Source organism: Hyla sarda, unplaced genomic scaffold (assembly GCF_029499605.1).
Source record: "Hyla sarda isolate aHylSar1 unplaced genomic scaffold, aHylSar1.hap1 scaffold_1385, whole genome shotgun sequence".
Lineage (NCBI taxonomy): Eukaryota > Metazoa > Chordata > Amphibia > Anura > Hylidae > Hyla > Hyla sarda.
In genome coordinates this window covers 36,329-94,708 of record NW_026608014.1, presented here as the reverse complement: position 1 = coordinate 94,708, position 58,380 = coordinate 36,329, and the positions used below count along the sequence as shown (strand labels likewise).

General features: G+C 46.0%; 25 non-coding genes across 25 annotated transcripts; all 25 read right to left on the bottom strand.

Annotated features, from left to right (window-relative positions):
• Window positions 1–2,112: 2,112 nt before the first annotated feature.
• On the bottom strand, window positions 2,113–2,303 carry LOC130306632 (U2 spliceosomal RNA). Its single transcript, XR_008855961.1, has one exon. It is a non-coding gene; the product is annotated as a U2 spliceosomal RNA (small nuclear RNA).
• A 2,085-nt stretch (window positions 2,304–4,388) lies between these two features.
• Window positions 4,389–4,579, bottom strand: LOC130306631 (U2 spliceosomal RNA). Its single transcript, XR_008855960.1, has one exon. It is a non-coding gene; the product is annotated as a U2 spliceosomal RNA (small nuclear RNA).
• Window positions 4,580–6,676: 2,097 nt separating this feature from the next.
• On the bottom strand, window positions 6,677–6,867 carry LOC130306630 (U2 spliceosomal RNA). Its single transcript, XR_008855959.1, has one exon. It is a non-coding gene; the product is annotated as a U2 spliceosomal RNA (small nuclear RNA).
• Window positions 6,868–8,966: 2,099 nt separating this feature from the next.
• Window positions 8,967–9,157, bottom strand: LOC130306628 (U2 spliceosomal RNA). Its single transcript, XR_008855957.1, has one exon. It is a non-coding gene; the product is annotated as a U2 spliceosomal RNA (small nuclear RNA).
• Window positions 9,158–11,244: 2,087 nt separating this feature from the next.
• LOC130306627 (U2 spliceosomal RNA) lies at window positions 11,245–11,435 on the bottom strand. The gene has a single exon (XR_008855956.1). It is a non-coding gene; the product is annotated as a U2 spliceosomal RNA (small nuclear RNA).
• Window positions 11,436–13,522: 2,087 nt separating this feature from the next.
• LOC130306626 (U2 spliceosomal RNA) lies at window positions 13,523–13,713 on the bottom strand. The gene has a single exon (XR_008855955.1). It is a non-coding gene; the product is annotated as a U2 spliceosomal RNA (small nuclear RNA).
• Window positions 13,714–15,792: 2,079 nt separating this feature from the next.
• On the bottom strand, window positions 15,793–15,983 carry LOC130306625 (U2 spliceosomal RNA). Its single transcript, XR_008855954.1, has one exon. It is a non-coding gene; the product is annotated as a U2 spliceosomal RNA (small nuclear RNA).
• Window positions 15,984–18,072: 2,089 nt separating this feature from the next.
• LOC130306624 (U2 spliceosomal RNA) lies at window positions 18,073–18,263 on the bottom strand. Its single transcript, XR_008855953.1, has one exon. It is a non-coding gene; the product is annotated as a U2 spliceosomal RNA (small nuclear RNA).
• Window positions 18,264–20,356: 2,093 nt separating this feature from the next.
• On the bottom strand, window positions 20,357–20,547 carry LOC130306622 (U2 spliceosomal RNA). The gene has a single exon (XR_008855952.1). It is a non-coding gene; the product is annotated as a U2 spliceosomal RNA (small nuclear RNA).
• A 2,089-nt stretch (window positions 20,548–22,636) lies between these two features.
• LOC130306621 (U2 spliceosomal RNA) lies at window positions 22,637–22,827 on the bottom strand. Its single transcript, XR_008855951.1, has one exon. It is a non-coding gene; the product is annotated as a U2 spliceosomal RNA (small nuclear RNA).
• A 2,089-nt stretch (window positions 22,828–24,916) lies between these two features.
• LOC130306620 (U2 spliceosomal RNA) lies at window positions 24,917–25,107 on the bottom strand. The gene has a single exon (XR_008855950.1). It is a non-coding gene; the product is annotated as a U2 spliceosomal RNA (small nuclear RNA).
• Window positions 25,108–27,200: 2,093 nt separating this feature from the next.
• On the bottom strand, window positions 27,201–27,391 carry LOC130306619 (U2 spliceosomal RNA). Its single transcript, XR_008855949.1, has one exon. It is a non-coding gene; the product is annotated as a U2 spliceosomal RNA (small nuclear RNA).
• A 2,093-nt stretch (window positions 27,392–29,484) lies between these two features.
• LOC130306618 (U2 spliceosomal RNA) lies at window positions 29,485–29,675 on the bottom strand. The gene has a single exon (XR_008855948.1). It is a non-coding gene; the product is annotated as a U2 spliceosomal RNA (small nuclear RNA).
• Window positions 29,676–31,764: 2,089 nt separating this feature from the next.
• Window positions 31,765–31,955, bottom strand: LOC130306616 (U2 spliceosomal RNA). Its single transcript, XR_008855946.1, has one exon. It is a non-coding gene; the product is annotated as a U2 spliceosomal RNA (small nuclear RNA).
• A 2,088-nt stretch (window positions 31,956–34,043) lies between these two features.
• On the bottom strand, window positions 34,044–34,234 carry LOC130306615 (U2 spliceosomal RNA). Its single transcript, XR_008855945.1, has one exon. It is a non-coding gene; the product is annotated as a U2 spliceosomal RNA (small nuclear RNA).
• Window positions 34,235–36,321: 2,087 nt separating this feature from the next.
• On the bottom strand, window positions 36,322–36,512 carry LOC130306614 (U2 spliceosomal RNA). The gene has a single exon (XR_008855944.1). It is a non-coding gene; the product is annotated as a U2 spliceosomal RNA (small nuclear RNA).
• A 2,087-nt stretch (window positions 36,513–38,599) lies between these two features.
• Window positions 38,600–38,790, bottom strand: LOC130306613 (U2 spliceosomal RNA). Its single transcript, XR_008855943.1, has one exon. It is a non-coding gene; the product is annotated as a U2 spliceosomal RNA (small nuclear RNA).
• A 2,101-nt stretch (window positions 38,791–40,891) lies between these two features.
• LOC130306612 (U2 spliceosomal RNA) lies at window positions 40,892–41,082 on the bottom strand. Its single transcript, XR_008855942.1, has one exon. It is a non-coding gene; the product is annotated as a U2 spliceosomal RNA (small nuclear RNA).
• Window positions 41,083–43,175: 2,093 nt separating this feature from the next.
• LOC130306611 (U2 spliceosomal RNA) lies at window positions 43,176–43,366 on the bottom strand. The gene has a single exon (XR_008855941.1). It is a non-coding gene; the product is annotated as a U2 spliceosomal RNA (small nuclear RNA).
• Window positions 43,367–45,451: 2,085 nt separating this feature from the next.
• LOC130306610 (U2 spliceosomal RNA) lies at window positions 45,452–45,642 on the bottom strand. The gene has a single exon (XR_008855940.1). It is a non-coding gene; the product is annotated as a U2 spliceosomal RNA (small nuclear RNA).
• Window positions 45,643–47,723: 2,081 nt separating this feature from the next.
• LOC130306609 (U2 spliceosomal RNA) lies at window positions 47,724–47,914 on the bottom strand. The gene has a single exon (XR_008855939.1). It is a non-coding gene; the product is annotated as a U2 spliceosomal RNA (small nuclear RNA).
• Window positions 47,915–50,011: 2,097 nt separating this feature from the next.
• Window positions 50,012–50,202, bottom strand: LOC130306608 (U2 spliceosomal RNA). The gene has a single exon (XR_008855938.1). It is a non-coding gene; the product is annotated as a U2 spliceosomal RNA (small nuclear RNA).
• A 2,089-nt stretch (window positions 50,203–52,291) lies between these two features.
• LOC130306606 (U2 spliceosomal RNA) lies at window positions 52,292–52,482 on the bottom strand. Its single transcript, XR_008855937.1, has one exon. It is a non-coding gene; the product is annotated as a U2 spliceosomal RNA (small nuclear RNA).
• Window positions 52,483–54,571: 2,089 nt separating this feature from the next.
• Window positions 54,572–54,762, bottom strand: LOC130306604 (U2 spliceosomal RNA). Its single transcript, XR_008855935.1, has one exon. It is a non-coding gene; the product is annotated as a U2 spliceosomal RNA (small nuclear RNA).
• Window positions 54,763–56,848: 2,086 nt separating this feature from the next.
• LOC130306603 (U2 spliceosomal RNA) lies at window positions 56,849–57,039 on the bottom strand. Its single transcript, XR_008855934.1, has one exon. It is a non-coding gene; the product is annotated as a U2 spliceosomal RNA (small nuclear RNA).
• Window positions 57,040–58,380: the final 1,341 nt, after the last annotated feature.

The following is a 58,380-nucleotide window of genomic DNA, read 5'->3' as shown; positions in this document are numbered from 1 at the left end:
AAAGGCCGAGAAGCGATAACCGTGAAAGGGGCGGGCCCAACAAGGTCCCCTTCATGGGCACTATCACTGCTTGCTGTCAGGGAGGCTGCCAGACAATTTTCCATGCACACTCTGGGCTGGGGGGCAGTCAACCACCAGTACACACAGCAGAACCTAAACCCATACCATTATTGCTAAGCAGCAAGACAGGGGCCCATTGCACTCCCACGGGGCCTTTTTAAATGCAATCCATAACCCGGATTTGCCAGGAACCCTTCTTACTCCTCCTACTTGCATGTGACACTGGGCTTAGGATCTGCATAGGAAACACACACACAAGCACACACCTACCTTTGTTGCCTGCAGATGCCTCCTTGGCTGTCCCCAAACGGTATCAAACCAACACCCACGGGAAGCTGTAAGCATAGAGGACATGCCTGCACCCCATTGGACTTACCTGTGTGGGTTAAATCCGGGTTATTTGACAACCTATGGCGGTGATGGTTCTGCTCAGGCAGAGCAGTGCTGATGCTCCTCATAAAGCTGTCGCTGCTGTGAAGGTTCTAGGTGACATCACAATCCCTATGGTTACATACACGACAAAGCTGGGTTGTTGTTGTTTACACTCTGCAAGGCCTGTGGAAGTGAGTGACATCATAGCACTGTAGTTCTGAGGGTTCTAGATGGATGCAACAATCTCCTGTTGCTTCTATGAAGGCCATAATAGACGACATCACCAAACAGCTCCATAGTCACATACACAGCAAAGGAGAGATGTTGTTTACACCTAGTGATGTCAGTGGTATTGAGTGACATCACAGCACAGTGCTAAGGCTCCTGGGCCTGGACACAGCAGCGGCTGCAATATCTCAACGGAGAATACGTTTATATATATGTGTGTGTGTGCGCGTATATATATATATATATATATATATATATATATATATATATATATATATATTTCTCCGCCGAAATCACTTTTAAACCCATTTCCACCTTTTTTTCCCTTCTCTTCCTCTTACTTTTTTTTCACGTTTTTTTACGTTTTTCTCCTTTTCGCCTCTTTTCTGGGCGTATTATTCTTCTTTTTCTTCTTTTTTTTCGTCTAATGCATACCCCATCAGTGCAGCAATGCTTATTCAATACCGCCAGCAGATGGAGACACTGGGGGATAATTTTCTAAGGATTTATACTGATTTTTCCTGTCTGAATTTGTCGCACAGAAAGTTGCAGGCCAAATATGTGTGACATTTCTGCGACTTTAGCTTCTAGAGCATTTTTACAACATTATACATAGGTGCTGAATACATAAAAAGCGACTGTTCAGCGACAGACAAGTCGCATCGGCTGAAAGTAGGCCAGAATGTCAGTCCATGTTGGAGCAGGTTTAGATACAGTCTAAAGCATAGATCTCAAAGTCTGTGCACAGAATTTAGCAAGGGCCTCGCACCTTCTGATGCATCAGGTAGGTGCACTATAGCATAGCCTAACCCTCTGTACTTTGGTCTATATTGATGCGGGACATAGACAGCCAGCTGATGACCAATCCATTAGTGCAATGGATGGCTGGAAGCATTTGTCTTTGCCTTTGCAATACCACAGAAGCAATGCATGGTCAATGTACAGCAATGACACACCTGTGTGAACAGCCAGGAGACCCCCCCATGTTATGTTACATAGTTACATAGTTAGTACGGTCGAAAAAAGACATATGTCCATCAAGTTCAACCAGGGAATTAAGGGGTAGGGGTGTGGCGCGATATTGGGGAAGGGATGAGATTTTATATTTCTTCATAAGCATTAATCTTATTTTGTCAATTAGGAACATTCAGCACCCACCCGCTATCAAGGCAGCTGCCTATCATGTCATGCCCTACCTGCACAGGTGTGCTGGCTACTCAAATGATCCAATTAAGGAGGCCATTTAGTCAGCAGCAGCAGAAGTCCTGTGCCTGGACGCTCCAACAGCGGCCAGACACAAGCAGAAGCAGCAGAAGCAGCAGCAGCACCACCTTTTGTTTTTTGGCTGCAGCAGCAGCAGCAGCAGCAGCAAGGCCCACAGGGCTGGCTAGCTGGCTAGCCAGCAAGCAGGTAGCAATGAAAGTAGGAATCTTTCTTTTTAACCCTGTAAGGGGGTGGTGCACTGTACCCGAAGATACTGCCATATCGGGTCAATGCATAGGGCGACGGAAGCAAGCTTCGAAATCGGCCCCCGTTCTCAAAAATCCATTTAATATATGGTCCCCAGATAGGGGACGTATCAGATATTAAACTGATAAGAACAGATACTACACTTGATCTTAGCCAAAAGGCCGAGAAGCGATAACCGTGAAAGGGGCGGGCCCAACAAGGTCCCCTTCATGGGCACTATCACTGCTTGCTGTCAGGGAGGCTGCCAGACAATTTTCCATGCACACTCTGGGCTGGGGGGCAGTCAACCACCAGTACACACAGCAGAACCTAAACCCATACCATTATTGCTAAGCAGCAAGACAGGGGCCCATTGCACTCCCACGGGGCCTTTTTAAATGCAATCCATAACCCGGATTTGCCAGGAACCCTTCTTACTCCTCCTACTTGCATGTGACACTGGGCTTAGGATCTGCATAGGAAACACACACACAAGCACACACCTACCTTTGTTGCCTGCAGATGCCTCCTTGGCTGTCCCCAAACGGTATCAAACCAACACCCACGGGAAGCTGTAAGCATAGAGGACATGCCTGCACCCCATTGGACTTACCTGTGTGGGTTAAATCCGGGTTATTTGACAACCTATGGCGGTGATGGTTCTGCTCAGGCAGAGCAGTGCTGATGCTCCTCATAAAGCTGTCGCTGCTGTGAAGGTTCTAGGTGACATCACAATCCCTATGGTTACATACACGACAAAGCTGGGTTGTTGTTGTTTACACTCTGCAAGGCCTGTGGAAGTGAGTGACATCATAGCACTGTAGTTCTGAGGGTTCTAGATGGATGCAACAATCTCCTGTTGCTTCTATGAAGGCCATAATAGACGACATCACCAAACAGCTCCATAGTCACATACACAGCAAAGGAGAGATGTTGTTTACACCTAGTGATGTCAGTGGTATTGAGTGACATCACAGCACAGTGCTAAGGCTCCTGGGCCTGGACACAGCAGCGGCTGCAATATCTCAACGGAGAATACGTTTATATATATGTGTGTGTGTGCGCGTATATATATATATATATATATATATATATATATATATATATTTCTCCGCCGAAATCACTTTTAAACCCATTTCCACCTTTTTTTCCCTTCTCTTCCTCTTACTTTTTTTTCACGTTTTTTTACGTTTTTCTCCTTTTCGCCTCTTTTCTGGGCGTATTATTCTTCTTTTTCTTCTTTTTTTTCGTCTAATGCATACCCCATCAGTGCAGCAATGCTTATTCAATACCGCCAGCAGATGGAGACACTGGGGGATAATTTTCTAAGGATTTATACTGATTTTTCCTGTCTGAATTTGTCGCACAGAAAGTTGCAGGCCAAATATGTGTGACATTTCTGCGACTTTAGCTTCTAGAGCATTTTTACAACATTATACATAGGTGCTGAATACATAAAAAGCGACTGTTCAGCGACAGACAAGTCGCATCGGCTGAAAGTAGGCCAGAATGTCAGTCCATGTTGGAGCAGGTTTAGATACAGTCTAAAGCATAGATCTCAAAGTCTGTGCACAGAATTTAGCAAGGGCCTCGCACCTTCTGATGCATCAGGTAGGTGCACTATAGCATAGCCTAACCCTCTGTACTTTGGTCTATATTGATGCGGGACATAGACAGCCAGCTGATGACCAATCCATTAGTGCAATGGATGGCTGGAAGCATTTGTCTTTGCCTTTGCAATACCACAGAAGCAATGCATGGTCAATGTACAGCAATGACACACCTGTGTGAACAGCCAGGAGACCCCCCCATGTTATGTTACATAGTTACATAGTTAGTACGGTCGAAAAAAGACATATGTCCATCAAGTTCAACCAGGGAATTAAGGGGTAGGGGTGTGGCGCGATATTGGGGAAGGGATGAGATTTTATATTTCTTCATAAGCATTAATCTTATTTTGTCAATTAGGAACATTCAGCACCCACCCGCTATCAAGGCAGCTGCCTATCATGTCATGCCCTACCTGCACAGGTGTGCTGGCTACTCAAATGATCCAATTAAGGAGGCCATTTAGTCAGCAGCAGCAGAAGTCCTGTGCCTGGACGCTCCAACAGCGGCCAGACACAAGCAGAAGCAGCAGAAGCAGCAGCAGCACCACCTTTTGTTTTTTGGCTGCAGCAGCAGCAGCAGCAGCAGCAAGGCCCACAGGGCTGGCTAGCTGGCTAGCCAGCAAGCAGGTAGCAATGAAAGTAGGAATCTTTCTTTTTAACCCTGTAAGGGGGTGGTGCACTGTACCCGAAGATACTGCCATATCGGGTCAATGCATAGGGCGACGGAAGCAAGCTTCGAAATCGGCCCCCGTTCTCAAAAATCCATTTAATATATGGTCCCCAGATAGGGGACGTATCAGATATTAAACTGATAAGAACAGATACTACACTTGATCTTAGCCAAAAGGCCGAGAAGCGATAACCGTGAAAGGGGCGGGCCCAACAAGGTCCCCTTCATGGGCACTATCACTGCTTGCTGTCAGGGAGGCTGCCAGACAATTTTCCATGCACACTCTGGGCTGGGGGGCAGTCAACCACCAGTACACACAGCAGAACCTAAACCCATACCATTATTGCTAAGCAGCAAGACAGGGGCCCATTGCACTCCCACGGGGCCTTTTTAAATGCAATCCATAACCCGGATTTGCCAGGAACCCTTCTTACTCCTCCTACTTGCATGTGACACTGGGCTTAGGATCTGCATAGGAAACACACACACAAGCACACACCTACCTTTGTTGCCTGCAGATGCCTCCTTGGCTGTCCCCAAACGGTATCAAACCAACACCCACGGGAAGCTGTAAGCATAGAGGACATGCCTGCACCCCATTGGACTTACCTGTGTGGGTTAAATCCGGGTTATTTGACAACCTATGGCGGTGATGGTTCTGCTCAGGCAGAGCAGTGCTGATGCTCCTCATAAAGCTGTCGCTGCTGTGAAGGTTCTAGGTGACATCACAATCCCTATGGTTACATACACGACAAAGCTGGGTTGTTGTTGTTTACACTCTGCAAGGCCTGTGGAAGTGAGTGACATCATAGCACTGTAGTTCTGAGGGTTCTAGATGGATGCAACAATCTCCTGTTGCTTCTATGAAGGCCATAATAGACGACATCACCAAACAGCTCCATAGTCACATACACAGCAAAGGAGAGATGTTGTTTACACCTAGTGATGTCAGTGGTATTGAGTGACATCACAGCACAGTGCTAAGGCTCCTGGGCCTGGACACAGCAGCGGCTGCAATATCTCAACGGAGAATACGTTTATATATATGTGTGTGTGTGCGCGTATATATATATATATATATATATATATATATATATATATATATATATATATATTTCTCCGCCGAAATCACTTTTAAACCCATTTCCACCTTTTTTTCCCTTCTCTTCCTCTTACTTTTTTTTCACGTTTTTTTACGTTTTTCTCCTTTTCGCCTCTTTTCTGGGCGTATTATTCTTCTTTTTCTTCTTTTTTTTCGTCTAATGCATACCCCATCAGTGCAGCAATGCTTATTCAATACCGCCAGCAGATGGAGACACTGGGGGATAATTTTCTAAGGATTTATACTGATTTTTCCTGTCTGAATTTGTCGCACAGAAAGTTGCAGGCCAAATATGTGTGACATTTCTGCGACTTTAGCTTCTAGAGCATTTTTACAACATTATACATAGGTGCTGAATACATAAAAAGCGACTGTTCAGCGACAGACAAGTCGCATCGGCTGAAAGTAGGCCAGAATGTCAGTCCATGTTGGAGCAGGTTTAGATACAGTCTAAAGCATAGATCTCAAAGTCTGTGCACAGAATTTAGCAAGGGCCTCGCACCTTCTGATGCATCAGGTAGGTGCACTATAGCATAGCCTAACCCTCTGTACTTTGGTCTATATTGATGCGGGACATAGACAGCCAGCTGATGACCAATCCATTAGTGCAATGGATGGCTGGAAGCATTTGTCTTTGCCTTTGCAATACCACAGAAGCAATGCATGGTCAATGTACAGCAATGACACACCTGTGTGAACAGCCAGGAGACCCCCCCATGTTATGTTACATAGTTACATAGTTAGTACGGTCGAAAAAAGACATATGTCCATCAAGTTCAACCAAGGAATTAAGGGGTAGGGGTGTGGCGCGATATTGGGGAAGGGATGAGATTTTATATTTCTTCATAAGCATTAATCTTATTTTGTCAATTAGGAACATTCAGCACCCACCCGCTATCAAGGCAGCTGCCTATCATGTCATGCCCTACCTGCACAGGTGTGCTGGCTACTCAAATGATCCAATTAAGGAGGCCATTTAGTCAGCAGCAGCAGAAGTCCTGTGCCTGGACGCTCCAACAGCGGCCAGACACAAGCAGAAGCAGCAGAAGCAGCAGCAGCACCACCTTTTGTTTTTTGGCTGCAGCAGCAGCAGCAGCAGCAGCAAGGCCCACAGGGCTGGCTAGCTGGCTAGCCAGCAAGCAGGTAGCAATGAAAGTAGGAATCTTTCTTTTTAACCCTGTAAGGGGGTGGTGCACTGTACCCGAAGATACTGCCATATCGGGTCAATGCATAGGGCGACGGAAGCAAGCTTCGAAATCGGCCCCCGTTCTCAAAAATCCATTTAATATATGGTCCCCAGATAGGGGACGTATCAGATATTAAACTGATAAGAACAGATACTACACTTGATCTTAGCCAAAAGGCCGAGAAGCGATAACCGTGAAAGGGGCGGGCCCAACAAGGTCCCCTTCATGGGCACTATCACTGCTTGCTGTCAGGGAGGCTGCCAGACAATTTTCCATGCACACTCTGGGCTGGGGGGCAGTCAACCACCAGTACACACAGCAGAACCTAAACCCATACCATTATTGCTAAGCAGCAAGACAGGGGCCCATTGCACTCCCACGGGGCCTTTTTAAATGCAATCCATAACCCGGATTTGCCAGGAACCCTTCTTACTCCTCCTACTTGCATGTGACACTGGGCTTAGGATCTGCATAGGAAACACACACACAAGCACACACCTACCTTTGTTGCCTGCAGATGCCTCCTTGGCTGTCCCCAAACGGTATCAAACCAACACCCACGGGAAGCTGTAAGCATAGAGGACATGCCTGCACCCCATTGGACTTACCTGTGTGGGTTAAATCCGGGTTATTTGACAACCTATGGCGGTGATGGTTCTGCTCAGGCAGAGCAGTGCTGATGCTCCTCATAAAGCTGTCGCTGCTGTGAAGGTTCTAGGTGACATCACAATCCCTATGGTTACATACACGACAAAGCTGGGTTGTTGTTGTTTACACTCTGCAAGGCCTGTGGAAGTGAGTGACATCATAGCACTGTAGTTCTGAGGGTTCTAGATGGATGCAACAATCTCCTGTTGCTTCTATGAAGGCCATAATAGACGACATCACCAAACAGCTCCATAGTCACATACACAGCAAAGGAGAGATGTTGTTTACACCTAGTGATGTCAGTGGTATTGAGTGACATCACAGCACAGTGCTAAGGCTCCTGGGCCTGGACACAGCAGCGGCTGCAATATCTCAACGGAGAATACGTTTATATATATGTGTGTGTGTGCGCGTATATATATATATATATATATATATATATATATATATATATATATATATATATATTTCTCCGCCGAAATCACTTTTAAACCCATTTCCACCTTTTTTTCCCTTCTCTTCCTCTTACTTTTTTTTCACGTTTTTTTACGTTTTTCTCCTTTTCGCCTCTTTTCTGGGCGTATTATTCTTCTTTTTCTTCTTTTTTTTCGTCTAATGCATACCCCATCAGTGCAGCAATGCTTATTCAATACCGCCAGCAGATGGAGACACTGGGGGATAATTTTCTAAGGATTTATACTGATTTTTCCTGTCTGAATTTGTCGCACAGAAAGTTGCAGGCCAAATATGTGTGACATTTCTGCGACTTTAGCTTCTAGAGCATTTTTACAACATTATACATAGGTGCTGAATACATAAAAAGCGACTGTTCAGCGACAGACAAGTCGCATCGGCTGAAAGTAGGCCAGAATGTCAGTCCATGTTGGAGCAGGTTTAGATACAGTCTAAAGCATAGATCTCAAAGTCTGTGCACAGAATTTAGCAAGGGCCTCGCACCTTCTGATGCATCAGGTAGGTGCACTATAGCATAGCCTAACCCTCTGTACTTTGGTCTATATTGATGCGGGACATAGACAGCCAGCTGATGACCAATCCATTAGTGCAATGGATGGCTGGAAGCATTTGTCTTTGCCTTTGCAATACCACAGAAGCAATGCATGGTCAATGTACAGCAATGACACACCTGTGTGAACAGCCAGGAGACCCCCCCATGTTATGTTACATAGTTACATAGTTAGTACGGTCGAAAAAAGACATATGTCCATCAAGTTCAACCAGGGAATTAAGGGGTAGGGGTGTGGCGCGATATTGGGGAAGGGATGAGATTTTATATTTCTTCATAAGCATTAATCTTATTTTGTCAATTAGGAACATTCAGCACCCACCCGCTATCAAGGCAGCTGCCTATCATGTCATGCCCTACCTGCACAGGTGTGCTGGCTACTCAAATGATCCAATTAAGGAGGCCATTTAGTCAGCAGCAGCAGAAGTCCTGTGCCTGGACGCTCCAACAGCGGCCAGACACAAGCAGAAGCAGCAGAAGCAGCAGCAGCACCACCTTTTGTTTTTTGGCTGCAGCAGCAGCAGCAGCAGCAGCAAGGCCCACAGGGCTGGCTAGCTGGCTAGCCAGCAAGCAGGTAGCAATGAAAGTAGGAATCTTTCTTTTTAACCCTGTAAGGGGGTGGTGCACTGTACCCGAAGATACTGCCATATCGGGTCAATGCATAGGGCGACGGAAGCAAGCTTCGAAATCGGCCCCCGTTCTCAAAAATCCATTTAATATATGGTCCCCAGATAGGGGACGTATCAGATATTAAACTGATAAGAACAGATACTACACTTGATCTTAGCCAAAAGGCCGAGAAGCGATAACCGTGAAAGGGGCGGGCCCAACAAGGTCCCCTTCATGGGCACTATCACTGCTTGCTGTCAGGGAGGCTGCCAGACAATTTTCCATGCACACTCTGGGCTGGGGGGCAGTCAACCACCAGTACACACAGCAGAACCTAAACCCATACCATTATTGCTAAGCAGCAAGACAGGGGCCCATTGCACTCCCACGGGGCCTTTTTAAATGCAATCCATAACCCGGATTTGCCAGGAACCCTTCTTACTCCTCCTACTTGCATGTGACACTGGGCTTAGGATCTGCATAGGAAACACACACACAAGCACACACCTACCTTTGTTGCCTGCAGATGCCTCCTTGGCTGTCCCCAAACGGTATCAAACCAACACCCACGGGAAGCTGTAAGCATAGAGGACATGCCTGCACCCCATTGGACTTACCTGTGTGGGTTAAATCCGGGTTATTTGACAACCTATGGCGGTGATGGTTCTGCTCAGGCAGAGCAGTGCTGATGCTCCTCATAAAGCTGTCGCTGCTGTGAAGGTTCTAGGTGACATCACAATCCCTATGGTTACATACACGACAAAGCTGGGTTGTTGTTGTTTACACTCTGCAAGGCCTGTGGAAGTGAGTGACATCATAGCACTGTAGTTCTGAGGGTTCTAGATGGATGCAACAATCTCCTGTTGCTTCTATGAAGGCCATAATAGACGACATCACCAAACAGCTCCATAGTCACATACACAGCAAAGGAGAGATGTTGTTTACACCTAGTGATGTCAGTGGTATTGAGTGACATCACAGCACAGTGCTAAGGCTCCTGGGCCTGGACACAGCAGCGGCTGCAATATCTCAACGGAGAATACGTTTATATATATGTGTGTGTGTGCGCGTATATATATATATATATATATATATATATATATATATATATATTTCTCCGCCGAAATCACTTTTAAACCCATTTCCACCTTTTTTTCCCTTCTCTTCCTCTTACTTTTTTTTCACGTTTTTTTACGTTTTTCTCCTTTTCGCCTCTTTTCTGGGCGTATTATTCTTCTTTTTCTTCTTTTTTTTCGTCTAATGCATACCCCATCAGTGCAGCAATGCTTATTCAATACCGCCAGCAGATGGAGACACTGGGGGATAATTTTCTAAGGATTTATACTGATTTTTCCTGTCTGAATTTGTCGCACAGAAAGTTGCAGGCCAAATATGTGTGACATTTCTGCGACTTTAGCTTCTAGAGCATTTTTACAACATTATACATAGGTGCTGAATACATAAAAAGCGACTGTTCAGCGACAGACAAGTCGCATCGGCTGAAAGTAGGCCAGAATGTCAGTCCATGTTGGAGCAGGTTTAGATACAGTCTAAAGCATAGATCTCAAAGTCTGTGCACAGAATTTAGCAAGGGCCTCGCACCTTCTGATGCATCAGGTAGGTGCACTATAGCATAGCCTAACCCTCTGTACTTTGGTCTATATTGATGCGGGACATAGACAGCCAGCTGATGACCAATCCATTAGTGCAATGGATGGCTGGAAGCATTTGTCTTTGCCTTTGCAATACCACAGAAGCAATGCATGGTCAATGTACAGCAATGACACACCTGTGTGAACAGCCAGGAGACCCCCCCATGTTATGTTACATAGTTACATAGTTAGTACGGTCGAAAAAAGACATATGTCCATCAAGTTCAACCAGGGAATTAAGGGGTAGGGGTGTGGCGCGATATTGGGGAAGGGATGAGATTTTATATTTCTTCATAAGCATTAATCTTATTTTGTCAATTAGGAACATTCAGCACCCACCCGCTATCAAGGCAGCTGCCTATCATGTCATGCCCTACCTGCACAGGTGTGCTGGCTACTCAAATGATCCAATTAAGGAGGCCATTTAGTCAGCAGCAGCAGAAGTCCTGTGCCTGGACGCTCCAACAGCGGCCAGACACAAGCAGAAGCAGCAGAAGCAGCAGCAGCACCACCTTTTGTTTTTTGGCTGCAGCAGCAGCAGCAGCAGCAGCAAGGCCCACAGGGCTGGCTAGCTGGCTAGCCAGCAAGCAGGTAGCAATGAAAGTAGGAATCTTTCTTTTTAACCCTGTAAGGGGGTGGTGCACTGTACCCGAAGATACTGCCATATCGGGTCAATGCATAGGGCGACGGAAGCAAGCTTCGAAATCGGCCCCCGTTCTCAAAAATCCATTTAATATATGGTCCCCAGATAGGGGACGTATCAGATATTAAACTGATAAGAACAGATACTACACTTGATCTTAGCCAAAAGGCCGAGAAGCGATAACCGTGAAAGGGGCGGGCCCAACAAGGTCCCCTTCATGGGCACTATCACTGCTTGCTGTCAGGGAGGCTGCCAGACAATTTTCCATGCACACTCTGGGCTGGGGGGCAGTCAACCACCAGTACACACAGCAGAACCTAAACCCATACCATTATTGCTAAGCAGCAAGACAGGGGCCCATTGCACTCCCACGGGGCCTTTTTAAATGCAATCCATAACCCGGATTTGCCAGGAACCCTTCTTACTCCTCCTACTTGCATGTGACACTGGGCTTAGGATCTGCATAGGAAACACACACACAAGCACACACCTACCTTTGTTGCCTGCAGATGCCTCCTTGGCTGTCCCCAAACGGTATCAAACCAACACCCACGGGAAGCTGTAAGCATAGAGGACATGCCTGCACCCCATTGGACTTACCTGTGTGGGTTAAATCCGGGTTATTTGACAACCTATGGCGGTGATGGTTCTGCTCAGGCAGAGCAGTGCTGATGCTCCTCATAAAGCTGTCGCTGCTGTGAAGGTTCTAGGTGACATCACAATCCCTATGGTTACATACACGACAAAGCTGGGTTGTTGTTGTTTACACTCTGCAAGGCCTGTGGAAGTGAGTGACATCATAGCACTGTAGTTCTGAGGGTTCTAGATGGATGCAACAATCTCCTGTTGCTTCTATGAAGGCCATAATAGACGACATCACCAAACAGCTCCATAGTCACATACACAGCAAAGGAGAGATGTTGTTTACACCTAGTGATGTCAGTGGTATTGAGTGACATCACAGCACAGTGCTAAGGCTCCTGGGCCTGGATACAGCAGCGGCTGCAATATCTCAACGGAGAATACGTTTATATATATGTGTGTGTGTGCGCGTATATATATATATATATATATATATATATATATATATATATATTTCTCCGCCGAAATCACTTTTAAACCCATTTCCACCTTTTTTTCCCTTCTCTTCCTCTTACTTTTTTTTCACGTTTTTTTACGTTTTTCTCCTTTTCGCCTCTTTTCTGGGCGTATTATTCTTCTTTTTCTTCTTTTTTTTCGTCTAATGCATACCCCATCAGTGCAGCAATGCTTATTCAATACCGCCAGCAGATGGAGACACTGGGGGATAATTTTCTAAGGATTTATACTGATTTTTCCTGTCTGAATTTGTCGCACAGAAAGTTGCAGGCCAAATATGTGTGACATTTCTGCGACTTTAGCTTCTAGAGCATTTTTACAACATTATACATAGGTGCTGAATACATAAAAAGCGACTGTTCAGCGACAGACAAGTCGCATCGGCTGAAAGTAGGCCAGAATGTCAGTCCATGTTGGAGCAGGTTTAGATACAGTCTAAAGCATAGATCTCAAAGTCTGTGCACAGAATTTAGCAAGGGCCTCGCACCTTCTGATGCATCAGGTAGGTGCACTATAGCATAGCCTAACCCTCTGTACTTTGGTCTATATTGATGCGGGACATAGACAGCCAGCTGATGACCAATCCATTAGTGCAATGGATGGCTGGAAGCATTTGTCTTTGCCTTTGCAATACCACAGAAGCAATGCATGGTCAATGTACAGCAATGACACACCTGTGTGAACAGCCAGGAGACCCCCCCATGTTATGTTACATAGTTACATAGTTAGTACGGTCGAAAAAAGACATATGTCCATCAAGTTCAACCAGGGAATTAAGGGGTAGGGGTGTGGCGCGATATTGGGGAAGGGATGAGATTTTATATTTCTTCATAAGCATTAATCTTATTTTGTCAATTAGGAACATTCAGCACCCACCCGCTATCAAGGCAGCTGCCTATCATGTCATGCCCTACCTGCACAGGTGTGCTGGCTACTCAAATGATCCAATTAAGGAGGCCATTTAGTCAGCAGCAGCAGAAGTCCTGTGCCTGGACGCTCCAACAGCGGCCAGACACAAGCAGAAGCAGCAGAAGCAGCAGCAGCACCACCTTTTGTTTTTTGGCTGCAGCAGCAGCAGCAGCAGCAGCAAGGCCCACAGGGCTGGCTAGCTGGCTAGCCAGCAAGCAGGTAGCAATGAAAGTAGGAATCTTTCTTTTTAACCCTGTAAGGGGGTGGTGCACTGTACCCGAAGATACTGCCATATCGGGTCAATGCATAGGGCGACGGAAGCAAGCTTCGAAATCGGCCCCCGTTCTCAAAAATCCATTTAATATATGGTCCCCAGATAGGGGACGTATCAGATATTAAACTGATAAGAACAGATACTACACTTGATCTTAGCCAAAAGGCCGAGAAGCGATAACCGTGAAAGGGGCGGGCCCAACAAGGTCCCCTTCATGGGCACTATCACTGCTTGCTGTCAGGGAGGCTGCCAGACAATTTTCCATGCACACTCTGGGCTGGGGGGCAGTCAACCACCAGTACACACAGCAGAACCTAAACCCATACCATTATTGCTAAGCAGCAAGACAGGGGCCCATTGCACTCCCACGGGGCCTTTTTAAATGCAATCCATAACCCGGATTTGCCAGGAACCCTTCTTACTCCTCCTACTTGCATGTGACACTGGGCTTAGGATCTGCATAGGAAACACACACACAAGCACACACCTACCTTTGTTGCCTGCAGATGCCTCCTTGGCTGTCCCCAAACGGTATCAAACCAACACCCACGGGAAGCTGTAAGCATAGAGGACATGCCTGCACCCCATTGGACTTACCTGTGTGGGTTAAATCCGGGTTATTTGACAACCTATGGCGGTGATGGTTCTGCTCAGGCAGAGCAGTGCTGATGCTCCTCATAAAGCTGTCGCTGCTGTGAAGGTTCTAGGTGACATCACAATCCCTATGGTTACATACACGACAAAGCTGGGTTGTTGTTGTTTACACTCTGCAAGGCCTGTGGAAGTGAGTGACATCATAGCACTGTAGTTCTGAGGGTTCTAGATGGATGCAACAATCTCCTGTTGCTTCTATGAAGGCCATAATAGACGACATCACCAAACAGCTCCATAGTCACATACACAGCAAAGGAGAGATGTTGTTTACACCTAGTGATGTCAGTGGTATTGAGTGACATCACAGCACAGTGCTAAGGCTCCTGGGCCTGGACACAGCAGCGGCTGCAATATCTCAACGGAGAATACGTTTATATATATGTGTGTGTGTGCGCGTATATATATATATATATATATATATATATATATATTTCTCCGCCGAAATCACTTTTAAACCCATTTCCACCTTTTTTTCCCTTCTCTTCCTCTTACTTTTTTTTCACGTTTTTTTACGTTTTTCTCCTTTTCGCCTCTTTTCTGGGCGTATTATTCTTCTTTTTCTTCTTTTTTTTCGTCTAATGCATACCCCATCAGTGCAGCAATGCTTATTCAATACCGCCAGCAGATGGAGACACTGGGGGATAATTTTCTAAGGATTTATACTGATTTTTCCTGTCTGAATTTGTCGCACAGAAAGTTGCAGGCCAAATATGTGTGACATTTCTGCGACTTTAGCTTCTAGAGCATTTTTACAACATTATACATAGGTGCTGAATACATAAAAAGCGACTGTTCAGCGACAGACAAGTCGCATCGGCTGAAAGTAGGCCAGAATGTCAGTCCATGTTGGAGCAGGTTTAGATACAGTCTAAAGCATAGATCTCAAAGTCTGTGCACAGAATTTAGCAAGGGCCTCGCACCTTCTGATGCATCAGGTAGGTGCACTATAGCATAGCCTAACCCTCTGTACTTTGGTCTATATTGATGCGGGACATAGACAGCCAGCTGATGACCAATCCATTAGTGCAATGGATGGCTGGAAGCATTTGTCTTTGCCTTTGCAATACCACAGAAGCAATGCATGGTCAATGTACAGCAATGACACACCTGTGTGAACAGCCAGGAGACCCCCCCATGTTATGTTACATAGTTACATAGTTAGTACGGTCGAAAAAAGACATATGTCCATCAAGTTCAACCAGGGAATTAAGGGGTAGGGGTGTGGCGCGATATTGGGGAAGGGATGAGATTTTATATTTCTTCATAAGCATTAATCTTATTTTGTCAATTAGGAACATTCAGCACCCACCCGCTATCAAGGCAGCTGCCTATCATGTCATGCCCTACCTGCACAGGTGTGCTGGCTACTCAAATGATCCAATTAAGGAGGCCATTTAGTCAGCAGCAGCAGAAGTCCTGTGCCTGGACGCTCCAACAGCGGCCAGACACAAGCAGAAGCAGCAGAAGCAGCAGCAGCACCACCTTTTGTTTTTTGGCTGCAGCAGCAGCAGCAGCAGCAGCAAGGCCCACAGGGCTGGCTAGCTGGCTAGCCAGCAAGCAGGTAGCAATGAAAGTAGGAATCTTTCTTTTTAACCCTGTAAGGGGGTGGTGCACTGTACCCGAAGATACTGCCATATCGGGTCAATGCATAGGGCGACGGAAGCAAGCTTCGAAATCGGCCCCCGTTCTCAAAAATCCATTTAATATATGGTCCCCAGATAGGGGACGTATCAGATATTAAACTGATAAGAACAGATACTACACTTGATCTTAGCCAAAAGGCCGAGAAGCGATAACCGTGAAAGGGGCGGGCCCAACAAGGTCCCCTTCATGGGCACTATCACTGCTTGCTGTCAGGGAGGCTGCCAGACAATTTTCCATGCACACTCTGGGCTGGGGGGCAGTCAACCACCAGTACACACAGCAGAACCTAAACCCATACCATTATTGCTAAGCAGCAAGACAGGGGCCCATTGCACTCCCACGGGGCCTTTTTAAATGCAATCCATAACCCGGATTTGCCAGGAACCCTTCTTACTCCTCCTACTTGCATGTGACACTGGGCTTAGGATCTGCATAGGAAACACACACACAAGCACACACCTACCTTTGTTGCCTGCAGATGCCTCCTTGGCTGTCCCCAAACGGTATCAAACCAACACCCACGGGAAGCTGTAAGCATAGAGGACATGCCTGCACCCCATTGGACTTACCTGTGTGGGTTAAATCCGGGTTATTTGACAACCTATGGCGGTGATGGTTCTGCTCAGGCAGAGCAGTGCTGATGCTCCTCATAAAGCTGTCGCTGCTGTGAAGGTTCTAGGTGACATCACAATCCCTATGGTTACATACACGACAAAGCTGGGTTGTTGTTGTTTACACTCTGCAAGGCCTGTGGAAGTGAGTGACATCATAGCACTGTAGTTCTGAGGGTTCTAGATGGATGCAACAATCTCCTGTTGCTTCTATGAAGGCCATAATAGACGACATCACCAAACAGCTCCATAGTCACATACACAGCAAAGGAGAGATGTTGTTTACACCTAGTGATGTCAGTGGTATTGAGTGACATCACAGCACAGTGCTAAGGCTCCTGGGCCTGGACACAGCAGCGGCTGCAATATCTCAACGGAGAATACGTTTATATATATGTGTGTGTGTGCGCGTATATATATATATATATATATATATATATATATATATATATATATTTCTCCGCCGAAATCACTTTTAAACCCATTTCCACCTTTTTTTCCCTTCTCTTCCTCTTACTTTTTTTTCACGTTTTTTTACGTTTTTCTCCTTTTCGCCTCTTTTCTGGGCGTATTATTCTTCTTTTTCTTCTTTTTTTTCGTCTAATGCATACCCCATCAGTGCAGCAATGCTTATTCAATACCGCCAGCAGATGGAGACACTGGGGGATAATTTTCTAAGGATTTATACTGATTTTTCCTGTCTGAATTTGTCGCACAGAAAGTTGCAGGCCAAATATGTGTGACATTTCTGCGACTTTAGCTTCTAGAGCATTTTTACAACATTATACATAGGTGCTGAATACATAAAAAGCGACTGTTCAGCGACAGACAAGTCGCATCGGCTGAAAGTAGGCCAGAATGTCAGTCCATGTTGGAGCAGGTTTAGATACAGTCTAAAGCATAGATCTCAAAGTCTGTGCACAGAATTTAGCAAGGGCCTCGCACCTTCTGATGCATCAGGTAGGTGCACTATAGCATAGCCTAACCCTCTGTACTTTGGTCTATATTGATGCGGGACATAGACAGCCAGCTGATGACCAATCCATTAGTGCAATGGATGGCTGGAAGCATTTGTCTTTGCCTTTGCAATACCACAGAAGCAATGCATGGTCAATGTACAGCAATGACACACCTGTGTGAACAGCCAGGAGACCCCCCCATGTTATGTTACATAGTTACATAGTTAGTACGGTCGAAAAAAGACATATGTCCATCAAGTTCAACCAGGGAATTAAGGGGTAGGGGTGTGGCGCGATATTGGGGAAGGGATGAGATTTTATATTTCTTCATAAGCATTAATCTTATTTTGTCAATTAGGAACATTCAGCACCCACCCGCTATCAAGGCAGCTGCCTATCATGTCATGCCCTACCTGCACAGGTGTGCTGGCTACTCAAATGATCCAATTAAGGAGGCCATTTAGTCAGCAGCAGCAGAAGTCCTGTGCCTGGACGCTCCAACAGCGGCCAGACACAAGCAGAAGCAGCAGAAGCAGCAGCAGCACCACCTTTTGTTTTTTGGCTGCAGCAGCAGCAGCAGCAGCAGCAAGGCCCACAGGGCTGGCTAGCTGGCTAGCCAGCAAGCAGGTAGCAATGAAAGTAGGAATCTTTCTTTTTAACCCTGTAAGGGGGTGGTGCACTGTACCCGAAGATACTGCCATATCGGGTCAATGCATAGGGCGACGGAAGCAAGCTTCGAAATCGGCCCCCGTTCTCAAAAATCCATTTAATATATGGTCCCCAGATAGGGGACGTATCAGATATTAAACTGATAAGAACAGATACTACACTTGATCTTAGCCAAAAGGCCGAGAAGCGATAACCGTGAAAGGGGCGGGCCCAACAAGGTCCCCTTCATGGGCACTATCACTGCTTGCTGTCAGGGAGGCTGCCAGACAATTTTCCATGCACACTCTGGGCTGGGGGGCAGTCAACCACCAGTACACACAGCAGAACCTAAACCCATACCATTATTGCTAAGCAGCAAGACAGGGGCCCATTGCACTCCCACGGGGCCTTTTTAAATGCAATCCATAACCCGGATTTGCCAGGAACCCTTCTTACTCCTCCTACTTGCATGTGACACTGGGCTTAGGATCTGCATAGGAAACACACACACAAGCACACACCTACCTTTGTTGCCTGCAGATGCCTCCTTGGCTGTCCCCAAACGGTATCAAACCAACACCCACGGGAAGCTGTAAGCATAGAGGACATGCCTGCACCCCATTGGACTTACCTGTGTGGGTTAAATCCGGGTTATTTGACAACCTATGGCGGTGATGGTTCTGCTCAGGCAGAGCAGTGCTGATGCTCCTCATAAAGCTGTCGCTGCTGTGAAGGTTCTAGGTGACATCACAATCCCTATGGTTACATACACGACAAAGCTGGGTTGTTGTTGTTTACACTCTGCAAGGCCTGTGGAAGTGAGTGACATCATAGCACTGTAGTTCTGAGGGTTCTAGATGGATGCAACAATCTCCTGTTGCTTCTATGAAGGCCATAATGGACGACATCACCAAACAGCTCCATAGTCACATACACAGCAAAGGAGAGATGTTGTTTACACCTAGTGATGTCAGTGGTATTGAGTGACATCACAGCACAGTGCTAAGGCTCCTGGGCCTGGACACAGCAGCGGCTGCAATATCTCAACGGAGAATACGTTTATATATATGTGTGTGTGTGCGCGTATATATATATATATATATATATATATATATATATATATATATATATATTTCTCCGCCGAAATCACTTTTAAACCCATTTCCACCTTTTTTTCCCTTCTCTTCCTCTTACTTTTTTTTCACGTTTTTTTACGTTTTTCTCCTTTTCGCCTCTTTTCTGGGCGTATTATTCTTCTTTTTCTTCTTTTTTTTCGTCTAATGCATACCCCATCAGTGCAGCAATGCTTATTCAATACCGCCAGCAGATGGAGACACTGGGGGATAATTTTCTAAGGATTTATACTGATTTTTCCTGTCTGAATTTGTCGCACAGAAAGTTGCAGGCCAAATATGTGTGACATTTCTGCGACTTTAGCTTCTAGAGCATTTTTACAACATTATACATAGGTGCTGAATACATAAAAAGCGACTGTTCAGCGACAGACAAGTCGCATCGGCTGAAAGTAGGCCAGAATGTCAGTCCATGTTGGAGCAGGTTTAGATACAGTCTAAAGCATAGATCTCAAAGTCTGTGCACAGAATTTAGCAAGGGCCTCGCACCTTCTGATGCATCAGGTAGGTGCACTATAGCATAGCCTAACCCTCTGTACTTTGGTCTATATTGATGCGGGACATAGACAGCCAGCTGATGACCAATCCATTAGTGCAATGGATGGCTGGAAGCATTTGTCTTTGCCTTTGCAATACCACAGAAGCAATGCATGGTCAATGTACAGCAATGACACACCTGTGTGAACAGCCAGGAGACCCCCCCATGTTATGTTACATAGTTACATAGTTAGTACGGTCGAAAAAAGACATATGTCCATCAAGTTCAACCAGGGAATTAAGGGGTAGGGGTGTGGCGCGATATTGGGGAAGGGATGAGATTTTATATTTCTTCATAAGCATTAATCTTATTTTGTCAATTAGGAACATTCAGCACCCACCCGCTATCAAGGCAGCTGCCTATCATGTCATGCCCTACCTGCACAGGTGTGCTGGCTACTCAAATGATCCAATTAAGGAGGCCATTTAGTCAGCAGCAGCAGAAGTCCTGTGCCTGGACGCTCCAACAGCGGCCAGACACAAGCAGAAGCAGCAGAAGCAGCAGCAGCACCACCTTTTGTTTTTTGGCTGCAGCAGCAGCAGCAGCAGCAGCAAGGCCCACAGGGCTGGCTAGCTGGCTAGCCAGCAAGCAGGTAGCAATGAAAGTAGGAATCTTTCTTTTTAACCCTGTAAGGGGGTGGTGCACTGTACCCGAAGATACTGCCATATCGGGTCAATGCATAGGGCGACGGAAGCAAGCTTCGAAATCGGCCCCCGTTCTCAAAAATCCATTTAATATATGGTCCCCAGATAGGGGACGTATCAGATATTAAACTGATAAGAACAGATACTACACTTGATCTTAGCCAAAAGGCCGAGAAGCGATAACCGTGAAAGGGGCGGGCCCAACAAGGTCCCCTTCATGGGCACTATCACTGCTTGCTGTCAGGGAGGCTGCCAGACAATTTTCCATGCACACTCTGGGCTGGGGGGCAGTCAACCACCAGTACACACAGCAGAACCTAAACCCATACCATTATTGCTAAGCAGCAAGACAGGGGCCCATTGCACTCCCACGGGGCCTTTTTAAATGCAATCCATAACCCGGATTTGCCAGGAACCCTTCTTACTCCTCCTACTTGCATGTGACACTGGGCTTAGGATCTGCATAGGAAACACACACACAAGCACACACCTACCTTTGTTGCCTGCAGATGCCTCCTTGGCTGTCCCCAAACGGTATCAAACCAACACCCACGGGAAGCTGTAAGCATAGAGGACATGCCTGCACCCCATTGGACTTACCTGTGTGGGTTAAATCCGGGTTATTTGACAACCTATGGCGGTGATGGTTCTGCTCAGGCAGAGCAGTGCTGATGCTCCTCATAAAGCTGTCGCTGCTGTGAAGGTTCTAGGTGACATCACAATCCCTATGGTTACATACACGACAAAGCTGGGTTGTTGTTGTTTACACTCTGCAAGGCCTGTGGAAGTGAGTGACATCATAGCACTGTAGTTCTGAGGGTTCTAGATGGATGCAACAATCTCCTGTTGCTTCTATGAAGGCCATAATAGACGACATCACCAAACAGCTCCATAGTCACATACACAGCAAAGGAGAGATGTTGTTTACACCTAGTGATGTCAGTGGTATTGAGTGACATCACAGCACAGTGCTAAGGCTCCTGGGCCTGGACACAGCAGCGGCTGCAATATCTCAACGGAGAATACGTTTATATATATGTGTGTGTGTGCGCGTATATATATATATATATATATATATATATATATATATATATATATTTCTCCGCCGAAATCACTTTTAAACCCATTTCCACCTTTTTTTCCCTTCTCTTCCTCTTACTTTTTTTTCACGTTTTTTTACGTTTTTCTCCTTTTCGCCTCTTTTCTGGGCGTATTATTCTTCTTTTTCTTCTTTTTTTTCGTCTAATGCATACCCCATCAGTGCAGCAATGCTTATTCAATACCGCCAGCAGATGGAGACACTGGGGGATAATTTTCTAAGGATTTATACTGATTTTTCCTGTCTGAATTTGTCGCACAGAAAGTTGCAGGCCAAATATGTGTGACATTTCTGCGACTTTAGCTTCTAGAGCATTTTTACAACATTATACATAGGTGCTGAATACATAAAAAGCGACTGTTCAGCGACAGACAAGTCGCATCGGCTGAAAGTAGGCCAGAATGTCAGTCCATGTTGGAGCAGGTTTAGATACAGTCTAAAGCATAGATCTCAAAGTCTGTGCACAGAATTTAGCAAGGGCCTCGCACCTTCTGATGCATCAGGTAGGTGCACTATAGCATAGCCTAACCCTCTGTACTTTGGTCTATATTGATGCGGGACATAGACAGCCAGCTGATGACCAATCCATTAGTGCAATGGATGGCTGGAAGCATTTGTCTTTGCCTTTGCAATACCACAGAAGCAATGCATGGTCAATGTACAGCAATGACACACCTGTGTGAACAGCCAGGAGACCCCCCCATGTTATGTTACATAGTTACATAGTTAGTACGGTCGAAAAAAGACATATGTCCATCAAGTTCAACCAGGGAATTAAGGGGTAGGGGTGTGGCGCGATATTGGGGAAGGGATGAGATTTTATATTTCTTCATAAGCATTAATCTTATTTTGTCAATTAGGAACATTCAGCACCCACCCGCTATCAAGGCAGCTGCCTATCATGTCATGCCCTACCTGCACAGGTGTGCTGGCTACTCAAATGATCCAATTAAGGAGGCCATTTAGTCAGCAGCAGCAGAAGTCCTGTGCCTGGACGCTCCAACAGCGGCCAGACACAAGCAGAAGCAGCAGAAGCAGCAGCAGCACCACCTTTTGTTTTTTGGCTGCAGCAGCAGCAGCAGCAGCAGCAAGGCCCACAGGGCTGGCTAGCTGGCTAGCCAGCAAGCAGGTAGCAATGAAAGTAGGAATCTTTCTTTTTAACCCTGTAAGGGGGTGGTGCACTGTACCCGAAGATACTGCCATATCGGGTCAATGCATAGGGCGACGGAAGCAAGCTTCGAAATCGGCCCCCGTTCTCAAAAATCCATTTAATATATGGTCCCCAGATAGGGGACGTATCAGATATTAAACTGATAAGAACAGATACTACACTTGATCTTAGCCAAAAGGCCGAGAAGCGATAACCGTGAAAGGGGCGGGCCCAACAAGGTCCCCTTCATGGGCACTATCACTGCTTGCTGTCAGGGAGGCTGCCAGACAATTTTCCATGCACACTCTGGGCTGGGGGGCAGTCAACCACCAGTACACACAGCAGAACCTAAACCCATACCATTATTGCTAAGCAGCAAGACAGGGGCCCATTGCACTCCCACGGGGCCTTTTTAAATGCAATCCATAACCCGGATTTGCCAGGAACCCTTCTTACTCCTCCTACTTGCATGTGACACTGGGCTTAGGATCTGCATAGGAAACACACACACAAGCACACACCTACCTTTGTTGCCTGCAGATGCCTCCTTGGCTGTCCCCAAACGGTATCAAACCAACACCCACGGGAAGCTGTAAGCATAGAGGACATGCCTGCACCCCATTGGACTTACCTGTGTGGGTTAAATCCGGGTTATTTGACAACCTATGGCGGTGATGGTTCTGCTCAGGCAGAGCAGTGCTGATGCTCCTCATAAAGCTGTCGCTGCTGTGAAGGTTCTAGGTGACATCACAATCCCTATGGTTACATACACGACAAAGCTGGGTTGTTGTTGTTTACACTCTGCAAGGCCTGTGGAAGTGAGTGACATCATAGCACTGTAGTTCTGAGGGTTCTAGATGGATGCAACAATCTCCTGTTGCTTCTATGAAGGCCATAATAGACGACATCACCAAACAGCTCCATAGTCACATACACAGCAAAGGAGAGATGTTGTTTACACCTAGTGATGTCAGTGGTATTGAGTGACATCACAGCACAGTGCTAAGGCTCCTGGGCCTGGACACAGCAGCGGCTGCAATATCTCAACGGAGAATACGTTTATATATATGTGTGTGTGTGCGCGTATATATATATATATATATATATATATATATATATATATATATATTTCTCCGCCGAAATCACTTTTAAACCCATTTCCACCTTTTTTTCCCTTCTCTTCCTCTTACTTTTTTTTCACGTTTTTTTACGTTTTTCTCCTTTTCGCCTCTTTTCTGGGCGTATTATTCTTCTTTTTCTTCTTTTTTTTCGTCTAATGCATACCCCATCAGTGCAGCAATGCTTATTCAATACCGCCAGCAGATGGAGACACTGGGGGATAATTTTCTAAGGATTTATACTGATTTTTCCTGTCTGAATTTGTCGCACAGAAAGTTGCAGGCCAAATATGTGTGACATTTCTGCGACTTTAGCTTCTAGAGCATTTTTACAACATTATACATAGGTGCTGAATACATAAAAAGCGACTGTTCAGCGACAGACAAGTCGCATCGGCTGAAAGTAGGCCAGAATGTCAGTCCATGTTGGAGCAGGTTTAGATACAGTCTAAAGCATAGATCTCAAAGTCTGTGCACAGAATTTAGCAAGGGCCTCGCACCTTCTGATGCATCAGGTAGGTGCACTATAGCATAGCCTAACCCTCTGTACTTTGGTCTATATTGATGCGGGACATAGACAGCCAGCTGATGACCAATCCATTAGTGCAATGGATGGCTGGAAGCATTTGTCTTTGCCTTTGCAATACCACAGAAGCAATGCATGGTCAATGTACAGCAATGACACACCTGTGTGAACAGCCAGGAGACCCCCCCATGTTATGTTACATAGTTACATAGTTAGTACGGTCGAAAAAAGACATATGTCCATCAAGTTCAACCAGGGAATTAAGGGGTAGGGGTGTGGCGCGATATTGGGGAAGGGATGAGATTTTATATTTCTTCATAAGCATTAATCTTATTTTGTCAATTAGGAACATTCAGCACCCACCCGCTATCAAGGCAGCTGCCTATCATGTCATGCCCTACCTGCACAGGTGTGCTGGCTACTCAAATGATCCAATTAAGGAGGCCATTTAGTCAGCAGCAGCAGAAGTCCTGTGCCTGGACGCTCCAACAGCGGCCAGACACAAGCAGAAGCAGCAGAAGCAGCAGCAGCACCACCTTTTGTTTTTTGGCTGCAGCAGCAGCAGCAGCAGCAGCAAGGCCCACAGGGCTGGCTAGCTGGCTAGCCAGCAAGCAGGTAGCAATGAAAGTAGGAATCTTTCTTTTTAACCCTGTAAGGGGGTGGTGCACTGTACCCGAAGATACTGCCATATCGGGTCAATGCATAGGGCGACGGAAGCAAGCTTCGAAATCGGCCCCCGTTCTCAAAAATCCATTTAATATATGGTCCCCAGATAGGGGACGTATCAGATATTAAACTGATAAGAACAGATACTACACTTGATCTTAGCCAAAAGGCCGAGAAGCGATAACCGTGAAAGGGGCGGGCCCAACAAGGTCCCCTTCATGGGCACTATCACTGCTTGCTGTCAGGGAGGCTGCCAGACAATTTTCCATGCACACTCTGGGCTGGGGGGCAGTCAACCACCAGTACACACAGCAGAACCTAAACCCATACCATTATTGCTAAGCAGCAAGACAGGGGCCCATTGCACTCCCACGGGGCCTTTTTAAATGCAATCCATAACCCGGATTTGCCAGGAACCCTTCTTACTCCTCCTACTTGCATGTGACACTGGGCTTAGGATCTGCATAGGAAACACACACACAAGCACACACCTACCTTTGTTGCCTGCAGATGCCTCCTTGGCTGTCCCCAAACGGTATCAAACCAACACCCACGGGAAGCTGTAAGCATAGAGGACATGCCTGCACCCCATTGGACTTACCTGTGTGGGTTAAATCCGGGTTATTTGACAACCTATGGCGGTGATGGTTCTGCTCAGGCAGAGCAGTGCTGATGCTCCTCATAAAGCTGTCGCTGCTGTGAAGGTTCTAGGTGACATCACAATCCCTATGGTTACATACACGACAAAGCTGGGTTGTTGTTGTTTACACTCTGCAAGGCCTGTGGAAGTGAGTGACATCATAGCACTGTAGTTCTGAGGGTTCTAGATGGATGCAACAATCTCCTGTTGCTTCTATGAAGGCCATAATAGACGACATCACCAAACAGCTCCATAGTCACATACACAGCAAAGGAGAGATGTTGTTTACACCTAGTGATGTCAGTGGTATTGAGTGACATCACAGCACAGTGCTAAGGCTCCTGGGCCTGGACACAGCAGCGGCTGCAATATCTCAACGGAGAATACGTTTATATATATGTGTGTGTGTGCGCGTATATATATATATATATATATATATATATATATATATATATATATATATTTCTCCGCCGAAATCACTTTTAAACCCATTTCCACCTTTTTTTCCCTTCTCTTCCTCTTACTTTTTTTTCACGTTTTTTTACGTTTTTCTCCTTTTCGCCTCTTTTCTGGGCGTATTATTCTTCTTTTTCTTCTTTTTTTTCGTCTAATGCATACCCCATCAGTGCAGCAATGCTTATTCAATACCGCCAGCAGATGGAGACACTGGGGGATAATTTTCTAAGGATTTATACTGATTTTTCCTGTCTGAATTTGTCGCACAGAAAGTTGCAGGCCAAATATGTGTGACATTTCTGCGACTTTAGCTTCTAGAGCATTTTTACAACATTATACATAGGTGCTGAATACATAAAAAGCGACTGTTCAGCGACAGACAAGTCGCATCGGCTGAAAGTAGGCCAGAATGTCAGTCCATGTTGGAGCAGGTTTAGATACAGTCTAAAGCATAGATCTCAAAGTCTGTGCACAGAATTTAGCAAGGGCCTCGCACCTTCTGATGCATCAGGTAGGTGCACTATAGCATAGCCTAACCCTCTGTACTTTGGTCTATATTGATGCGGGACATAGACAGCCAGCTGATGACCAATCCATTAGTGCAATGGATGGCTGGAAGCATTTGTCTTTGCCTTTGCAATACCACAGAAGCAATGCATGGTCAATGTACAGCAATGACACACCTGTGTGAACAGCCAGGAGACCCCCCCATGTTATGTTACATAGTTACATAGTTAGTACGGTCGAAAAAAGACATATGTCCATCAAGTTCAACCAGGGAATTAAGGGGTAGGGGTGTGGCGCGATATTGGGGAAGGGATGAGATTTTATATTTCTTCATAAGCATTAATCTTATTTTGTCAATTAGGAACATTCAGCACCCACCCGCTATCAAGGCAGCTGCCTATCATGTCATGCCCTACCTGCACAGGTGTGCTGGCTACTCAAATGATCCAATTAAGGAGGCCATTTAGTCAGCAGCAGCAGAAGTCCTGTGCCTGGACGCTCCAACAGCGGCCAGACACAAGCAGAAGCAGCAGAAGCAGCAGCAGCACCACCTTTTGTTTTTTGGCTGCAGCAGCAGCAGCAGCAGCAGCAAGGCCCACAGGGCTGGCTAGCTGGCTAGCCAGCAAGCAGGTAGCAATGAAAGTAGGAATCTTTCTTTTTAACCCTGTAAGGGGGTGGTGCACTGTACCCGAAGATACTGCCATATCGGGTCAATGCATAGGGCGACGGAAGCAAGCTTCGAAATCGGCCCCCGTTCTCAAAAATCCATTTAATATATGGTCCCCAGATAGGGGACGTATCAGATATTAAACTGATAAGAACAGATACTACACTTGATCTTAGCCAAAAGGCCGAGAAGCGATAACCGTGAAAGGGGCGGGCCCAACAAGGTCCCCTTCATGGGCACTATCACTGCTTGCTGTCAGGGAGGCTGCCAGACAATTTTCCATGCACACTCTGGGCTGGGGGGCAGTCAACCACCAGTACACACAGCAGAACCTAAACCCATACCATTATTGCTAAGCAGCAAGACAGGGGCCCATTGCACTCCCACGGGGCCTTTTTAAATGCAATCCATAACCCGGATTTGCCAGGAACCCTTCTTACTCCTCCTACTTGCATGTGACACTGGGCTTAGGATCTGCATAGGAAACACACACACAAGCACACACCTACCTTTGTTGCCTGCAGATGCCTCCTTGGCTGTCCCCAAACGGTATCAAACCAACACCCACGGGAAGCTGTAAGCATAGAGGACATGCCTGCACCCCATTGGACTTACCTGTGTGGGTTAAATCCGGGTTATTTGACAACCTATGGCGGTGATGGTTCTGCTCAGGCAGAGCAGTGCTGATGCTCCTCATAAAGCTGTCGCTGCTGTGAAGGTTCTAGGTGACATCACAATCCCTATGGTTACATACACGACAAAGCTGGGTTGTTGTTGTTTACACTCTGCAAGGCCTGTGGAAGTGAGTGACATCATAGCACTGTAGTTCTGAGGGTTCTAGATGGATGCAACAATCTCCTGTTGCTTCTATGAAGGCCATAATAGACGACATCACCAAACAGCTCCATAGTCACATACACAGCAAAGGAGAGATGTTGTTTACACCTAGTGATGTCAGTGGTATTGAGTGACATCACAGCACAGTGCTAAGGCTCCTGGGCCTGGACACAGCAGCGGCTGCAATATCTCAACGGAGAATACGTTTATATATATGTGTGTGTGTGCGCGTATATATATATATATATATATATATATATATATATATATATATATATATTTCTCCGCTGAAATCACTTTTAAACCCATTTCCACCTTTTTTTCCCTTCTCTTCCTCTTACTTTTTTTTCACGTTTTTTTACGTTTTTCTCCTTTTCGCCTCTTTTCTGGGCGTATTATTCTTCTTTTTCTTCTTTTTTTTCGTCTAATGCATACCCCATCAGTGCAGCAATGCTTATTCAATACCGCCAGCAGATGGAGACACTGGGGGATAATTTTCTAAGGATTTATACTGATTTTTCCTGTCTGAATTTGTCGCACAGAAAGTTGCAGGCCAAATATGTGTGACATTTCTGCGACTTTAGCTTCTAGAGCATTTTTACAACATTATACATAGGTGCTGAATACATAAAAAGCGACTGTTCAGCGACAGACAAGTCGCATCGGCTGAAAGTAGGCCAGAATGTCAGTCCATGTTGGAGCAGGTTTAGATACAGTCTAAAGCATAGATCTCAAAGTCTGTGCACAGAATTTAGCAAGGGCCTCGCACCTTCTGATGCATCAGGTAGGTGCACTATAGCATAGCCTAACCCTCTGTACTTTGGTCTATATTGATGCGGGACATAGACAGCCAGCTGATGACCAATCCATTAGTGCAATGGATGGCTGGAAGCATTTGTCTTTGCCTTTGCAATACCACAGAAGCAATGCATGGTCAATGTACAGCAATGACACACCTGTGTGAACAGCCAGGAGACCCCCCCATGTTATGTTACATAGTTACATAGTTAGTACGGTCGAAAAAAGACATATGTCCATCAAGTTCAACCAGGGAATTAAGGGGTAGGGGTGTGGCGCGATATTGGGGAAGGGATGAGATTTTATATTTCTTCATAAGCATTAATCTTATTTTGTCAATTAGGAACATTCAGCACCCACCCGCTATCAAGGCAGCTGCCTATCATGTCATGCCCTACCTGCACAGGTGTGCTGGCTACTCAAATGATCCAATTAAGGAGGCCATTTAGTCAGCAGCAGCAGAAGTCCTGTGCCTGGACGCTCCAACAGCGGCCAGACACAAGCAGAAGCAGCAGAAGCAGCAGCAGCACCACCTTTTGTTTTTTGGCTGCAGCAGCAGCAGCAGCAGCAGCAAGGCCCACAGGGCTGGCTAGCTGGCTAGCCAGCAAGCAGGTAGCAATGAAAGTAGGAATCTTTCTTTTTAACCCTGTAAGGGGGTGGTGCACTGTACCCGAAGATACTGCCATATCGGGTCAATGCATAGGGCGACGGAAGCAAGCTTCGAAATCGGCCCCCGTTCTCAAAAATCCATTTAATATATGGTCCCCAGATAGGGGACGTATCAGATATTAAACTGATAAGAACAGATACTACACTTGATCTTAGCCAAAAGGCCGAGAAGCGATAACCGTGAAAGGGGCGGGCCCAACAAGGTCCCCTTCATGGGCACTATCACTGCTTGCTGTCAGGGAGGCTGCCAGACAATTTTCCATGCACACTCTGGGCTGGGGGGCAGTCAACCACCAGTACACACAGCAGAACCTAAACCCATACCATTATTGCTAAGCAGCAAGACAGGGGCCCATTGCACTCCCACGGGGCCTTTTTAAATGCAATCCATAACCCGGATTTGCCAGGAACCCTTCTTACTCCTCCTACTTGCATGTGACACTGGGCTTAGGATCTGCATAGGAAACACACACACAAGCACACACCTACCTTTGTTGCCTGCAGATGCCTCCTTGGCTGTCCCCAAACGGTATCAAACCAACACCCACGGGAAGCTGTAAGCATAGAGGACATGCCTGCACCCCATTGGACTTACCTGTGTGGGTTAAATCCGGGTTATTTGACAACCTATGGCGGTGATGGTTCTGCTCAGGCAGAGCAGTGCTGATGCTCCTCATAAAGCTGTCGCTGCTGTGAAGGTTCTAGGTGACATCACAATCCCTATGGTTACATACACGACAAAGCTGGGTTGTTGTTGTTTACACTCTGCAAGGCCTGTGGAAGTGAGTGACATCATAGCACTGTAGTTCTGAGGGTTCTAGATGGATGCAACAATCTCCTGTTGCTTCTATGAAGGCCATAATAGACGACATCACCAAACAGCTCCATAGTCACATACACAGCAAAGGAGAGATGTTGTTTACACCTAGTGATGTCAGTGGTATTGAGTGACATCACAGCACAGTGCTAAGGCTCCTGGGCCTGGACACAGCAGCGGCTGCAATATCTCAACGGAGAATACGTTTATATATATGTGTGTGTGTGCGCGTATATATATATATATATATATATATATATATATATATATATATATTTCTCCGCCGAAATCACTTTTAAACCCATTTCCACCTTTTTTTCCCTTCTCTTCCTCTTACTTTTTTTTCACGTTTTTTTACGTTTTTCTCCTTTTCGCCTCTTTTCTGGGCGTATTATTCTTCTTTTTCTTCTTTTTTTTCGTCTAATGCATACCCCATCAGTGCAGCAATGCTTATTCAATACCGCCAGCAGATGGAGACACTGGGGGATAATTTTCTAAGGATTTATACTGATTTTTCCTGTCTGAATTTGTCGCACAGAAAGTTGCAGGCCAAATATGTGTGACATTTCTGCGACTTTAGCTTCTAGAGCATTTTTACAACATTATACATAGGTGCTGAATACATAAAAAGCGACTGTTCAGCGACAGACAAGTCGCATCGGCTGAAAGTAGGCCAGAATGTCAGTCCATGTTGGAGCAGGTTTAGATACAGTCTAAAGCATAGATCTCAAAGTCTGTGCACAGAATTTAGCAAGGGCCTCGCACCTTCTGATGCATCAGGTAGGTGCACTATAGCATAGCCTAACCCTCTGTACTTTGGTCTATATTGATGCGGGACATAGACAGCCAGCTGATGACCAATCCATTAGTGCAATGGATGGCTGGAAGCATTTGTCTTTGCCTTTGCAATACCACAGAAGCAATGCATGGTCAATGTACAGCAATGACACACCTGTGTGAACAGCCAGGAGACCCCCCCATGTTATGTTACATAGTTACATAGTTAGTACGGTCGAAAAAAGACATATGTCCATCAAGTTCAACCAGGGAATTAAGGGGTAGGGGTGTGGCGCGATATTGGGGAAGGGATGAGATTTTATATTTCTTCATAAGCATTAATCTTATTTTGTCAATTAGGAACATTCAGCACCCACCCGCTATCAAGGCAGCTGCCTATCATGTCATGCCCTACCTGCACAGGTGTGCTGGCTACTCAAATGATCCAATTAAGGAGGCCATTTAGTCAGCAGCAGCAGAAGTCCTGTGCCTGGACGCTCCAACAGCGGCCAGACACAAGCAGAAGCAGCAGAAGCAGCAGCAGCACCACCTTTTGTTTTTTGGCTGCAGCAGCAGCAGCAGCAGCAGCAAGGCCCACAGGGCTGGCTAGCTGGCTAGCCAGCAAGCAGGTAGCAATGAAAGTAGGAATCTTTCTTTTTAACCCTGTAAGGGGGTGGTGCACTGTACCCGAAGATACTGCCATATCGGGTCAATGCATAGGGCGACGGAAGCAAGCTTCGAAATCGGCCCCCGTTCTCAAAAATCCATTTAATATATGGTCCCCAGATAGGGGACGTATCAGATATTAAACTGATAAGAACAGATACTACACTTGATCTTAGCCAAAAGGCCGAGAAGCGATAACCGTGAAAGGGGCGGGCCCAACAAGGTCCCCTTCATGGGCACTATCACTGCTTGCTGTCAGGGAGGCTGCCAGACAATTTTCCATGCACACTCTGGGCTGGGGGGCAGTCAACCACCAGTACACACAGCAGAACCTAAACCCATACCATTATTGCTAAGCAGCAAGACAGGGGCCCATTGCACTCCCACGGGGCCTTTTTAAATGCAATCCATAACCCGGATTTGCCAGGAACCCTTCTTACTCCTCCTACTTGCATGTGACACTGGGCTTAGGATCTGCATAGGAAACACACACACAAGCACACACCTACCTTTGTTGCCTGCAGATGCCTCCTTGGCTGTCCCCAAACGGTATCAAACCAACACCCACGGGAAGCTGTAAGCATAGAGGACATGCCTGCACCCCATTGGACTTACCTGTGTGGGTTAAATCCGGGTTATTTGACAACCTATGGCGGTGATGTTCTGCTCAGGCAGAGCAGTGCTGATGCTCCTCATAAAGCTGTCGCTGCTGTGAAGGTTCTAGGTGACATCACAATCCCTATGGTTACATACACGACAAAGCTGGGTTGTTGTTGTTTACACTCTGCAAGGCCTGTGGAAGTGAGTGACATCATAGCACTGTAGTTCTGAGGGTTCTAGATGGATGCAACAATCTCCTGTTGCTTCTATGAAGGCCATAATAGACGACATCACCAAACAGCTCCATAGTCACATACACAGCAAAGGAGAGATGTTGTTTACACCTAGTGATGTCAGTGGTATTGAGTGACATCACAGCACAGTGCTAAGGCTCCTGGGCCTGGACACAGCAGCGGCTGCAATATCTCAACGGAGAATACGTTTATATATATGTGTGTGTGTGCGCGTATATATATATATATATATATATATATATATATATATATATATATTTCTCCGCCGAAATCACTTTTAAACCCATTTCCACCTTTTTTTCCCTTCTCTTCCTCTTACTTTTTTTTCACGTTTTTTTACGTTTTTCTCCTTTTCGCCTCTTTTCTGGGCGTATTATTCTTCTTTTTCTTCTTTTTTTTCGTCTAATGCATACCCCATCAGTGCAGCAATGCTTATTCAATACCGCCAGCAGATGGAGACACTGGGGGATAATTTTCTAAGGATTTATACTGATTTTTCCTGTCTGAATTTGTCGCACAGAAAGTTGCAGGCCAAATATGTGTGACATTTCTGCGACTTTAGCTTCTAGAGCATTTTTACAACATTATACATAGGTGCTGAATACATAAAAAGCGACTGTTCAGCGACAGACAAGTCGCATCGGCTGAAAGTAGGCCAGAATGTCAGTCCATGTTGGAGCAGGTTTAGATACAGTCTAAAGCATAGATCTCAAAGTCTGTGCACAGAATTTAGCAAGGGCCTCGCACCTTCTGATGCATCAGGTAGGTGCACTATAGCATAGCCTAACCCTCTGTACTTTGGTCTATATTGATGCGGGACATAGACAGCCAGCTGATGACCAATCCATTAGTGCAATGGATGGCTGGAAGCATTTGTCTTTGCCTTTGCAATACCACAGAAGCAATGCATGGTCAATGTACAGCAATGACACACCTGTGTGAACAGCCAGGAGACCCCCCCATGTTATGTTACATAGTTACATAGTTAGTACGGTCGAAAAAAGACATATGTCCATCAAGTTCAACCAGGGAATTAAGGGGTAGGGGTGTGGCGCGATATTGGGGAAGGGATGAGATTTTATATTTCTTCATAAGCATTAATCTTATTTTGTCAATTAGGAACATTCAGCACCCACCCGCTATCAAGGCAGCTGCCTATCATGTCATGCCCTACCTGCACAGGTGTGCTGGCTACTCAAATGATCCAATTAAGGAGGCCATTTAGTCAGCAGCAGCAGAAGTCCTGTGCCTGGACGCTCCAACAGCGGCCAGACACAAGCAGAAGCAGCAGAAGCAGCAGCAGCACCACCTTTTGTTTTTTGGCTGCAGCAGCAGCAGCAGCAGCAGCAAGGCCCACAGGGCTGGCTAGCTGGCTAGCCAGCAAGCAGGTAGCAATGAAAGTAGGAATCTTTCTTTTTAACCCTGTAAGGGGGTGGTGCACTGTACCCGAAGATACTGCCATATCGGGTCAATGCATAGGGCGACGGAAGCAAGCTTCGAAATCGGCCCCCGTTCTCAAAAATCCATTTAATATATGGTCCCCAGATAGGGGACGTATCAGATATTAAACTGATAAGAACAGATACTACACTTGATCTTAGCCAAAAGGCCGAGAAGCGATAACCGTGAAAGGGGCGGGCCCAACAAGGTCCCCTTCATGGGCACTATCACTGCTTGCTGTCAGGGAGGCTGCCAGACAATTTTCCATGCACACTCTGGGCTGGGGGGCAGTCAACCACCAGTACACACAGCAGAACCTAAACCCATACCATTATTGCTAAGCAGCAAGACAGGGGCCCATTGCACTCCCACGGGGCCTTTTTAAATGCAATCCATAACCCGGATTTGCCAGGAACCCTTCTTACTCCTCCTACTTGCATGTGACACTGGGCTTAGGATCTGCATAGGAAACACACACACAAGCACACACCTACCTTTGTTGCCTGCAGATGCCTCCTTGGCTGTCCCCAAACGGTATCAAACCAACACCCACGGGAAGCTGTAAGCATAGAGGACATGCCTGCACCCCATTGGACTTACCTGTGTGGGTTAAATCCGGGTTATTTGACAACCTATGGCGGTGATGGTTCTGCTCAGGCAGAGCAGTGCTGATGCTCCTCATAAAGCTGTCGCTGCTGTGAAGGTTCTAGGTGACATCACAATCCCTATGGTTACATACACGACAAAGCTGGGTTGTTGTTGTTTACACTCTGCAAGGCCTGTGGAAGTGAGTGACATCATAGCACTGTAGTTCTGAGGGTTCTAGATGGATGCAACAATCTCCTGTTGCTTCTATGAAGGCCATAATAGACGACATCACCAAACAGCTCCATAGTCACATACACAGCAAAGGAGAGATGTTGTTTACACCTAGTGATGTCAGTGGTATTGAGTGACATCACAGCACAGTGCTAAGGCTCCTGGGCCTGGACACAGCAGCGGCTGCAATATCTCAACGGAGAATACGTTTATATATATGTGTGTGTGTGCGCGTATATATATATATATATATATATATATATATATATATATATATTTCTCCGCCGAAATCACTTTTAAACCCATTTCCACCTTTTTTTCCCTTCTCTTCCTCTTACTTTTTTTTCACGTTTTTTTACGTTTTTCTCCTTTTCGCCTCTTTTCTGGGCGTATTATTCTTCTTTTTCTTCTTTTTTTTCGTCTAATGCATACCCCATCAGTGCAGCAATGCTTATTCAATACCGCCAGCAGATGGAGACACTGGGGGATAATTTTCTAAGGATTTATACTGATTTTTCCTGTCTGAATTTGTCGCACAGAAAGTTGCAGGCCAAATATGTGTGACATTTCTGCGACTTTAGCTTCTAGAGCATTTTTACAACATTATACATAGGTGCTGAATACATAAAAAGCGACTGTTCAGCGACAGACAAGTCGCATCGGCTGAAAGTAGGCCAGAATGTCAGTCCATGTTGGAGCAGGTTTAGATACAGTCTAAAGCATAGATCTCAAAGTCTGTGCACAGAATTTAGCAAGGGCCTCGCACCTTCTGATGCATCAGGTAGGTGCACTATAGCATAGCCTAACCCTCTGTACTTTGGTCTATATTGATGCGGGACATAGACAGCCAGCTGATGACCAATCCATTAGTGCAATGGATGGCTGGAAGCATTTGTCTTTGCCTTTGCAATACCACAGAAGCAATGCATGGTCAATGTACAGCAATGACACACCTGTGTGAACAGCCAGGAGACCCCCCCATGTTATGTTACATAGTTACATAGTTAGTACGGTCGAAAAAAGACATATGTCCATCAAGTTCAACCAGGGAATTAAGGGGTAGGGGTGTGGCGCGATATTGGGGAAGGGATGAGATTTTATATTTCTTCATAAGCATTAATCTTATTTTGTCAATTAGGAACATTCAGCACCCACCCGCTATCAAGGCAGCTGCCTATCATGTCATGCCCTACCTGCACAGGTGTGCTGGCTACTCAAATGATCCAATTAAGGAGGCCATTTAGTCAGCAGCAGCAGAAGTCCTGTGCCTGGACGCTCCAACAGCGGCCAGACACAAGCAGAAGCAGCAGAAGCAGCAGCAGCACCACCTTTTGTTTTTTGGCTGCAGCAGCAGCAGCAGCAGCAGCAAGGCCCACAGGGCTGGCTAGCTGGCTAGCCAGCAAGCAGGTAGCAATGAAAGTAGGAATCTTTCTTTTTAACCCTGTAAGGGGGTGGTGCACTGTACCCGAAGATACTGCCATATCGGGTCAATGCATAGGGCGACGGAAGCAAGCTTCGAAATCGGCCCCCGTTCTCAAAAATCCATTTAATATATGGTCCCCAGATAGGGGACGTATCAGATATTAAACTGATAAGAACAGATACTACACTTGATCTTAGCCAAAAGGCCGAGAAGCGATAACCGTGAAAGGGGCGGGCCCAACAAGGTCCCCTTCATGGGCACTATCACTGCTTGCTGTCAGGGAGGCTGCCAGACAATTTTCCATGCACACTCTGGGCTGGGGGGCAGTCAACCACCAGTACACACAGCAGAACCTAAACCCATACCATTATTGCTAAGCAGCAAGACAGGGGCCCATTGCACTCCCACGGGGCCTTTTTAAATGCAATCCATAACCCGGATTTGCCAGGAACCCTTCTTACTCCTCCTACTTGCATGTGACACTGGGCTTAGGATCTGCATAGGAAACACACACACAAGCACACACCTACCTTTGTTGCCTGCAGATGCCTCCTTGGCTGTCCCCAAACGGTATCAAACCAACACCCACGGGAAGCTGTAAGCATAGAGGACATGCCTGCACCCCATTGGACTTACCTGTGTGGGTTAAATCCGGGTTATTTGACAACCTATGGCGGTGATGGTTCTGCTCAGGCAGAGCAGTGCTGATGCTCCTCATAAAGCTGTCGCTGCTGTGAAGGTTCTAGGTGACATCACAATCCCTATGGTTACATACACGACAAAGCTGGGTTGTTGTTGTTTACACTCTGCAAGGCCTGTGGAAGTGAGTGACATCATAGCACTGTAGTTCTGAGGGTTCTAGATGGATGCAACAATCTCCTGTTGCTTCTATGAAGGCCATAATAGACGACATCACCAAACAGCTCCATAGTCACATACACAGCAAAGGAGAGATGTTGTTTACACCTAGTGATGTCAGTGGTATTGAGTGACATCACAGCACAGTGCTAAGGCTCCTGGGCCTGGACACAGCAGCGGCTGCAATATCTCAACGGAGAATACGTTTATATATATGTGTGTGTGTGCGCGTATATATATATATATATATATATATATATATATATATATATATTTCTCCGCCGAAATCACTTTTAAACCCATTTCCACCTTTTTTTCCCTTCTCTTCCTCTTACTTTTTTTTCACGTTTTTTTACGTTTTTCTCCTTTTCGCCTCTTTTCTGGGCGTATTATTCTTCTTTTTCTTCTTTTTTTTCGTCTAATGCATACCCCATCAGTGCAGCAATGCTTATTCAATACCGCCAGCAGATGGAGACACTGGGGGATAATTTTCTAAGGATTTATACTGATTTTTCCTGTCTGAATTTGTCGCACAGAAAGTTGCAGGCCAAATATGTGTGACATTTCTGCGACTTTAGCTTCTAGAGCATTTTTACAACATTATACATAGGTGCTGAATACATAAAAAGCGACTGTTCAGCGACAGACAAGTCGCATCGGCTGAAAGTAGGCCAGAATGTCAGTCCATGTTGGAGCAGGTTTAGATACAGTCTAAAGCATAGATCTCAAAGTCTGTGCACAGAATTTAGCAAGGGCCTCGCACCTTCTGATGCATCAGGTAGGTGCACTATAGCATAGCCTAACCCTCTGTACTTTGGTCTATATTGATGCGGGACATAGACAGCCAGCTGATGACCAATCCATTAGTGCAATGGATGGCTGGAAGCATTTGTCTTTGCCTTTGCAATACCACAGAAGCAATGCATGGTCAATGTACAGCAATGACACACCTGTGTGAACAGCCAGGAGACCCCCCCATGTTATGTTACATAGTTACATAGTTAGTACGGTCGAAAAAAGACATATGTCCATCAAGTTCAACCAGGGAATTAAGGGGTAGGGGTGTGGCGCGATATTGGGGAAGGGATGAGATTTTATATTTCTTCATAAGCATTAATCTTATTTTGTCAATTAGGAACATTCAGCACCCACCCGCTATCAAGGCAGCTGCCTATCATGTCATGCCCTACCTGCACAGGTGTGCTGGCTACTCAAATGATCCAATTAAGGAGGCCATTTAGTCAGCAGCAGCAGAAGTCCTGTGCCTGGACGCTCCAACAGCGGCCAGACACAAGCAGAAGCAGCAGAAGCAGCAGCAGCACCACCTTTTGTTTTTTGGCTGCAGCAGCAGCAGCAGCAGCAGCAAGGCCCACAGGGCTGGCTAGCTGGCTAGCCAGCAAGCAGGTAGCAATGAAAGTAGGAATCTTTCTTTTTAACCCTGTAAGGGGGTGGTGCACTGTACCCGAAGATACTGCCATATCGGGTCAATGCATAGGGCGACGGAAGCAAGCTTCGAAATCGGCCCCCGTTCTCAAAAATCCATTTAATATATGGTCCCCAGATAGGGGACGTATCAGATATTAAACTGATAAGAACAGATACTACACTTGATCTTAGCCAAAAGGCCGAGAAGCGATAACCGTGAAAGGGGCGGGCCCAACAAGGTCCCCTTCATGGGCACTATCACTGCTTGCTGTCAGGGAGGCTGCCAGACAATTTTCCATGCACACTCTGGGCTGGGGGGCAGTCAACCACCAGTACACACAGCAGAACCTAAACCCATACCATTATTGCTAAGCAGCAAGACAGGGGCCCATTGCACTCCCACGGGGCCTTTTTAAATGCAATCCATAACCCGGATTTGCCAGGAACCCTTCTTACTCCTCCTACTTGCATGTGACACTGGGCTTAGGATCTGCATAGGAAACACACACACAAGCACACACCTACCTTTGTTGCCTGCAGATGCCTCCTTGGCTGTCCCCAAACGGTATCAAACCAACACCCACGGGAAGCTGTAAGCATAGAGGACATGCCTGCACCCCATTGGACTTACCTGTGTGGGTTAAATCCGGGTTATTTGACAACCTATGGCGGTGATGGTTCTGCTCAGGCAGAGCAGTGCTGATGCTCCTCATAAAGCTGTCGCTGCTGTGAAGGTTCTAGGTGACATCACAATCCCTATGGTTACATACACGACAAAGCTGGGTTGTTGTTGTTTACACTCTGCAAGGCCTGTGGAAGTGAGTGACATCATAGCACTGTAGTTCTGAGGGTTCTAGATGGATGCAACAATCTCCTGTTGCTTCTATGAAGGCCATAATAGACGACATCACCAAACAGCTCCATAGTCACATACACAGCAAAGGAGAGATGTTGTTTACACCTAGTGATGTCAGTGGTATTGAGTGACATCACAGCACAGTGCTAAGGCTCCTGGGCCTGGACACAGCAGCGGCTGCAATATCTCAACGGAGAATACGTTTATATATATGTGTGTGTGTGCGCGTATATATATATATATATATATATATATATATATATATATATATATATATATATATATTTCTCCGCCGAAATCACTTTTAAACCCATTTCCACCTTTTTTTCCCTTCTCTTCCTCTTACTTTTTTTTCACGTTTTTTTACGTTTTTCTCCTTTTCGCCTCTTTTCTGGGCGTATTATTCTTCTTTTTCTTCTTTTTTTTCGTCTAATGCATACCCCATCAGTGCAGCAATGCTTATTCAATACCGCCAGCAGATGGAGACACTGGGGGATAATTTTCTAAGGATTTATACTGATTTTTCCTGTCTGAATTTGTCGCACAGAAAGTTGCAGGCCAAATATGTGTGACATTTCTGCGACTTTAGCTTCTAGAGCATTTTTACAACATTATACATAGGTGCTGAATACATAAAAAGCGACTGTTCAGCGACAGACAAGTCGCATCGGCTGAAAGTAGGCCAGAATGTCAGTCCATGTTGGAGCAGGTTTAGATACAGTCTAAAGCATAGATCTCAAAGTCTGTGCACAGAATTTAGCAAGGGCCTCGCACCTTCTGATGCATCAGGTAGGTGCACTATAGCATAGCCTAACCCTCTGTACTTTGGTCTATATTGATGCGGGACATAGACAGCCAGCTGATGACCAATCCATTAGTGCAATGGATGGCTGGAAGCATTTGTCTTTGCCTTTGCAATACCACAGAAGCAATGCATGGTCAATGTACAGCAATGACACACCTGTGTGAACAGCCAGGAGACCCCCCCATGTTATGTTACATAGTTACATAGTTAGTACGGTCGAAAAAAGACATATGTCCATCAAGTTCAACCAGGGAATTAAGGGGTAGGGGTGTGGCGCGATATTGGGGAAGGGATGATATTTTATATTTCTTCATAAGCATTAATCTTATTTTGTCAATTAGGAACATTCAGCACCCACCCGCTATCAAGGCAGCTGCCTATCATGTCATGCCCTACCTGCACAGGTGTGCTGGCTACTCAAATGATCCAATTAAGGAGGCCATTTAGTCAGCAGCAGCAGAAGTCCTGTGCCTGGACGCTCCAACAGCGGCCAGACACAAGCAGAAGCAGCAGAAGCAGCAGCAGCACCACCTTTTGTTTTTTGGCTGCAGCAGCAGCAGCAGCAGCAGCAAGGCCCACAGGGCTGGCTAGCTGGCTAGCCAGCAAGCAGGTAGCAATGAAAGTAGGAATCTTTCTTTTTAACCCTGTAAGGGGGTGGTGCACTGTACCCGAAGATACTGCCATATCGGGTCAATGCATAGGGCGACGGAAGCAAGCTTCGAAATCGGCCCCCGTTCTCAAAAATCCATTTAATATATGGTCCCCAGATAGGGGACGTATCAGATATTAAACTGATAAGAACAGATACTACACTTGATCTTAGCCAAAAGGCCGAGAAGCGATAACCGTGAAAGGGGCGGGCCCAACAAGGTCCCCTTCATGGGCACTATCACTGCTTGCTGTCAGGGAGGCTGCCAGACAATTTTCCATGCACACTCTGGGCTGGGGGGCAGTCAACCACCAGTACACACAGCAGAACCTAAACCCATACCATTATTGCTAAGCAGCAAGACAGGGGCCCATTGCACTCCCACGGGGCCTTTTTAAATGCAATCCATAACCCGGATTTGCCAGGAACCCTTCTTACTCCTCCTACTTGCATGTGACACTGGGCTTAGGATCTGCATAGGAAACACACACACAAGCACACACCTACCTTTGTTGCCTGCAGATGCCTCCTTGGCTGTCCCCAAACGGTATCAAACCAACACCCACGGGAAGCTGTAAGCATAGAGGACATGCCTGCACCCCATTGGACTTACCTGTGTGGGTTAAATCCGGGTTATTTGACAACCTATGGCGGTGATGGTTCTGCTCAGGCAGAGCAGTGCTGATGCTCCTCATAAAGCTGTCGCTGCTGTGAAGGTTCTAGGTGACATCACAATCCCTATGGTTACATACACGACAAAGCTGGGTTGTTGTTGTTTACACTCTGCAAGGCCTGTGGAAGTGAGTGACATCATAGCACTGTAGTTCTGAGGGTTCTAGATGGATGCAACAATCTCCTGTTGCTTCTATGAAGGCCATAATAGACGACATCACCAAACAGCTCCATAGTCACATACACAGCAAAGGAGAGATGTTGTTTACACCTAGTGATGTCAGTGGTATTGAGTGACATCACAGCACAGTGCTAAGGCTCCTGGGCCTGGACACAGCAGCGGCTGCAATATCTCAACGGAGAATACGTTTATATATATGTGTGTGTGTGCGCGTATATATATATATATATATATATATATATATATATATATATATATATATTTCTCCGCCGAAATCACTTTTAAACCCATTTCCACCTTTTTTTCCCTTCTCTTCCTCTTACTTTTTTTTCACGTTTTTTTACGTTTTTCTCCTTTTCGCCTCTTTTCTGGGCGTATTATTCTTCTTTTTCTTCTTTTTTTTCGTCTAATGCATACCCCATCAGTGCAGCAATGCTTATTCAATACCGCCAGCAGATGGAGACACTGGGGGATAATTTTCTAAGGATTTATACTGATTTTTCCTGTCTGAATTTGTCGCACAGAAAGTTGCAGGCCAAATATGTGTGACATTTCTGCGACTTTAGCTTCTAGAGCATTTTTACAACATTATACATAGGTGCTGAATACATAAAAAGCGACTGTTCAGCGACAGACAAGTCGCATCGGCTGAAAGTAGGCCAGAATGTCAGTCCATGTTGGAGCAGGTTTAGATACAGTCTAAAGCATAGATCTCAAAGTCTGTGCACAGAATTTAGCAAGGGCCTCGCACCTTCTGATGCATCAGGTAGGTGCACTATAGCATAGCCTAACCCTCTGTACTTTGGTCTATATTGATGCGGGACATAGACAGCCAGCTGATGACCAATCCATTAGTGCAATGGATGGCTGGAAGCATTTGTCTTTGCCTTTGCAATACCACAGAAGCAATGCATGGTCAATGTACAGCAATGACACACCTGTGTGAACAGCCAGGAGACCCCCCCATGTTATGTTACATAGTTACATAGTTAGTACGGTCGAAAAAAGACATATGTCCATCAAGTTCAACCAGGGAATTAAGGGGTAGGGGTGTGGCGCGATATTGGGGAAGGGATGAGATTTTATATTTCTTCATAAGCATTAATCTTATTTTGTCAATTAGGAACATTCAGCACCCACCCGCTATCAAGGCAGCTGCCTATCATGTCATGCCCTACCTGCACAGGTGTGCTGGCTACTCAAATGATCCAATTAAGGAGGCCATTTAGTCAGCAGCAGCAGAAGTCCTGTGCCTGGACGCTCCAACAGCGGCCAGACACAAGCAGAAGCAGCAGAAGCAGCAGCAGCACCACCTTTTGTTTTTTGGCTGCAGCAGCAGCAGCAGCAGCAGCAAGGCCCACAGGGCTGGCTAGCTGGCTAGCCAGCAAGCAGGTAGCAATGAAAGTAGGAATCTTTCTTTTTAACCCTGTAAGGGGGTGGTGCACTGTACCCGAAGATACTGCCATATCGGGTCAATGCATAGGGCGACGGAAGCAAGCTTCGAAATCGGCCCCCGTTCTCAAAAATCCATTTAATATATGGTCCCCAGATAGGGGACGTATCAGATATTAAACTGATAAGAACAGATACTACACTTGATCTTAGCCAAAAGGCCGAGAAGCGATAACCGTGAAAGGGGCGGGCCCAACAAGGTCCCCTTCATGGGCACTATCACTGCTTGCTGTCAGGGAGGCTGCCAGACAATTTTCCATGCACACTCTGGGCTGGGGGGCAGTCAACCACCAGTACACACAGCAGAACCTAAACCCATACCATTATTGCTAAGCAGCAAGACAGGGGCCCATTGCACTCCCACGGGGCCTTTTTAAATGCAATCCATAACCCGGATTTGCCAGGAACCCTTCTTACTCCTCCTACTTGCATGTGACACTGGGCTTAGGATCTGCATAGGAAACACACACACAAGCACACACCTACCTTTGTTGCCTGCAGATGCCTCCTTGGCTGTCCCCAAACGGTATCAAACCAACACCCACGGGAAGCTGTAAGCATAGAGGACATGCCTGCACCCCATTGGACTTACCTGTGTGGGTTAAATCCGGGTTATTTGACAACCTATGGCGGTGATGGTTCTGCTCAGGCAGAGCAGTGCTGATGCTCCTCATAAAGCTGTCGCTGCTGTGAAGGTTCTAGGTGACATCACAATCCCTATGGTTACATACACGACAAAGCTGGGTTGTTGTTGTTTACACTCTGCAAGGCCTGTGGAAGTGAGTGACATCATAGCACTGTAGTTCTGAGGGTTCTAGATGGATGCAACAATCTCCTGTTGCTTCTATGAAGGCCATAATAGACGACATCACCAAACAGCTCCATAGTCACATACACAGCAAAGGAGAGATGTTGTTTACACCTAGTGATGTCAGTGGTATTGAGTGACATCACAGCACAGTGCTAAGGCTCCTGGGCCTGGACACAGCAGCGGCTGCAATATCTCAACGGAGAATACGTTTATATATATGTGTGTGTGTGCGCGTATATATATATATATATATATATATATATATATATATATATTTCTCCGCCGAAATCACTTTTAAACCCATTTCCACCTTTTTTTCCCTTCTCTTCCTCTTACTTTTTTTTCACGTTTTTTTACGTTTTTCTCCTTTTCGCCTCTTTTCTGGGCGTATTATTCTTCTTTTTCTTCTTTTTTTTCGTCTAATGCATACCCCATCAGTGCAGCAATGCTTATTCAATACCGCCAGCAGATGGAGACACTGGGGGATAATTTTCTGAGGATTTATACTGATTTTTCCTGTCTGAATTTGTCGCACAGAAAGTTGCAGGCCAAATATGTGTGACATTTCTGCGACTTTAGCTTCTAGAGCATTTTTACAACATTATACATAGGTGCTGAATACATAAAAAGCGACTGTTCAGCGACAGACAAGTCGCATCGGCTGAAAGTAGGCCAGAATGTCAGTCCATGTTGGAGCAGGTTTAGATACAGTCTAAAGCATAGATCTCAAAGTCTGTGCACAGAATTTAGCAAGGGCCTCGCACCTTCTGATGCATCAGGTAGGTGCACTATAGCATAGCCTAACCCTCTGTACTTTGGTCTATATTGATGCGGGACATAGACAGCCAGCTGATGACCAATCCATTAGTGCAATGGATGGCTGGAAGCATTTGTCTTTGCCTTTGCAATACCACAGAAGCAATGCATGGTCAATGTACAGCAATGACACACCTGTGTGAACAGCCAGGAGACCCCCCCATGTTATGTTACATAGTTACATAGTTAGTACGGTCGAAAAAAGACATATGTCCATCAAGTTCAACCAGGGAATTAAGGGGTAGGGGTGTGGCGCGATATTGGGGAAGGGATGATATTTTATATTTCTTCATAAGCATTAATCTTATTTTGTCAATTAGGAACATTCAGCACCCACCCGCTATCAAGGCAGCTGCCTATCATGTCATGCCCTACCTGCACAGGTGTGCTGGCTACTCAAATGATCCAATTAAGGAGGCCATTTAGTCAGCAGCAGCAGAAGTCCTGTGCCTGGACGCTCCAACAGCGGCCAGACACAAGCAGAAGCAGCAGAAGCAGCAGCAGCACCACCTTTTGTTTTTTGGCTGCAGCAGCAGCAGCAGCAGCAGCAAGGCCCACAGGGCTGGCTAGCTGGCTAGCCAGCAAGCAGGTAGCAATGAAAGTAGGAATCTTTCTTTTTAACCCTGTAAGGGGGTGGTGCACTGTACCCGAAGATACTGCCATATCGGGTCAATGCATAGGGCGACGGAAGCAAGCTTCGAAATCGGCCCCCGTTCTCAAAAATCCATTTAATATATGGTCCCCAGATAGGGGACGTATCAGATATTAAACTGATAAGAACAGATACTACACTTGATCTTAGCCAAAAGGCCGAGAAGCGATAACCGTGAAAGGGGCGGGCCCAACAAGGTCCCCTTCATGGGCACTATCACTGCTTGCTGTCAGGGAGGCTGCCAGACAATTTTCCATGCACACTCTGGGCTGGGGGGCAGTCAACCACCAGTACACACAGCAGAACCTAAACCCATACCATTATTGCTAAGCAGCAAGACAGGGGCCCATTGCACTCCCACGGGGCCTTTTTAAATGCAATCCATAACCCGGATTTGCCAGGAACCCTTCTTACTCCTCCTACTTGCATGTGACACTGGGCTTAGGATCTGCATAGGAAACACACACACAAGCACACACCTACCTTTGTTGCCTGCAGATGCCTCCTTGGCTGTCCCCAAACGGTATCAAACCAACACCCATGGGAAGCTGTAAGCATAGAGGACATGCCTGCACCCCATTGGACTTACCTGTGTGGGTTAAATCCGGGTTATTTGACAACCTATGGCGGTGATGGTTCTGCTCAGGCAGAGCAGTGCTGATGCTCCTCATAAAGCTGTCGCTGCTGTGAAGGTTCTAGGTGACATCACAATCCCTATGGTTACATACACGACAAAGCTGGGTTGTTGTTGTTTACACTCTGCAAGGCCTGTGGAAGTGAGTGACATCATAGCACTGTAGTTCTGAGGGTTCTAGATGGATGCAACAATCTCCTGTTGCTTCTATGAAGGCCATAATAGACGACATCACCAAACAGCTCCATAGTCACATACACAGCAAAGGAGAGATGTTGTTTACACCTAGTGATGTCAGTGGTATTGAGTGACATCACAGCACAGTGCTAAGGCTCCTGGGCCTGGACACAGCAGCGGCTGCAATATCTCAACGGAGAATACGTTTATATATATGTGTGTGTGTGCGCGTATATATATATATATATATATATATATATATATATATTTCTCCGCCGAAATCACTTTTAAACCCATTTCCACCTTTTTTTCCCTTCTCTTCCTCTTACTTTTTTTTCACGTTTTTTTACGTTTTTCTCCTTTTCGCCTCTTTTCTGGGCGTATTATTCTTCTTTTTCTTCTTTTTTTTCGTCTAATGCATACCCCATCAGTGCAGCAATGCTTATTCAATACCGCCAGCAGATGGAGACACTGGGGGATAATTTTCTAAGGATTTATACTGATTTTTCCTGTCTGAATTTGTCGCACAGAAAGTTGCAGGCCAAATATGTGTGACATTTCTGCGACTTTAGCTTCTAGAGCATTTTTACAACATTATACATAGGTGCTGAATACATAAAAAGCGACTGTTCAGCGACAGACAAGTCGCATCGGCTGAAAGTAGGCCAGAATGTCAGTCCATGTTGGAGCAGGTTTAGATACAGTCTAAAGCATAGATCTCAAAGTCTGTGCACAGAATTTAGCAAGGGCCTCGCACCTTCTGATGCATCAGGTAGGTGCACTATAGCATAGCCTAACCCTCTGTACTTTGGTCTATATTGATGCGGGACATAGACAGCCAGCTGATGACCAATCCATTAGTGCAATGGATGGCTGGAAGCATTTGTCTTTGCCTTTGCAATACCACAGAAGCAATGCATGGTCAATGTACAGCAATGACACACCTGTGTGAACAGCCAGGAGACCCCCCCATGTTATGTTACATAGTTACATAGTTAGTACGGTCGAAAAAAGACATATGTCCATCAAGTTCAACCAGGGAATTAAGGGGTAGGGGTGTGGCGCGATATTGGGGAAGGGATGAGATTTTATATTTCTTCATAAGCATTAATCTTATTTTGTCAATTAGGAACATTCAGCACCCACCCGCTATCAAGGCAGCTGCCTATCATGTCATGCCCTACCTGCACAGGTGTGCTGGCTACTCAAATGATCCAATTAAGGAGGCCATTTAGTCAGCAGCAGCAGAAGTCCTGTGCCTGGACGCTCCAACAGCGGCCAGACACAAGCAGAAGCAGCAGAAGCAGCAGCAGCACCACCTTTTGTTTTTTGGCTGCAGCAGCAGCAGCAGCAGCAGCAAGGCCCACAGGGCTGGCTAGCTGGCTAGCCAGCAAGCAGGTAGCAATGAAAGTAGGAATCTTTCTTTTTAACCCTGTAAGGGGGTGGTGCACTGTACCCGAAGATACTGCCATATCGGGTCAATGCATAGGGCGACGGAAGCAAGCTTCGAAATCGGCCCCCGTTCTCAAAAATCCATTTAATATATGGTCCCCAGATAGGGGACGTATCAGATATTAAACTGATAAGAACAGATACTACACTTGATCTTAGCCAAAAGGCCGAGAAGCGATAACCGTGAAAGGGGCGGGCCCAACAAGGTCCCCTTCATGGGCACTATCACTGCTTGCTGTCAGGGAGGCTGCCAGACAATTTTCCATGCACACTCTGGGCTGGGGGGCAGTCAACCACCAGTACACACAGCAGAACCTAAACCCATACCATTATTGCTAAGCAGCAAGACAGGGGCCCATTGCACTCCCACGGGGCCTTTTTAAATGCAATCCATAACCCGGATTTGCCAGGAACCCTTCTTACTCCTCCTACTTGCATGTGACACTGGGCTTAGGATCTGCATAGGAAACACACACACAAGCACACACCTACCTTTGTTGCCTGCAGATGCCTCCTTGGCTGTCCCCAAACGGTATCAAACCAACACCCACGGGAAGCTGTAAGCATAGAGGACATGCCTGCACCCCATTGGACTTACCTGTGTGGGTTAAATCCGGGTTATTTGACAACCTATGGCGGTGATGGTTCTGCTCAGGCAGAGCAGTGCTGATGCTCCTCATAAAGCTGTCGCTGCTGTGAAGGTTCTAGGTGACATCACAATCCCTATGGTTACATACACGACAAAGCTGGGTTGTTGTTGTTTACACTCTGCAAGGCCTGTGGAAGTGAGTGACATCATAGCACTGTAGTTCTGAGGGTTCTAGATGGATGCAACAATCTCCTGTTGCTTCTATGAAGGCCATAATAGACGACATCACCAAACAGCTCCATAGTCACATACACAGCAAAGGAGAGATGTTGTTTACACCTAGTGATGTCAGTGGTATTGAGTGACATCACAGCACAGTGCTAAGGCTCCTGGGCCTGGACACAGCAGCGGCTGCAATATCTCAACGGAGAATACGTTTATATATATGTGTGTGTGTGCGCGTATATATATATATATATATATATATATATATATATATATATATATATATATATATATTCTCCGCCGAAATCACTTTTAAACCCATTTCCACCTTTTTTTCCCTTCTCTTCCTCTTACTTTTTTTTCACGTTTTTTTACGTTTTTCTCCTTTTCGCCTCTTTTCTGGGCGTATTATTCTTCTTTTTCTTCTTTTTTTTCGTCTAATGCATACCCCATCAGTGCAGCAATGCTTATTCAATACCGCCAGCAGATGGAGACACTGGGGGATAATTTTCTAAGGATTTATACTGATTTTTCCTGTCTGAATTTGTCGCACAGAAAGTTGCAGGCCAAATATGTGTGACATTTCTGCGACTTTAGCTTCTAGAGCATTTTTACAACATTATACATAGGTGCTGAATACATAAAAAGCGACTGTTCAGCGACAGACAAGTCGCATCGGCTGAAAGTAGGCCAGAATGTCAGTCCATGTTGGAGCAGGTTTAGATACAGTCTAAAGCATAGATCTCAAAGTCTGTGCACAGAATTTAGCAAGGGCCTCGCACCTTCTGATGCATCAGGTAGGTGCACTATAGCATAGCCTAACCCTCTGTACTTTGGTCTATATTGATGCGGGACATAGACAGCCAGCTGATGACCAATCCATTAGTGCAATGGATGGCTGGAAGCATTTGTCTTTGCCTTTGCAATACCACAGAAGCAATGCATGGTCAATGTACAGCAATGACACACCTGTGTGAACAGCCAGGAGACCCCCCCATGTTATGTTACATAGTTACATAGTTAGTACGGTCGAAAAAAGACATATGTCCATCAAGTTCAACCAGGGAATTAAGGGGTAGGGGTGTGGCGCGATATTGGGGAAGGGATGAGATTTTATATTTCTTCATAAGCATTAATCTTATTTTGTCAATTAGGAACATTCAGCACCCACCCGCTATCAAGGCAGCTGCCTATCATGTCATGCCCTACCTGCACAGGTGTGCTGGCTACTCAAATGATCCAATTAAGGAGGCCATTTAGTCAGCAGCAGCAGAAGTCCTGTGCCTGGACGCTCCAACAGCGGCCAGACACAAGCAGAAGCAGCAGAAGCAGCAGCAGCACCACCTTTTGTTTTTTGGCTGCAGCAGCAGCAGCAGCAGCAAGGCCCACAGGGCTGGCTAGCTGGCTAGCCAGCAAGCAGGTAGCAATGAAAGTAGGAATCTTTCTTTTTAACCCTGTAAGGGGGTGGTGCACTGTACCCGAAGATACTGCCATATCGGGTCAATGCATAGGGCGACGGAAGCAAGCTTCGAAATCGGCCCCCGTTCTCAAAAATCCATTTAATATATGGTCCCCAGATAGGGGACGTATCAGATATTAAACTGATAAGAACAGATACTACACTTGATCTTAGCCAAAAGGCCGAGAAGCGATAACCGTGAAAGGGGCGGGCCCAACAAGGTCCCCTTCATGGGCACTATCACTGCTTGCTGTCAGGGAGGCTGCCAGACAATTTTCCATGCACACTCTGGGCTGGGGGGCAGTCAACCACCAGTACACACAGCAGAACCTAAACCCATACCATTATTGCTAAGCAGCAAGACAGGGGCCCATTGCACTCCCACGGGGCCTTTTTAAATGCAATCCATAACCCGGATTTGCCAGGAACCCTTCTTACTCCTCCTACTTGCATGTGACACTGGGCTTAGGATCTGCATAGGAAACACACACACAAGCACACACCTACCTTTGTTGCCTGCAGATGCCTCCTTGGCTGTCCCCAAACGGTATCAAACCAACACCCACGGGAAGCTGTAAGCATAGAGGACATGCCTGCACCCCATTGGACTTACCTGTGTGGGTTAAATCCGGGTTATTTGACAACCTATGGCGGTGATGGTTCTGCTCAGGCAGAGCAGTGCTGATGCTCCTCATAAAGCTGTCGCTGCTGTGAAGGTTCTAGGTGACATCACAATCCCTATGGTTACATACACGACAAAGCTGGGTTGTTGTTGTTTACACTCTGCAAGGCCTGTGGAAGTGAGTGACATCATAGCACTGTAGTTCTGAGGGTTCTAGATGGATGCAACAATCTCCTGTTGCTTCTATGAAGGCCATAATAGACGACATCACCAAACAGCTCCATAGTCACATACACAGCAAAGGAGAGATGTTGTTTACACCTAGTGATGTCAGTGGTATTGAGTGACATCACAGCACAGTGCTAAGGCTCCTGGGCCTGGACACAGCAGCGGCTGCAATATCTCAACGGAGAATACGTTTATATATATGTGTGTGTGTGCGCGTATATATATATATATATATATATATATATATATATATATATATATTTCTCCGCCGAAATCACTTTTAAACCCATTTCCACCTTTTTTTCCCTTCTCTTCCTCTTACTTTTTTTTCACGTTTTTTTACGTTTTTCTCCTTTTCGCCTCTTTTCTGGGCGTATTATTCTTCTTTTTCTTCTTTTTTTTCGTCTAATGCATACCCCATCAGTGCAGCAATGCTTATTCAATACCGCCAGCAGATGGAGACACTGGGGGATAATTTTCTAAGGATTTATACTGATTTTTCCTGTCTGAATTTGTCGCACAGAAAGTTGCAGGCCAAATATGTGTGACATTTCTGCGACTTTAGCTTCTAGAGCATTTTTACAACATTATACATAGGTGCTGAATACATAAAAAGCGACTGTTCAGCGACAGACAAGTCGCATCGGCTGAAAGTAGGCCAGAATGTCAGTCCATGTTGGAGCAGGTTTAGATACAGTCTAAAGCATAGATCTCAAAGTCTGTGCACAGAATTTAGCAAGGGCCTCGCACCTTCTGATGCATCAGGTAGGTGCACTATAGCATAGCCTAACCCTCTGTACTTTGGTCTATATTGATGCGGGACATAGACAGCCAGCTGATGACCAATCCATTAGTGCAATGGATGGCTGGAAGCATTTGTCTTTGCCTTTGCAATACCACAGAAGCAATGCATGGTCAATGTACAGCAATGACACACCTGTGTGAACAGCCAGGAGACCCCCCCATGTTATGTTACATAGTTACATAGTTAGTACGGTCGAAAAAAGACATATGTCCATCAAGTTCAACCAGGGAATTAAGGGGTAGGGGTGTGGCGCGATATTGGGGAAGGGATGAGATTTTATATTTCTTCATAAGCATTAATCTTATTTTGTCAATTAGGAACATTCAGCACCCACCCGCTATCAAGGCAGCTGCCTATCATGTCATGCCCTACCTGCACAGGTGTGCTGGCTACTCAAATGATCCAATTAAGGAGGCCATTTAGTCAGCAGCAGCAGAAGTCCTGTGCCTGGACGCTCCAACAGCGGCCAGACACAAGCAGAAGCAGCAGAAGCAGCAGCAGCACCACCTTTTGTTTTTTGGCTGCAGCAGCAGCAGCAGCAGCAGCAAGGCCCACAGGGCTGGCTAGCTGGCTAGCCAGCAAGCAGGTAGCAATGAAAGTAGGAATCTTTCTTTTTAACCCTGTAAGGGGGTGGTGCACTGTACCCGAAGATACTGCCATATCGGGTCAATGCATAGGGCGACGGAAGCAAGCTTCGAAATCGGCCCCCGTTCTCAAAAATCCATTTAATATATGGTCCCCAGATAGGGGACGTATCAGATATTAAACTGATAAGAACAGATACTACACTTGATCTTAGCCAAAAGGCCGAGAAGCGATAACCGTGAAAGGGGCGGGCCCAACAAGGTCCCCTTCATGGGCACTATCACTGCTTGCTGTCAGGGAGGCTGCCAGACAATTTTCCATGCACACTCTGGGCTGGGGGGCAGTCAACCACCAGTACACACAGCAGAACCTAAACCCATACCATTATTGCTAAGCAGCAAGACAGGGGCCCATTGCACTCCCACGGGGCCTTTTTAAATGCAATCCATAACCCGGATTTGCCAGGAACCCTTCTTACTCCTCCTACTTGCATGTGACACTGGGCTTAGGATCTGCATAGGAAACACACACACAAGCACACACCTACCTTTGTTGCCTGCAGATGCCTCCTTGGCTGTCCCCAAACGGTATCAAACCAACACCCACGGGAAGCTGTAAGCATAGAGGACATGCCTGCACCCCATTGGACTTACCTGTGTGGGTTAAATCCGGGTTATTTGACAACCTATGGCGGTGATGGTTCTGCTCAGGCAGAGCAGTGCTGATGCTCCTCATAAAGCTGTCGCTGCTGTGAAGGTTCTAGGTGACATCACAATCCCTATGGTTACATACACGACAAAGCTGGGTTGTTGTTGTTTACACTCTGCAAGGCCTGTGGAAGTGAGTGACATCATAGCACTGTAGTTCTGAGGGTTCTAGATGGATGCAACAATCTCCTGTTGCTTCTATGAAGGCCATAATAGACGACATCACCAAACAGCTCCATAGTCACATACACAGCAAAGGAGAGATGTTGTTTACACCTAGTGATGTCAGTGGTATTGAGTGACATCACAGCACAGTGCTAAGGCTCCTGGGCCTGGACACAGCAGCGGCTGCAATATCTCAACGGAGAATACGTTTATATATATGTGTGTGTGTGCGCGTATATATATATATATATATATATATATATATATATATATATATATTTCTCCGCCGAAATCACTTTTAAACCCATTTCCACCTTTTTTTCCCTTCTCTTCCTCTTACTTTTTTTTCACGTTTTTTTACGTTTTTCTCCTTTTCGCCTCTTTTCTGGGCGTATTATTCTTCTTTTTCTTCTTTTTTTTCGTCTAATGCATACCCCATCAGTGCAGCAATGCTTATTCAATACCGCCAGCAGATGGAGACACTGGGGGATAATTTTCTAAGGATTTATACTGATTTTTCCTGTCTGAATTTGTCGCACAGAAAGTTGCAGGCCAAATATGTGTGACATTTCTGCGACTTTAGCTTCTAGAGCATTTTTACAACATTATACATAGGTGCTGAATACATAAAAAGCGACTGTTCAGCGACAGACAAGTCGCATCGGCTGAAAGTAGGCCAGAATGTCAGTCCATGTTGGAGCAGGTTTAGATACAGTCTAAAGCATAGATCTCAAAGTCTGTGCACAGAATTTAGCAAGGGCCTCGCACCTTCTGATGCATCAGGTAGGTGCACTATAGCATAGCCTAACCCTCTGTACTTTGGTCTATATTGATGCGGGACATAGACAGCCAGCTGATGACCAATCCATTAGTGCAATGGATGGCTGGAAGCATTTGTCTTTGCCTTTGCAATACCACAGAAGCAATGCATGGTCAATGTACAGCAATGACACACCTGTGTGAACAGCCAGGAGACCCCCCCATGTTATGTTACATAGTTACATAGTTAGTACGGTCGAAAAAAGACATATGTCCATCAAGTTCAACCAGGGAATTAAGGGGTAGGGGTGTGGCGCGATATTGGGGAAGGGATGAGATTTTATATTTCTTCATAAGCATTAATCTTATTTTGTCAATTAGGAACATTCAGCACCCACCCGCTATCAAGGCAGCTGCCTATCATGTCATGCCCTACCTGCACAGGTGTGCTGGCTACTCAAATGATCCAATTAAGGAGGCCATTTAGTCAGCAGCAGCAGAAGTCCTGTGCCTGGACGCTCCAACAGCGGCCAGACACAAGCAGAAGCAGCAGAAGCAGCAGCAGCACCACCTTTTGTTTTTTGGCTGCAGCAGCAGCAGCAGCAGCAGCAAGGCCCACAGGGCTGGCTAGCTGGCTAGCCAGCAAGCAGGTAGCAATGAAAGTAGGAATCTTTCTTTTTAACCCTGTAAGGGGGTGGTGCACTGTACCCGAAGATACTGCCATATCGGGTCAATGCATAGGGCGACGGAAGCAAGCTTCGAAATCGGCCCCCGTTCTCAAAAATCCATTTAATATATGGTCCCCAGATAGGGGACGTATCAGATATTAAACTGATAAGAACAGATACTACACTTGATCTTAGCCAAAAGGCCGAGAAGCGATAACCGTGAAAGGGGCGGGCCCAACAAGGTCCCCTTCATGGGCACTATCACTGCTTGCTGTCAGGGAGGCTGCCAGACAATTTTCCATGCACACTCTGGGCTGGGGGGCAGTCAACCACCAGTACACACAGCAGAACCTAAACCCATACCATTATTGCTAAGCAGCAAGACAGGGGCCCATTGCACTCCCACGGGGCCTTTTTAAATGCAATCCATAACCCGGATTTGCCAGGAACCCTTCTTACTCCTCCTACTTGCATGTGACACTGGGCTTAGGATCTGCATAGGAAACACACACACAAGCACACACCTACCTTTGTTGCCTGCAGATGCCTCCTTGGCTGTCCCCAAACGGTATCAAACCAAAACCCACGGGAAGCTGTAAGCATAGAGGACATGCCTGCACCCCATTGGACTTACCTGTGTGGGTTAAATCCGGGTTATTTGACAACCTATGGCGGTGATGGTTCTGCTCAGGCAGAGCAGTGCTGATGCTCCTCATAAAGCTGTCGCTGCTGTGAAGGTTCTAGGTGACATCACAATCCCTATGGTTACATACACGACAAAGCTGGGTTGTTGTTGTTTACACTCTGCAAGGCCTGTGGAAGTGAGTGACATCATAGCACTGTAGTTCTGAGGGTTCAAGATGGATGCAACAATCTCCTGTTGCTTCTATGAAGGCCATAATAGACGACATCACCAAACAGCTCCATAGTCACATACACAGCAAAGGAGAGATGTTGTTTACACCTAGTGATGTCAGTGGTATTGAGTGACATCACAGCACAGTGCAAAGGCTCCTGGGCCTGGACACAGCAGCGGCTGCAATATCTCAACGGAGAATACGTTTATATATATGTGTGTGTGTGCGCGTATATATATATATATATATATATATATATATATATATATATATTTCTCCGCCGAAATCACTTTTAAACCCATTTCCACCTTTTTTTCCCTTCTCTTCCTCTTACTTTTTTTTCACGTTTTTTTACGTTTTTCTCCTTTTCGCCTCTTTTCTGGGCGTATTATTCTTCTTTTTCTTCTTTTTTTTCGTCTAATGCATACCCCATCAGTGCAGCAATGCTTATTCAATACCGCCAGCAGATGGAGACACTGGGGGATAATTTTCTAAGGATTTATACTGATTTTTCCTGTCTGAATTTGTCGCACAGAAAGTTGCAGGCCAAATATGTGTGACATTTCTGCGACTTTAGCTTCTAGAGCATTTTTACAACATTATACATAGGTGCTGAATACATAAAAAGCGACTGTTCAGCGACAGACAAGTCGCATCGGCTGAAAGTAGGCCAGAATGTCAGCCCATGTTGGAGCAGGTTTAGATACAGTCTAAAGCATAGATCTCAAAGTCTGTGCACAGAATTTAGCAAGGGCCTCGCACCTTCTGATGCATCAGGTAGGTGCACTATAGCATAGCCTAACCCTCTGTACTTTGGTCTATATTGATGCGGGACATAGACAGCCAGCTGATGACCAATCCATTAGTGCAATGGATGGCTGGAAGCATTTGTCTTTGCCTTTGCAATACCACAGAAGCAATGCATGGTCAATGTACAGCAATGACACACCTGTGTGAACAGCCAGGAGACCCCCCCATGTTATGTTACATAGTTACATAGTTAGTACGGTCGAAAAAAGACATATGTCCATCAAGTTCAACCAGGGAATTAAGGGGTAGGGGTGTGGCGCGATATTGGGGAAGGGATGAGATTTTATATTTCTTCATAAGCATTAATCTTATTTTGTCAATTAGGAACATTCAGCACCCACCCGCTATCAAGGCAGCTGCCTATCATGTCATGCCCTACCTGCACAGGTGTGCTGGCTACTCAAATGATCCAATTAAGGAGGCCATTTAGTCAGCAGCAGCAGAAGTCCTGTGCCTGGACGCTCCAACAGCGGCCAGACACAAGCAGAAGCAGCAGAAGCAGCAGCAGCACCACCTTTTGTTTTTTGGCTGCAGCAGCAGCAGCAGCAGCAGCAAGGCCCACAGGGCTGGCTAGCTGGCTAGCCAGCAAGCAGGTAGCAATGAAATAGGAATCTTTCTTTTTAACCCTGTAAGGGGGTGGTGCACTGTACCCGAAGATACTGCCATATCGGGTCAATGCATAGGGCGACGGAAGCAAGCTTCGAAATCGGCCCCCGTTCTCAAAAATCCATTTAATATATGGTCCCCAGATAGGGGACGTATCAGATATTAAACTGATAAGAACAGATACTACACTTGATCTTAGCCAAAAGGCCGAGAAGCGATAACCGTGAAAGGGGCGGGCCCAACAAGGTCCCCTTCATGGGCACTATCACTGCTTGCTGTCAGGGAGGCTGCCAGACAATTTTCCATGCACACTCTGGGCTGGGGGGCAGTCAACCACCAGTACACACAGCAGAACCTAAACCCATACCATTATTGCTAAGCAGCAAGACAGGGGCCCATTGCACTCCCACGGGGCCTTTTTAAATGCAATCCATAACCCGGATTTGCCAGGAACCCTTCTTACTCCTCCTACTTGCATGTGACACTGGGCTTAGGATCTGCATAGGAAACACACACACAAGCACACACCTACCTTTGTTGCCTGCAGATGCCTCCTTGGCTGTCCCCAAACGGTATCAAACCAACACCCACGGGAAGCTGTAAGCATAGAGGACATGCCTGCACCCCATTGGACTTACCTGTGTGGGTTAAATCCGGGTTATTTGACAACCTATGGCGGTGATGGTTCTGCTCAGGCAGAGCAGTGCTGATGCTCCTCATAAAGCTGTCGCTGCTGTGAAGGTTCTAGGTGACATCACAATCCCTATGGTTACATACACGACAAAGCTGGGTTGTTGTTGTTTACACTCTGCAAGGCCTGTGGAAGTGAGTGACATCATAGCACTGTAGTTCTGAGGGTTCTAGATGGATGCAACAATCTCCTGTTGCTTCTATGAAGGCCATAATAGACGACATCACCAAACAGCTCCATAGTCACATACACAGCAAAGGAGAGATGTTGTTTACACCTAGTGATGTCAGTGGTATTGAGTGACATCACAGCACAGTGCTAAGGCTCCTGGGCCTGGACACAGCAGCGGCTGCAATATCTCAACGGAGAATACGTTTATATATATGTGTGTGTGTGCGCGTATATATATATATATATATATATATATATATATATATATATATATATATATATTCTCCGCCGAAATCACTTTTAAACCCATTTCCACCTTTTTTTCCCTTCTCTTCCTCTTACTTTTTTTTCACGTTTTTTTACGTTTTTCTCCTTTTCGCCTCTTTTCTGGGCGTATTATTCTTCTTTTTCTTCTTTTTTTTCGTCTAATGCATACCCCATCAGTGCAGCAATGCTTATTCAATACCGCCAGCAGATGGAGACACTGGGGGATAATTTTCTAAGGATTTATACTGATTTTTCCTGTCTGAATTTGTCGCACAGAAAGTTGCAGGCCAAATATGTGTGACATTTCTGCGACTTTAGCTTCTAGAGCATTTTTACAACATTATACATAGGTGCTGAATACATAAAAAGCGACTGTTCAGCGACAGACAAGTCGCATCGGCTGAAAGTAGGCCAGAATGTCAGTCCATGTT